Source organism: Camelus bactrianus, chromosome 36, assembly GCF_048773025.1.
Source record: "Camelus bactrianus isolate YW-2024 breed Bactrian camel chromosome 36, ASM4877302v1, whole genome shotgun sequence".
NCBI classification, from domain to species: Eukaryota; Metazoa; Chordata; class Mammalia; order Artiodactyla; family Camelidae; genus Camelus; species Camelus bactrianus.
In genome coordinates this window covers 12,805,848-12,873,780 of record NC_133574.1, presented here as the reverse complement: position 1 = coordinate 12,873,780, position 67,933 = coordinate 12,805,848, and the positions used below count along the sequence as shown (strand labels likewise).

The 67,933-nt window shown below is 53.0% G+C and overlaps 1 protein-coding gene and 5 long non-coding RNA genes across 6 annotated transcripts in view; all 6 read left to right on the top strand.

Moving 5' to 3' along the window:
• LOC141576179 (uncharacterized) overlaps positions 1–541 on the top strand; it is a 1,491-nt gene extending 950 nt beyond the window's left edge. The window contains exons 2-3 of the long non-coding RNA XR_012504432.1: positions 69–201; positions 464–541. This is a non-coding gene — a long non-coding RNA (uncharacterized LOC141576179). The remainder of the gene's footprint in view (positions 1–68; positions 202–463) is intronic.
• Positions 542–690: 149 nt separating this feature from the next.
• On the top strand, positions 691–4,299 carry LOC141576181 (uncharacterized). The gene is made up of 4 exons (XR_012504434.1): positions 691–814; positions 2,176–2,328; positions 3,269–3,327; positions 4,184–4,299. It is a non-coding gene; the product is annotated as an uncharacterized LOC141576181 (long non-coding RNA).
• A 3,987-nt stretch (positions 4,300–8,286) lies between these two features.
• LOC141576171 (uncharacterized) lies at positions 8,287–9,033 on the top strand. Its single transcript, XR_012504431.1, has 3 exons — positions 8,287–8,421; positions 8,683–8,756; positions 8,897–9,033. It is a non-coding gene; the product is annotated as an uncharacterized LOC141576171 (long non-coding RNA).
• A 3,984-nt stretch (positions 9,034–13,017) lies between these two features.
• On the top strand, positions 13,018–17,226 carry LOC141576165 (uncharacterized). Its single transcript, XR_012504388.1, has 6 exons — positions 13,018–13,144; positions 14,506–14,658; positions 15,599–15,657; positions 16,514–16,642; positions 16,905–16,978; positions 17,118–17,226. It is a non-coding gene; the product is annotated as an uncharacterized LOC141576165 (long non-coding RNA).
• Positions 17,227–18,620: 1,394 nt separating this feature from the next.
• Positions 18,621–21,330, top strand: LOC141576072 (uncharacterized). The gene is made up of 5 exons (XR_012504320.1): positions 18,621–18,767; positions 19,708–19,766; positions 20,618–20,750; positions 21,012–21,085; positions 21,226–21,330. It is a non-coding gene; the product is annotated as an uncharacterized LOC141576072 (long non-coding RNA).
• Positions 21,331–37,299: 15,969 nt separating this feature from the next.
• On the top strand, positions 37,300–63,912 carry LOC141576105 (uncharacterized). Its single transcript, XM_074358583.1, has 27 exons — positions 37,300–37,320; positions 37,453–37,526; positions 37,666–37,802; positions 39,161–39,313; positions 40,254–40,312; positions 41,165–41,297; positions 41,560–41,633; positions 41,774–41,919; positions 43,271–43,424; positions 44,366–44,424; positions 45,277–45,409; positions 45,672–45,744; positions 47,381–47,534; positions 48,476–48,534; positions 49,384–49,516; positions 49,779–49,852; positions 51,490–51,643; positions 52,585–52,643; positions 53,500–53,628; positions 53,883–53,966; positions 54,107–54,389; positions 55,605–55,758; positions 56,698–56,756; positions 57,611–57,742; positions 58,004–58,077; positions 59,716–62,188; positions 63,766–63,912. The coding sequence occupies exons 1-8, from the start codon at positions 37,300–37,302 to the stop codon at positions 41,852–41,854; spliced, it is 732 nt and encodes a 243-aa protein (XP_074214684.1). The 3' UTR covers positions 41,855–41,919; positions 43,271–43,424; positions 44,366–44,424; positions 45,277–45,409; positions 45,672–45,744; positions 47,381–47,534; positions 48,476–48,534; positions 49,384–49,516; positions 49,779–49,852; positions 51,490–51,643; positions 52,585–52,643; positions 53,500–53,628; positions 53,883–53,966; positions 54,107–54,389; positions 55,605–55,758; positions 56,698–56,756; positions 57,611–57,742; positions 58,004–58,077; positions 59,716–62,188; positions 63,766–63,912.
• The last annotated feature ends 4,021 nt before the right edge of the window (positions 63,913–67,933 follow it).

Genomic DNA, 67,933 nt, shown 5'->3' with positions numbered 1-67,933 from the left:
CCTGACTGACTTAGCGTATGCACATGATCTGAATCTCGGTTCCTGATTTATCTTTTTTGTGTTCCTAGGAAGGGGCGACTAAGCCCGAAATTACAAAACCAGATTCTGCTACTTGGACTGTACAATTGGCTCCGCAGGTCCTGACGGATCATAAAACACTGACCTTTGTTTGTGGAGCACACCGAGCTTATTATACACTGGGTATGTTAGTGAACGTGGCTGGCATTTCTTGTTCTCTGTGCCTAGAAACTAGTGTGCTCTGGGGGGAAGGGTATATGTAGCTCAGCAGTGGAGAGAATGCGGGCTTAGCATGCAGGAGTTCCTGGGGTCAGTATCCAGTTCCTCCAAGAAACGAGTATGATAGGGGGAAGGAAGGAAGGAAGGAAGGCACAAAGCTTTTGTTTCGCTTCAGAAGTGTCTTCGCAGCAAAGCCTAATCCTCCATCCTTTTCTTTGGTTTTTAGCCGACGCGGGACTTGGCGCGGCTCCAGAGTGGCCCGGCAGCACCCGCGCACCAGCGGCGGCCCCGGAGGCCCATGTAAGTGGGGTGGTCATTCTCTGTTGGACCTCGTCCTGGGAAAGGTGATCTTCCCGTTCTCACGGCAGACGTTCCTGGCCTCGTCTGCAGACTGTGTGTCCTGTGACGGGTCTGGCATGGCGTGTCGCTGCCTTTTTCAGACTCAAAACTCTTGCCCAGGAGCCAGTGGGCTGCTTCTCCCGGGAGCCCGTCGCCTTGGCTGGTGCCTGCAGGAGCCATGAGGGAGTGCTTAGGAGCCGGGGCCCGCAGACTTTGACTGTGGTTTTCTCGAAACAGCGTGAGTAGGGTGAGCCCTCGCTCCACACTGACTTCTCCTGGCTCGGCTGACTCCTTCCTGACCTCCTGCACCTGGGGTTGCTCCTGGGTCACTGAGACGGATTTCTGTGTCATCGTTCTTTTGACAGGTTTACCTGCTCAGGCCAGGTGATTCTCCTGTTTAGAATGTCCATTCAGATCCTGGTAACTGGAAAAGGGGCAAAGCCCTCCCTCCAGCTTTGTACGGTGTGCTTTGTGCAATTTTGAGTCTTCCTGGGTGTGGTAAACGTCACAGCCCGTCACTGTCTTTTCTCGGGAATTAAGTGTGTCTTGGCCGCTGCCTCCAGTTGTAGTCTGGGCAGAAAAGCCTGGCTCTCGGAGATGGTGCGTTTGTAGTAGGGAATAGAGGCTGGAAGGGAAAGAGCCCGCCGTGAAAATGCCTCCTTCTCTGCGGGGGAATTCCAATGCCCACCAGAGTGCGTACGTTGTGTTTGTCCCCCACTCTGCTCTGGGTCGGGCCTGCCCTGGAAGCTGTCAGAGCTGCTCGTCGGTCTCATGGCACACAGTGGGGTTTTGCGCACGAGCTTGTATAGTACCTTTGGTGTCAGGTGTGGGGTTGAGACTCCCCACGTCACACTCCCGTAGCACGCAGGTAGGGTGCGTTCCGTAGCGAACGTAAAATCCAGACGTCCCTGAGGATAGGGATGATTGTAGCGGAGCCTGAGTCCATTCTGAGGACAGCCTTGTCCCCTCAGGAGCCCTTGGCCAGCTCCGCCACAGGACACCGGGATGCCCAGCTCCCCAGGGCTCTTTGCGCACAGGGGCAGCCCCTGCGGTGCGGAGGAGGGCCCTTTGTGAGGAGGCTGCAGAGAGGGCCTGGCAGGGTCCTGCAGGCAGAGCCCTGCAGGCAGAGCGGTGACCCTGGTGCGGCTCTGCTTGCTCGTGTTGAGAATGAGCTCTTCACGTCCGTCCTGTCTACGTGTTCCTGGTCAGCGACGGGCAAGCTTGCGTGGAGCTGGGGTAGTTGGCTGGGAGGGCCGTCCCGCACAGAGCGGCTGGCTGTTGGGAAGGCGCTAGTTTGCCCGTGTGCTGGAATCTCTGTGTGCAGCCCCTAGGGCAAGAGGACCCTTGGCTTCCTCCAATTGGAGACAGCGGCGGCGGTGACGTGCGGCATAAGGGTCGTATCCCCGTATCCCCCTGTGCGGCCCAGGCTGCAGGCAGTCCCCAGAGGGCTGGGCGGAGCGTGTGGCACCGTGCTGCTCTCTGGGCACCCGGTGAAGGGTAGGGTGCCCGGTGCCGACGGCTGCTGCGTTGGGTTCCGTCTCTTGTCGTTGTTGGCGCTTATGTCTGTCATCCAACCCAGCCCTCCCTTCTGTCCTGCAGGTAACCCCGTGGCCCGGAGGGCCCCAAACTTTCCAAGGACCTGCCTGCGTGGCCTGACCCGGGTGTGGCCCTTCGTACCCCAGCTTGGCACCTGCACATGGTCTCCCTTGGTGCCCTGTGCAACCTCGCCCCCAACGCCAGCTGCTCCGCTCGGTAAGAGGAAAGCATAGTCCTCTGTTTCTTCCTGGAGTCACTGCAGAAGAAGGGCAGATCGCTCTCCGGGGCTTCCCCGTGCACGGGCGGCCGTTACTGGGCTAACGGCCGTGTCCCTCTGGTCCCTTAGCAGACGCACTTGATGGACCGCGTCTTCCCAGTCCTGCCCTGGGGAGGGAGGTGTCTGTTGTAGAGGGAAAGAGGGTCGTTTGACGGAGGGCAGATCTGTCGGTTCTGCACATGGGCCTTCAACATACACCACATTCCGGGCTCCCTGTAGGACAAGCCCGCCCCTGTCACTGTCTGCGGCGAGTGGAGCCCTGATATTCCACAGCCGATGATCGGTTATGGAAGAAAAACCCGAACCAGGGGCCTGTGGTCTCTTTAGTCTAAGGTCCTGAGACCTGTCTCCCACTCGGTCTGTTGTGAGACTTAGTGTGATACGGGGAAGAAGGCCTCAAAGATCTTTGCGCTTCAGCAAACTAACATGTTTTGTAAGGCAGTGAACAGTGAAAGAGTGTTTTGTATTTTATTTTATCTATGCCGAGAAGCTAGTTGACTCGGGGAAGGACATAGGTTAGTGGTAAATAGAATGCTTGCTTAGCATCCCGAATTCTGTGTGCTCATTCCCGGTACCTCCAATTAAAAACAGAAGAAAAGAAAAAACTAAAACAAGAGCAAACTTCAAATGTTAGAAATACATAGTGCGCAAACCCAAGTTCCATATCCATTCTTTTCAAGTGTTTTCCTCTTACTACCTGGTTTGAAATATATCCCAACCGTGACTTAAGCATTTTTTTCAGAAAATGCTCTAACTCTTTGAAAGTCTTTTCTGCCACTTTTGTTTTGACACATCCACGAACGGAGATAGACCCACATGGTGGTTTTTATATACATTCGTGAATATTCTCATTAACGTACCTTTAACTACATTTTACAGATGGTGTGTCAGTGCGCCACTTTACAGAAGAGAGAGGAAGAGAATCTTCCTGGGATGAGGTACAGTCTCTTGTTTTTAATGTCCTTGTGTGTCTATATAAGTACCAGGGGTTTCTGAGTCATAAACCGGGGGTTGGTGTGAGTGTGCATTTTCACGTTTGCATCTGCTGATGAGAATTTTTGACTTATGCTTTTAACTTACAGTTTAGGATGTGATTCTGTGCTTAATGCCGTAGGACTGGATAATGCACTTGTGTCCATTTTCCAGACTCACGTTGTGAAAATAGTGTCTGTGTGGGCATTCTTTTTTTCAGGGTCTTTCCCTTACAGTTTATTAGAGGATATTGAAAAGAAATTCATCCCTGCGAAAGTTACATGTATCTTGTGGTTGGTTCTTCTTTTTGCCGTCCTCACTTGAAATTAATTAAGTGATGTTTCATTTTCAAGGCAGCATGTTTTGTCTTCCCCTTCCACCGCCAGTAACAGTGTTCTAGTTTCCTTAATGCCTTACGCTGTTTCCCACCTGCTCCTTTTACTCAGGCTGCCCTTCCCCAAAGACCCTCCACATCCACCCTCTGTACTGGATCTCTCTTTTATGAAACAGTGCGGTCTTCCCAGCATTCCCTGAGCTATCCACGTGCAGCGGACTCTCTTGTCCTTTGTGGCGTTACTGTACCCGTTCACCTCAGTTGTAGAGCTGTTGAAACATTTCGGTGCTCATTTGTTTTCATGGATCCTGAGCCTCTGGCAGAACAGAGAGGAGAATCTGCCTTTTACTTGTACCGCCAGCTTCTCCCAGGATAGGGCTTATGTTCTGATAGCTTCTGTAAATAACACTGGTCTACCTGACTGACTCAGCGTATGCACATGATCTGAATCTCGGTTCCTGATTTATCTTTTTTGTGTTCCTTGGAAGGGGCGACTAAGCCCGAAATTACAAAACCGGAGTATGCTACTTGGACTGTAGAATTGGCTCCGCAGGAGCTGACGGATCATAAAACACTGACCTCTGTTGGTGGAGCACACAGAGCTTATTACATACTGGGTAAGTTAGTGAACGTGGCTGGCATTTCTTGTTCTCTGTGCCTAGAAACTAGTGTGCTCTGGGGGGAAGGGTATATGTAGCTCAGCAGTGGAGAGATTGCGGGCTTAGCATGCAGGATTTCCTGGGGTCAGTATCCAGTTCCTCCAAGAAATGAGTGTGATACGGGGAAGGAAGGAGGGAAGGAAGGCTCAAAGCTTTTGTTTCTCTTCAGAAGTGTCTACGCAGGAAAGCCTAATCCTCCATACTTTTCTGTGGTTTTTAGCCGACGCGGGACCTGGCACGGCTCCGGAGTGGCCCGGCAGCGCCCGCCCACCTGTGGCGGCCCCGGAGGCCCAGGTAAGTGGGGTGGTCATTCTCTGTTGGACCTCGTCCTGGGAAAGGTGATCTTCCCTTTCTCCCGGCAGCCGTTCCTGGCCTCGTCTGCAGACTGTGTGTCCTGTGACGGGTCTGGCATGGCGTGTCGCTGCCTTTTCAGACTCAAAACTCTTGCCCAGGAGCCAGTGGGCTGCTTCTCCCGGGAGCACTTCGCCTTGGCTGGTGCCTGCAGGAGCCATGAGGGAGTGCTTAGGAGCCGGGGTCCGCAGACTTTGACTGTGATTTTCTCGAAACAGCGTGAGTAGGGTGAGCCCTCGCTCCACACTGACTTCTCCTGGCTCGGCTGACTCCTTCCTGACCTCCTGCACCTGGGGTTGCTCCTGGGTCACTGAGACGGATTTCTGTGTCATCGTACTTTTGAATGGTTTCCCGGCTCATGCCAGGTGATTCTCCTTTTTAGAATGTCCATTCAGACCCTGTTAACTGGTAAAGGGGCAAAGCACTACCTCCAGCTTTGTACGGTGTGCTTTGTGCAATTTTGAGTCTTCCTGGGTGTGGTAAAAGTCACAGCCCGTCACTGTCTTTTCTCGGGAGTTAAGTGTGTCTTGGCCGCTGCCTCCAGTTGTAGTCTGGGCAGAAAAGCCTGGCTCTCGGAGATGGTGCGTTTGTAGTAGGGAATAGAGGCTGGAAGGGAAAGAGCCCGCCGTGAAAATGCCTCCTTCCCTGCGGGGGTATTCCCATGCGCACCAGAGTGCGTACGTTGTGATTTTCCCCCACCCTGCGCGGGGTAGGGCCTGCCCTGGAAGATGTCAGACCTGTTCGTCGGTCTCATGGCACACCGTGGGGTTTTGCGCACGAGCTGGTACAGTCCCTTTGGTGTCAGGTGTGGGGTTGAGACTCCACACGTCACTCTCCCGTAGCACGCAAGTAGGGTGCGTTCCGTAGCGAACGTAAATTCCAGACGTCCCTGAGAATAGGGATGATTGTAGCGGAGCCTGAGTCCCTTCTGAGGACAGCCTTGTCCCCTCAGGAGCCCTTGGCCAGCTCCGCCGCAGGACTCCGGGATGCCCAGCTCCCCAGGGCTCTTTGCGCCCAGGGGCAGCCAATGCGGGGCGGAAGAGGGCCCTTTGTGAGGAGGGGGCAGAGAGGGCCTGGCAGTGTCCTGCAGGCAGAGCCCTGCAGGCAGAGCGGTGACCCTGGTGCGGCTGTGCTTGCTCGTGTGGAGAATGAGCTCTTCACTTCCGTCCCGTCTCCGTGTTCCTGGTCCTCTCCGGGCAAGCTTGCGTTGAGCTGGTGAAGTTGGCGGGGAGTGCCGTCCTGCCCAGAGCGGCTGGCTGTTGGGAAGGCGCTAGTTTGCCCGTGTGCTGGAATCTCTGTGTGCAGCCTCTCGGGCAAGAGTACCCTTGGCTTACTCCACTTGGAGACAGCGGCGGCGGCGTCGTTCGGCGTCAGGGTCGTATCCCCGTGTCCCCCTGTGCGGCCCAGGCTGCAGGCAGGCCCCAGAGGGCTGGGCAGAGCGTGTGGTTCCGTGCTGCTCTCTGGGCACCCGGTGGAGGGGAGGGTGCCCGGTTCCGACGGCTGCATCGTTGGGTTTCGTCTCTTGTCGTTGTTGGCGCTTTTGTCTGTCATCCAACCCAACCCTCCCTTCTGTCCTGAAGGTCACCCCGTGGGCTGGAGTGCCCCAACATTTCCGAGGACCAGCTTGCGTGGCCTGCCCCGGGTTTGGACCTTCGTCGCCCAGCTTGGCACCTGCACCTCGTCCCCCTTGGTGCCCTGTGCAATCTCGACCCCAACGCCAGCTGCTCCGCTCGGTAATAGGAAAGCATAGTCCTCTGTTTCTTCCTGGATTCACTGCAGAAGAAGGGTAGGATGCTCTCCGGTGCTTCCCCGTGAACGGGCGGCCGTGACTGGGCTCACGGCCGTGTCCCTCTGGTCCCTTAGCAGACGCACTTGATGGACCGCGTCTTCCCCGTCCTGCCCTGGGGAGGGAGGTGTCTGTTGTACAGGGAAAGAGGGTCCTCTGACGGAGGGCAGACGTGTCGGTTCTGCACACGGGCCTTCAACAAACACCACGTTCCGGGCTCCCTGTAGGACAAGCCCGCCCCTGTCACTGTATGCAGATATTGGAGCCCTGAACTTCCACAGCCGATGATCGGTTATGGAAGAAACACCCGAACCCGGGGCCTGTGGTCTCTTCAGTCAAGGGTCCTGAGACCTGTCTCCCACTCGGTCTGATGTGAGACTTAATGTGATACGGGGAAGAAGGCCTCAAAAATCTTTGCGCTTCAGCAATCTAACATGTTTTGTAAGGCAGTGAACCGTGAAAAAGTGTTTTGTGTTTTATTTTATCTATGCCGAGAAGCTAGTTGACTCGGGGAAGGACATAGGTTAGTGGTAAATAGAATGCTTGCTTAGCATGCCGAATTCCGTGTGCTCATTCCCGGTACCTCCATTTAAAAACAGAAGAAAAGAAAAAACACAAACAAGAGCAAACTTCAAATGTTAGAAATACATAGTGCGCAAACCCAACTTTCATATCCATTCTTTTTACGTGTTTTCCTATTAATACTTGGTTTGAAATATATCCCAACCATGACTTAAGCATTTTTTTCTGAAAATTCTCTAACTCTTTGAAAGTCTTTTCTGCCACTTTTGTTTTGACACATCCACGAACGGAGATAGACGCACATGGTGGTTTTAATATACATTCGTGAATATTCTCATTAACGTACTTTTAAATACATTTTACAGATGGTGTGTCAGTGCGCCACTTAACAGAAGAGAAAGGAAGAGAATCTTCCTGTGATGAGGTACAGTCTCTTGTTTTTAATGTCCTTGTGTGTCTATATAAGTACCAGGGGATTCTGAGACATAAACCGGGGGTTGGTTTGAGTGTGCATTTTCACGTTTGCTTCTGCTGATGAGAAATTTTAACTTATGCTTTTAACTTAGAGTTTAGGATGTGATTCTGTGCTTAATGCCGTAGGACTGGATAATGCACTTGTGTTCATTTTCCAGACTCACGTTGTGAAACCAGTGTCTGTGTGAGCATTCTTTATTTCAGGGTCGTTCCCTTACAGTTTATTAGAGGATATTGAAAAGAAATTCATCCCTGGGAAAGTTAGGTGTATCTTGGGGTTGGTTTTTGTTTTAGCCGTCCTCACTTGAAATTAATTATGTGATGTTTCATTTTCAAGGCAGCATGATTTGTCTTCCCATTCCACCGCCAGTAACAATGGTCTAGTTTCCTTAATGCCTTACGCTGTTTCCCACCTGCTCCTTTTACTCAGGCTGCCCTTCCCCAAAGACCCTCCACATCCACCCTCTGCGCTAGATCTCCCTTTTATGAAACAGTGCGGTCTTCCCAGCATTCCCTGAGCTATCCACGTGCAGCGGACGCTCCTGTCCTTTGTGGCGTTACTTTAACCGTTCACCTCAGTTGAAGAGCTGTTGAAACATTTCTGTGCTGATTTGTTTTCATGGATCCTGTGCCTCTGGATGAACAGAGAAAGAATCTGCCTTTTATTTGTAATGCCAGCTTCTCCCAGGTTAGGGCTTATGTTCTGATAGCTTCGGTAAATAACTCTTGTCTACCTGACTGACTAAGCGTATGCACATGATCTGAATCTCGGTTCCTGATTTATCTTTTTTGTGTTCCTAGGAAGTGGCGACTAAGCCCGAAATTACAAAACCGGAGTATGCTACTTGGACTGTAGAATTGGCTCCGCAGGAGCTGACGGATCATAAAACACTGACCTCTGTTGGTGGAGCACACCGAGCTTATTTTACACTGTGTATGTTAGTGAACGTGGCTGGCATTTCTTGTTCTCTGTGCCTAGAAACTAGTGTGCTCTGGGGGGAAGGGTATATGTAGCTCAGCAGTGGAGAGAATGCGGGCTTAGCATGCAGGAGTTCCTGGGGTCAGTATCCAGTTCCTCCAAGAAACGAGTATGATACGGGAAAAGAAGGAAGAAGGAAGGCGCAAAGCTTTTGTTTCGCTTCAGAAGTGTCTTCGCAGCAAAGCCTAATCCTCCATCCTTTTCTTTGGTTTTTAGCCGACGCGGGACTTGGCGCGGCTCCAGAGTGGCCCGGCAGCACCCGCGCACCAGCGGCGGCCCCGGAGGCCCATGTAAGTGGGGTGGTCATTCTCTGTTGGACCTCGTCCTGGGAAATGTGATCTTCCCGTTCTCCCGGCAGCCGTTCCTGGCCTCGTCTGCAGACTTTGTGTCCTGTGACGGGTCTGGCATGGCGTGTCGCTGCCTTTTTCAGACTCAAAACTCTTGCCCAGGAGCCAGTGGGCTGCTTCTCCCGGGAGCCCGTCGCCTTGGCTGGTGCCTGCTGGAGCCATGAGGGAGTGCTTAGGAGCCGGGGCCCGCAGAGTTTGACTGTGCTTTTCTCGAAACAGCGTGAGTAGGGTGAGCCCTCGCTCCACACTGACTTCTCCTGGCTCGGCTGAATCCTTCCTGACCTCCTGCACCTGGGGTTGCTCCTGGGTCACTGAGACGGATTTCTGTGTCATCGTTCTTTTGACAGGTTTACCTGCTCAGGCCAGGTGATTCTCCTGTTTAGAATGTCCATTCAGATCCTGGTAACTGGAAAAGGGGCAAAGCCCTCCCTCCAGCTTTGTACGGTGTGCTTTGTGCAATTTTGAGTCTTCCTGGGTGTGGTAAACGTCACAGCCCGTCACTGTCTTTTCTCGGGAGTTAAGTGTGTCTTGGCCGCTGCCTCCAGTTGTAGTCTGGGCAGAAAAGCCTGGCTCTCGGAGATGGTGCGTTTGTAGTAGGGAATAGAGGCTGGAAGGGAAAGAGCCCGCCGTGAAAATGCCTCCTTCTCTGCGGGGGAATTCCAATGCCCACCAGAGTGCATACGTTGTGTTTGTCCCCCACTCTGCTCTGGGTCGGGCCTGCCCTGGAAGCTGTCAGAGCTGCTCGTCGGTCTCATGGCACACAGTGGGGTTTTGCGCACGAGCTTGTATAGTAGCTTTGGTGTCAGGTGTGGGGTTGAGACTCCCCACGTCACACTCCCGTAGCACGCAGGTAGGGTGCGTTCCGTAGCGAACGTAAAATCCAGACGTCCCTGAGGATAGGGATGATTGTAGCGGAGCCTGAGTCCATTCTGAGGACAGCCTTGTCCCCTCAGGAGCCCTTGGCCAGCTCCGCCACAGGACACCGGGATGCCCAGCTCCCCAGGGATCTTTGCGCACAGGGGCAGCCCCTGCGGTGCGGAGGAGGGCCCTTTGTGAGGAGGCTGCAGAGAGGGCCTGGCAGGGTCCTGCAGGCAGAGCCCTGCAGGCAGAGCGGTGACCCTGGTGCGGCTCTGCTTGCTCGTGTTGAGAATGAGCTCTTCACGTCCGTCCTGTCTACGTGTTCCTGGTCAGCGCCGGGCAAGCTTGCGTGGAGCTGGGGTAGTTGGCTGGGAGGGCCGTCCCGCCCAGAGCGGCTGGCTGTTGGGAAGGCGCTAGTTTGCCCGTGTGCTGGAATCTCTGTGTGCAGCCCCTAGGGCAAGAGGACCCTTGGCTTCCTCCAATTGGAGACAGCGGCGGCGGTGACGTGCGGCATAAGGGTCGTATCCCCGTATCCCCCTATGCGGCCCAGGCTGCAGGCAGTCCCCAGAGGGCTGGGCGGAGCGTGTGGCACCGTGCTGCTCTCTGGGCACCCGGTGAAGGGTAGGGTGCCCGGTGCCGACGGCTGCTGCGTTGGGTTCCGTCTCTTGTCGTTGTTGGCGCTTATGTCTGTCATCCAACCCAGCCCTCCCTTCTGTCCTGCAGGTAACCCCGTGGCCCGGAGGGCCCCAAACTTTCCAAGGACCTGCCTGCGTGGCCTGACCCGGGTGTGGCCCTTCGTACCCCAGCTTGGCACCTGCACATGGTCTCCCTTGGTGCCCTGTGCAACCTCGCCCCCAACGCCAGCTGCTCCGCTCGGTAAGAGGAAAGCATAGTCCTCTGTTTCTTCCTGGAGTCACTGCAGAAGAAGGGCAGATCGCTCTCCGGGGCTTCCCCGTGCACGGGCGGCCGTTACTGGGCTAACGGCCGTGTCCCTCTGGTCCCTTAGCAGACGCACTTGATGGACCGCGTCTTCCCCGTCCTGCCCTGGGGAGGGAGGTGTTTGTTGTAGAGGGAAAGAGGGTCATTTGACGGAGGGCAGATCTGTCGGTTCTGCACACGGGCCTTCAACATACACCACATTCCGGGCTCCCTGTAGGACAAGCCGGCCCCTGTCACAGTCTGCGGCGAGTGGAGCCCTGATATTCCACAGCCGATGATCGGTTATGGAAGAAAAACCCGAACCAGGGGCCTGTGGTCTCTTTAGTCTAAGGTCCTGAGACCTGTCTCCCACTCGGTCTAATGTGAGACTTAGTGTGTTACGGGGAAGAAGGCCTCAAAGATCTTTGCGCTTCAGCAAACTAACATGTTTTATAAGGCAGTTAACAGTGAAAGAGTGTTTTGTATTTTACTTTATCTATGCCGAGAAGCTAGTTGACTCGGGGAAGGACATAGGTTAGTGGTAAATAGAATGCTTGCTTAGCATCCCGAATTCTGTGTGCTCATTCCCGGTACCTCCAATTAAAAACAGAAGAAAAGAAAAAACTAAAACAAGAGCAAACGTCAAATGTTAGAAATACATAGTGCGCAAACCCAAGTTCCATATCCATTCTTTTTAAGTGTTTTCCTCTTACTACCTGGTTTGAAATATATCCCAACCGTGACTTAAGCATTTTTTTCAGAAAATGCTCTAACTCTTTGAAAGTCTTTTCTGCCACTTTTGTTTTGACACATCCACGAACGGAGATAGACGCACATGGTGGTTTTAATATACATTCGTGAATATTCTCATTAACGTACCTTTAACTACATTTTACAGATGGTGTGTCAGTGCGCCACTTTACAGAAGAGAGAGGAAGAGAATCTTCCTGGGATGAGGTACAGTCTCTTGTTTTTAATGTCCTTGTGTGTCTAAATAAGTACCAGGGGTTTCTGAGTCATAAACCGGGGGTTGGTGTGAGTGTGCATTTTCACGTTTGCATCTGCTGATGAGAATTTTTGACTTATGCTTTTAACTTACAGTTTAGGATGTGATTCTGTGCTTAATGCCGTAGGACTGGATAATGCACTTGTGTCCATTTTCCAGACTCACGTTGTGAAAATAGTGTCTGTGTGGGCATTCTTTTTTTCAGGGTCTTTCCCTTACAGTTTATTAGAGGATATTGAAAAGAAATTCATCCCTGCGAAAGTTACGTGTATCTTGTGGTTGGTTCTTCTTTTTGCCGTCCTCACTTGAAATTAATTAAGTGATGTTTCATTTTCAAGGCAGCATGTTTTGTCTTCCCCTTCCACCGCCAGTAACAGTGGTCTAGTTTCCTTAATGCCTTACGCTGTTTCCCACCTGCTCCTTTTACTCAGGCTGCCCTTCCCCAAAGACCCTCCACATCCACCCTCTGTACTGGATCTCTCTTTTATGAAACAGTGCGGTCTTCCCAGCATTCCCTGAGCTATCCACGTGCAGCGGACTCTCTTGTCCTTTGTGGCGTTACTGTACCCGTTCACCTCAGTTGTAGAGCTGTTGAAACATTTCGGTGCTCATTTGTTTTCATGGATCCTGAGCCTCTGGCAGAACAGAGAGGAGAATCTGCCTTTTACTTGTACCGCCAGCTTCTCCCAGGATAGGGCTTATGTTCTGATAGCTTCTGTAAATAACTCTTGTCTACCTGACTGACTCAGCGTATGCACATGATCTGAATCTCGGTTCCTGATTTATCTTTTTTGTGTTCCTTGGAAGGGGCGACTAAGCCCGAAATTACAAAACCGGAGTATGCTACTTGGACTGTAGAAATGGCTCCGCAGGAGCTGACGGATCATAAAACACTGACCTCTGTTGGTGGAGCACACAGAGCTTATTACACACTGGGTAAGTTAGTGAACGTGGCTGGCATTTCTTGTTCTCTGTGCCTAAAAACTAGTGTGCTCTGGGGGGAAGGGTATATGTAGCTCAGCAGTGGAGAGATTGCGGGCTTAGCATGCAGGATTTCCTGGGGTCAGTATCTAGTTCCTCCAAGAAATGAGTGTGATACGGGGAAGGAAGGAGGGAAGGAAGGCTCAAAGCTTTTGTTTCTCTTCAGAAGTGTCTACGCAGGAAAGCCTAATCCTCCATCCTTTTCTGTGGTTTTTAGCCGACGCGGGACCTGGCACGGCTCCGGAGTGGCCCGGCAGCGCCCGCGCACCAGCGGCGGCCCCGGAGGCCCAGGTAAGTGGGGTGGTCATTCTCTGTTGGACCTCGTCCTGGGAAAGGTGATCTTCCCTTTCTCCCGGCAGCCGTTCCTGGACTCGTCTGCAGACTTTGTGTCCTGTGACGGGTCTGGCATGGCGTGTCGCTGCCTTTTTCAGACTCAAAACTCTTGCCCAGGAGCCAGTGGGCTGCTTCTCCCGGGAGCCCGTCGCCTTGGCTGGTGCCTGCAGGAGCCATGAGGGAGTGTTTAGGAGCCGGGGCCCACAGACTTTGACTGTGGTTTTCTCGAAACAGCGTGAGTAGGGTGAGCCCTCGCTCCACACTGACTTCTCCTGGCTCGGCTGACTCCTTCCTGACCTCCTGCACCTGGGGTTGCTCCTGGGTCACTGAGACGGATTTCTGTGTCATCGTTCTTTTGACAGGTTTACCTGCTCAGGCCAGGTGATTCTCCTGTTTAGAATGTCCATTCAGATCCTGGTAACTGGAAAAGGGGCAAAGCCCTCCCTCCAGCTTTGTACGGTGTGCTTTGTGCAATTTTGAGTCTTCCTGGGTGTGGTAAACGTCACAGCCCGTCACTGTCTTTTCTCGGGAGTTAAGTGTGTCTTGGCCGCTGCCTCCAGTTGTAGTCTGGGCAGAAAAGCCTGGCTCTCGGAGATGGTGCGTTTGTAGTAGGGAATAGAGGCTGGAAGGGAAAGAGCCCGCCGTGAAAATGCCTCCTTCTCTGCGGGGGAATTCCAATGCCCACCAGAGTGCGTACGTTGTGTTTGTCCCCCACTCTGCTCTGGGTCGGGCCTGCCCTGGAAGCTGTCAGAGCTGCTCGTCGGTCTCATGGCACACAGTGGGGTTTTGCGCACGAGCTTGTATAGTACCTTTGGTGTCAGGTGTGGGGTTGAGACTCCCCACGTCACACTCCCGTAGCACGCAGGTAGGGTGCGTTCCGTAGCGAACGTAAAATCCAGACGTCCCTGAGGATAGGGATGATTGTAGCGGAGCCTGAGTCCATTCTGAGGACAGCCTTGTCCCCTCAGGAGCCCTTGGCCAGCTCCGCCACAGGACACCGGGATGCCCAGCTCCCCAGGGCTCTTTGCGCACAGGGGCAGCCCCTGCGGTGCGGAGGAGGGCCCTTTGTGAGGAGGCTGCAGAGAGGGCCTGGCAGGGTCCTGCAGGCAGAGCCCTGCAGGCAGAGCGGTGACCCTGGTGCGGCTCTGATTGCTCGTGTTGAGAATGAGCTCTTCACGTCCGTCCTGTCTACGTGTTCCTGGTCAGCGCCGGGCCAGCTTGCGTGGAGCTGGGGTAGTTGGCTGGGAGGGCCGTCCCGCCCAGAGCGGCTGGCTGTTGGGAAGGCGCTAGTTTGCCCGTGTGCTGGAATCTCTGTGTGCAGCCCCTAGGGCAAGAGGACCCTTGGCTTCCTCCAATTGGAGACAGCGGCGGCGGTGACGTGCGGCATAAGGGTCGTATCCCCGTATCCCCCTGTGCGGCCCAGGCTGCAGGCAGTCCCCAGAGGGCTGGGCGGAGCGTGTGGCACCGTGCTGCTCTCTGGGCACCCGGTGAAGGGTAGGGTGCCCGGTGCCGACGGCTGCTGCGTTGGGTTCCGTCTCTTGTCGTTGTTGGCGCTTATGTCTGTCATCCAACCCAGCCCTCCCTTCTGTCCTGCAGGTAACCCCGTGGCCCGGAGGGCCCCAAACTTTCCAAGGACCTGCCTGCGTGGCCTGACCCGGGTGTGGCCCTTCGTACCCCAGCTTGGCACCTGCACATGGTCTCCCTTGGTGCCCTGTGCAACCTCGCCCCCAACGCCAGCTGCTCCGCTCGGTAAGAGGAAAGCATAGTCCTCTGTTTCTTCCTGGAGTCACTGCAGAAGAAGGGCAGATCGCTCTCCGGGGCTTCCCCGTGCACGGGCGGCCGTTACTGGGCTAACGGCCGTGTCCCTCTGGTCCCTTAGCAGACGCACTTGATGGACCGCGTCTTCCCAGTCCTGCCCTGGGGAGGGAGGTGTCTGTTGTAGAGGGAAAGAGGGTCGTTTGACGGAGGGCAGATCTGTCGGTTCTGCACATGGGCCTTCAACATACACCACATTCCGGGCTCCCTGTAGGACAAGCCCGCCCCTGTCAGTGTCTGCGGCGAGTGGAGCCCTGATATTCCACAGCCGATGATCGGTTATGGAAGAAAAACCCGAACCAGGGGCCTGTGGTCTCTTTAGTCTAAGGTCCTGAGACCTGTCTCCCACTCGGTCTGTTGTGAGACTTAGTGTGATACGGGGAAGAAGGCCTCAAAGATCTTTGCGCTTCAGCAAACTAACATGTTTTGTAAGGCAGTGAACAGTGAAAGAGTGTTTTGTATTTTATTTTATCTATGCCGAGAAGCTAGTTGACTCGGGGAAGGACATAGGTTAGTGGTAAATAGAATGCTTGCTTAGCATCCCGAATTCTGTGTGCTCATTCCCGGTACCTCCAATTAAAAACAGAAGAAAAGAAAAAACTAAAACAAGAGCAAACTTCAAATGTTAGAAATACATAGTGCGCAAACCCAAGTTCCATATCCATTCTTTTCAAGTGTTTTCCTCTTACTACCTGGTTTGAAATATATCCCAACCGTGACTTAAGCATTTTTTTCAGAAAATGCTCTAACTCTTTGAAAGTCTTTTCTGCCACTTTTGTTTTGACACATCCACGAACGGAGATAGACCCACATGGTGGTTTTTATATACATTCGTGAATATTCTCATTAACGTACCTTTAACTACATTTTACAGATGGTGTGTCAGTGCGCCACTTTACAGAAGAGAGAGGAAGAGAATCTTCCTGGGATGAGGTACAGTCTCTTGTTTTTAATGTCCTTGTGTGTCTATATAAGTACCAGGGGTTTCTGAGTCATAAACCGGGGGTTGGTGTGAGTGTGCATTTTCACGTTTGCATCTGCTGATGAGAATTTTTGACTTATGCTTTTAACTTACAGTTTAGGATGTGATTCTGTGCTTAATGCCGTAGGACTGGATAATGCACTTGTGTCCATTTTCCAGACTCACGTTGTGAAAATAGTGTCTGTGTGGGCATTCTTTTTTTCAGGGTCTTTCCCTTACAGTTTATTAGAGGATATTGAAAAGAAATTCATCCCTGCGAAAGTTACATGTATCTTGTGGTTGGTTCTTCTTTTTGCCGTCCTCACTTGAAATTAATTAAGTGATGTTTCATTTTCAAGGCAGCATGTTTTGTCTTCCCCTTCCACCGCCAGTAACAGTGTTCTAGTTTCCTTAATGCCTTACGCTGTTTCCCACCTGCTCCTTTTACTCAGGCTGCCCTTCCCCAAAGACCCTCCACATCCACCCTCTGTACTGGATCTCTCTTTTATGAAACAGTGCGGTCTTCCCAGCATTCCCTGAGCTATCCACGTGCAGCGGACTCTCTTGTCCTTTGTGGCGTTACTGTACCCGTTCACCTCAGTTGTAGAGCTGTTGAAACATTTCGGTGCTCATTTGTTTTCATGGATCCTGAGCCTCTGGCAGAACAGAGAGGAGAATCTGCCTTTTACTTGTACCGCCAGCTTCTCCCAGGATAGGGCTTATGTTCTGATAGCTTCTGTAAATAACACTGGTCTACCTGACTGACTCAGCGTATGCACATGATCTGAATCTCGGTTCCTGATTTATCTTTTTTGTGTTCCTTGGAAGGGGCGACTAAGCCCGAAATTACAAAACCGGAGTATGCTACTTGGACTGTAGAATTGGCTCCGCAGGAGCTGACGGATCATAAAACACTGACCTCTGTTGGTGGAGCACACAGAGCTTATTACACACTGGGTAAGTTAGTGAACGTGGCTGGCATTTCTTGTTCTCTGTGCCTAGAAACTAGTGTGCTCTGGGGGGAAGGGTATATGTAGCTCAGCAGTGGAGAGATTGCGGGCTTAGCATGCAGGATTTCCTGGGGTCAGTATCCAGTTCCTCCAAGAAATGAGTGTGATACGGGGAAGGAAGGAGGGAAGGAAGGCTCAAAGCTTTTGTTTCTCTTCAGAAGTGTCTACGCAGGAAAGCCTAATCCTCCATACTTTTCTGTGGTTTTTAGCCGACGCGGGACCTGGCACGGCTCCGGAGTGGCCCGGCAGCGCCCGCCCACCTGTGGCGGCCCCGGAGGCCCAGGTAAGTGGGGTGGTCATTCTCTGTTGGACCTCGTCCTGGGAAAGGTGATCTTCCCTTTCTCCCGGCAGCCGTTCCTGGCCTCGTCTGCAGACTGTGTGTCCTGTGACGGGTCTGGCATGGCGTGTCGCTGCCTTTTCAGACTCAAAACTCTTGCCCAGGAGCCAGTGGGCTGCTTCTCCCGGGAGCACTTCGCCTTGGCTGGTGCCTGCAGGAGCCATGAGGGAGTGCTTAGGAGCCGGGGTCCGCAGACTTTGACTGTGATTTTCTCGAAACAGCGTGAGTAGGGTGAGCCCTCGCTCCACACTGACTTCTCCTGGCTCGGCTGACTCCTTCCTGACCTCCTGCACCTGGGGTTGCTCCTGGGTCACTGAGACGGATTTCTGTGTCATCGTACTTTTGAATGGTTTCCCGGCTCATGCCAGGTGATTCTCCTTTTTAGAATGTCCATTCAGACCCTGTTAACTGGTAAAGGGGCAAAGCACTACCTCCAGCTTTGTACGGTGTGCTTTGTGCAATTTTGAGTCTTCCTGGGTGTGGTAAAAGTCACAGCCCGTCACTGTCTTTTCTCGGGAGTTAAGTGTGTCTTGGCCGCTGCCTCCAGTTGTAGTCTGGGCAGAAAAGCCTGGCTCTCGGAGATGGTGCGTTTGTAGTAGGGAATAGAGGCTGGAAGGGAAAGAGCCCGCCGTGAAAATGCCTCCTTCCCTGCGGGGGTATTCCCATGCGCACCAGAGTGCGTACGTTGTGATTTTCCCCCACCCTGCGCGGGGTAGGGCCTGCCCTGGAAGATGTCAGACCTGTTCGTCGGTCTCATGGCACACCGTGGGGTTTTGCGCACGAGCTGGTACAGTCCCTTTGGTGTCAGGTGTGGGGTTGAGACTCCACACGTCACTCTCCCGTAGCACGCAAGTAGGGTGCGTTCCGTAGCGAACGTAAATTCCAGACGTCCCTGAGAATAGGGATGATTGTAGCGGAGCCTGAGTCCCTTCTGAGGACAGCCTTGTCCCCTCAGGAGCCCTTGGCCAGCTCCGCCGCAGGACTCCGGGATGCCCAGCTCCCCAGGGCTCTTTGCGCCCAGGGGCAGCCAATGCGGGGCGGAAGAGGGCCCTTTGTGAGGAGGGGGCAGAGAGGGCCTGGCAGTGTCCTGCAGGCAGAGCCCTGCAGGCAGAGCGGTGACCCTGGTGCGGCTGTGCTTGCTCGTGTGGAGAATGAGCTCTTCACTTCCGTCCCGTCTCCGTGTTCCTGGTCCTCTCCGGGCAAGCTTGCGTTGAGCTGGTGAAGTTGGCGGGGAGTGCCGTCCTGCCCAGAGCGGCTGGCTGTTAGGAAGGCGCTAGTTTGCCCGTGTGCTGGAATCTCTGTGTGCAGCCCCTAGGGCAAGAGGACCCTTGGCTTCCTCCAATTGGAGACAGCGGCGGCGGTGACGTGCGGCATAAGGGTCGTATCCCCGTGTCCCCCTGTGCGGCCCAGGCTGCAGGCAGGCCCCAGAGGGCTGGGCAGAGCGTGTGGTTCCGTGCTGCTCCCTGGGCACCCGGTGGAGGGGAGGGTGCCCGGTTCCGACGGCTGCATCGTTGGGTTTCGTCTCTTGTCGTTGTTGGCGCTTGTGTCTGTCATCCAACCCAAACCTCCCTTCTGTCCTGAAGGTCACCCCGTGGGCTGGAGTGCCCCAACATTTCCGAGGACCAGCTTGCGTGGCCTGCCCCGGGTTCGGCCTTCGTCGCCCAGCTTGGCACCTGCACCTGGTCCCCCTTGGTGCCCTGTGCAATCTCGACCCCAACGCCAGCTGCTCCGCTCGGTAAGAGGAAAGCATAGTCCTCTGTTTCTTCCTGGATTCACTGCAGAAGAAGGGCAGGATGCTCTCCGGGGCTTCCCCGTGAACGGGCGGCCGTGACTGTGCTCACGGCCGTGTCCCTCTGGTCCCTTAGCAGACGCACTTGATGGACCGCGTCTTCCCCGTCCTGCCCTGGGGAGGGAGGTGTCTGTTGTACAGGGAAAGAGGGTCCTCTGACGGAGGGCAGGCGTGTCGGTTCTGCACACGGGCCTTCAACAAACACCACGTTCCGGGCTCCCTGTAGGACAAGCCCGCCCCTGTCACTGTATGCAGATATTGGAGCCCTGAACTTCCACAGCCGATGATCGGTTATGGAAGAAACACCCGAACCCGGGGCCTGTGGTCTCTTCAGTCAAGGGACCTGAGACCTGTCTCCCACTCGGTCTGATGTGAGACTTAATGTGATACGGGGAAGAAGGCCTCAAAAATCTTTGCGCTTCAGCAATCTAACATGTTTTGTAAGGCAGTGAACCGTGAAAAAGTGTTTTGTGTTTTATTTTATCTATGCCGAGAAGCTAGTTGACTCGGGGAAGGACATAGGTTAGTGGTAAATAGAATGCTTGCTTAGCATGCCGAATTCCGTGTGCTCATTCCCGGTACCTCCATTTAAAAACAGAAGAAAAGGAAAAACACAAACAAGAGCAAACTTCAAATGTTAGAAATACATAGTGCGCAAACCCAACTTTCATATCCATTCTTTTTACGTGTTTTCCTATTAATAGTTGGTTTGAAATATATCCCAACCATGACTTAAGCATTTTTTTCTGAAAATTCTCTAACTCTTTGAAAGTCTTTTCTGCCACTTTTGTTTTGACACATCCACGAACGTAGATAGACGCACAAGGTGGTTTTAATATACATTCGTGAATATTCTCATTAACGTACCTGTAACTACATTTTACAGATTGTGTGTCTGTGCGCCACTTAACAGAAGAGAGAGGAAGAGAATCTTCCTGTGATGAGGTACAGTCTCTTGATTTTAATGTCCTTGTGTGTCTATATAAGTACCAGGGGATTCTGAGACATAAACCGGGGGTTGGTTTGAGTGTGCATTTTCACGTTTGCTTCTGCTGATGAGAAATTTTGACTTATGCTTTTAACTTAGAGTTTAGGATGTGATTCTGTGCTTAATGCCGTAGGACTGGATAATGCACTTGTGTTCATTTTCCAGACTCACGTTGTGAAACCAGTGTCTGTGTGAGCATTCTTTATTTCAGGGTCGTTCCCTTACAGTTTATTACAGGATATTGAAAAGAAATTCATCCCTGGGAAAGTTAGGTGTATCTTGGGGTTGGTTTTTGTTTTAGCCGTCCTCACTTGAAATTAATTATGTGATGTTTCATTTTCAAGGCAGCATGATTTGTCTTCCCCTTCCACCGCCAGTAACAGTGGTCTAGTTTCCTTAATGCCTTACGCTGTTTCCCACCTGCTCCTTTTACTCAGGCTGCCCTTCCCCCAAGCCCCTCCACATCCCCCCTCTGCGCTAGATCTCTCTTTTATGAAACAGTGCGGTCTTCCCAGCATTCCCTGAGCTATCCACGTGCAGCGGACGCTCCTGTCTTTTGTGGCGTTACTTTACCCGTTCACCTCACTTGTAGAGCTGTTGAAACATTTCTGTGCTGATTTGTTTTCATAGATCCTGTGCCTCTGGATGAACAGAGAAAGAATCGGCCTTTTATTTGTAATGCCAGCTTCTCCCAGGATAGGGCTTATGTTCTGATAGCTTCGGTAAATAACTCTTGTCTACCTGACTGACTAAGCGTATGCACATGATCTGAATCTCGGTTCCTGATTTATCTTTTTTGTGTTCCTAGGAAGTGGCGACTAAGCCCGAAATTACAAAACCGGAGTATGCTACTTGGACTGTAGAATTGGCTCCGCAGGAGCTGACGGATCATAAAACACTGACCTCTGTTGGTGGAGCACACCGAGCTTATTTTACACTGGGTATGTTAGTGAACGTGGCTGGCATTTCTTGTTCTCTGTGCCTAGAAACTAGTGTGCTCTGGGGGGAAGGGTATATGTAGCTCAGCAGTGGAGAGAATGCGGGCTTAGCATGCAGGAGTTCCTGGGGTCAGTATCCAGTTCCTCCAAGAAACGAGTATGATACGGGAAAGGAAGGAAGAAGGAAGGCGCAAAGCTTTTGTATCGCTTCAGAAGTGTCTTCGCAGCAAAGCCTAATCCTCCATCCTTTTCTTTGGTTTTTAGCCGACGCGGGACTTGGCGCGGCTCCAGAGTGGCCCGGCAGCACCCGCGCACCAGCGGCGGCCCCGGAGGCCCATGTAAGTGGGGTGGTCATTCTCTGTTGGACCTCGTCCTGGGAAAGGTGATCTTCCCGTTCTCCCGGCAGCCGTTCCTGGCCTCGTCTGCAGACTTTGTGTCCTGTGAAGGGTCTAGCATGGCGTGTCGCTGCCTTTTTCAGACTCAAAACTCTTGCCCAGGAGCCAGTGGGCTGCTTCTCCCGGGAGCCCGTCGCCTTGGCTGGTGCCTGCAGGAGCCATGAGGGTGTGTTTAGGAGCCGGGGCCCGCAGAGTTTGACTGTGCTTTTCTCGAAACAGCGTGAGTAGGGTGAGCCCTCGCTCCACACTGACTTCTCCTGGCTCGGCTGACTCCTTCCTGACCTCCTGCACCTGGGGTTGCTCCTGGGTCACTGAGACGGATTTCTGTGTCATCGTTCTTTTGACAGGTTTACCTGCTCAGGCCAGGTGATTCTCCTGTTTAGAATGTCCATTCAGATCCTGGTAACTGGAAAAGGGGCAAAGCCCTCCCTCCAGCTTTGTACGGTGTGCTTTGTGCAATTTTGAGTCTTCCTGGGTGTGGTAAACGTCACAGCCCGTCACTGTCTTTTCTCGGGAGTTAAGTGTGTCTTGGCCGCTGCCTCCAGTTGTAGTCTGGGCAGAAAAGCCTGGCTCTCGGAGATGGTGCGTTTGTAGTAGGGAATAGAGGCTGGAAGGGAAAGAGCCCGCCGTGAAAATGCCTCCTTCTCTGCGGGGGAATTCCAATGCCCACCAGAGTGCGTACGTTGTGTTTGTCCCCCACTCTGCTCTGGGTCGGGCCTGCCCTGGAAGCTGTCAGAGCTGCTCGTCGGTCTCATGGCACACAGTGGGGTTTTGCGCACGAGCTTGTATAGTACCTTTGGTGTCAGGTGTGGGGTTGAGACTCCCCACGTCACACTCCCGTAGCACGCAGGTAGGGTGCGTTCCGTAGCGAACGTAAAATCCAGACGTCCCTGAGGATAGGGATGATTGTAGCGGAGCCTGAGTCCATTCTGAGGACAGCCTTGTCCCCTCAGGAGCCCTTGGCCAGCTCCGCCACAGGACACCGGGATGCCCAGCTCCCCAGGGCTCTTTGCGCACAGGGGCAGCCCCTGCGGTGCGGAGGAGGGCCCTTTGTGAGGAGGCTGCAGAGAGGGCCTGGCAGGGTCCTGCAGGCAGAGCCCTGCAGGCAGAGCGGTGACCCTGGTGCGGCTCTGCTTGCTCGTGTTGAGAATGAGCTCTTCACTTCCGTCCTGTCTACGTGTTCCTGGTCAGCGCCGGGCCAGCTTGCGTGGAGCTGGGGTAGTTGGCTGGGAGGGCCGTCCCGCCCAGAGCGGCTGGCTGTTGGGAAGGCGCTAGTTTGCCCGTGTGCTGGAATCTCTGTGTGCAGCCCCTAGGGCAAGAGGACCCTTGGCTTCCTCCAATTGGAGACAGCGGCGGCGGTGACGTGCGGCATAAGGGTCGTATCCCCATATCCCCCTGTGCGGCCCAGGCTGCAGGCAGTCCCCAGAGGGCTGGGCGGAGCGTGTGGCACCGTGCTGCTCTCTGGGCACCCGGTGAAGGGTAGGGTGCCCGGTGCCGACGGCTGCTGCGTTGGGTTCCGTCTCTTGTCGTTGTTGGCGCTTATGTCTGTCATCCAACCCAGCCCTCCCTTCTGTCCTGCAGGTAACCCCGTGGCCCGGAGGGCCCCAAACTTTCCAAGGACCTGCCTGCGTGGCCTGACCCGGGTGTGGCCCTTCGTACCCCAGCTTGGCACCTGCACATGGTCTCCCTTGGTGCCCTGTGCAACCTCGCCCCCAACGCCAGCTGCTCCGCTCGGTAAGAGGAAAGCATAGTCCTCTGTTTCTTCCTGGAGTCACTGCAGAAGAAGGGCAGATCGCTCTCCGGGGCTTCCCCGTGCACGGGCGGCCGTTACTGGGCTAACGGCCGTGTCCCTCTGGTCCCTTAGCAGACGCACTTGATGGACCGCGTCTTCCCCGTCCTGCCCTGGGGAGGGAGGTGTCTGTTGTAGAGGGAAAGAGGGTCATTTGACGGAGGGCAGATCTGTCGGTTCTGCACACGGGCCTTCAACATACACCACATTCCGGGCTCCCTGTAGGACAAGCCCGCCCCTGTCACTGTCTGCGGCGAGTGGAGCCCTGATATTCCACAGCCGATGATCGGTTATGGAAGAAAAACCCGAACCAGGGGCCTGTGGTCTCTTTAGTCTAAGGTCCTGAGACCTGTCTCCCACTCGGTCTGTTGTGAGACTTAGTGTGATACGGGGAAGAAGGCCTCAAAGATCTTTGCGCTTCAGCAAACTAACATGTTTTGTAAGGCAGTGAACAGTGAAAGAGTGTTTTGTATTTTATTTTATCTATGCCGAGAAGCTAGTTGACTCGGGGAAGGACATAGGTTAGTGGTAAATAGAATGCTTGCTTAGCATCCCGAATTCTGTGTGCTCATTCCCGGTACCTCCAATTAAAAACAGAAGAAAAGAAAAAACTAAAACAAGAGCAAACTTCAAATGTTAGAAATACATAGTGCGCAAACCCAAGTTCCATATCCATTCTTTTCAAGTGTTTTCCTCTTACTACCTGGTTTGAAATATATCCCAACCGTGACTTAAGCATTTTTTTCAGAAAATGCTCTAACTCTTTGAAAGTCTTTTCTGCCACTTTTGTTTTGACACATCCACGAACGGAGATAGACGCACATGGTGGTTTTAATATACATTCGTGAATATTCTCATTAACGTACCTTTAACTACATTTTACAGATGGTGTGTCAGTGCGCCACTTTACAGAAGAGAGAGGAAGAGAATCTTCCTGGGATGAGGTACAGTCTCTTGTTTTTAATGTCCTTGTGTGTCTATATAAGTACCAGGGGTTTCTGAGTCATAAACCGGGGGTTGGTGTGAGTGTGCATTTTCACGTTTGCATCTGCTGATGAGAATTTTTGACTTATGCTTTTAACTTACAGTTTAGGATGTGATTCTGTGCTTAATGCCGTAGGACTGGATAATGCACTTGTGTCCATTTTCCAGACTCACGTTGTGAAAATAGTGTCTGTGTGGGCATTCTTTTTTTCAGGGTCTTTCCCTTACAGTTTATTAGAGGATATTGAAAAGAAATTCATCCCTGCGAAAGTTACGTGTATCTTGTGGTTGGTTCTTCTTTTTGCCGTCCTCACTTGAAATTAATTAAGTGATGTTTCATTTTCAAGGCAGCATGTTTTGTCTTCCCCTTCCACCGCCAGTAACAGTGGTCTAGTTTCCTTAATGCCTTACGCTGTTTCCCACCTGCTCCTTTTACTCAGGCTGCCCTTCCCCAAAGACCCTCCACATCCACCCTCTGTACTGGATCTCTCTTTTATGAAACAGTGCGGTCTTCCCAGCATTCCCTGAGCTATCCACGTGCAGCGGACTCTCTTGTCCTTTGTGGCGTTACTGTACCCGTTCACCTCAGTTGTAGAGCTGTTGAAACATTTCGGTGCTCATTTGTTTTCATGGATCCTGAGCCTCTGGCAGAACAGAGAGGAGAATCTGCCTTTTACTTGTACCGCCAGCTTCTCCCAGGATAGGGCTTATGTTCTGATAGCTTCTGTAAATAACTCTTGTCTACCTGACTGACTCAGCGTATGCACATGATCTGAATCTCGGTTCCTGATTTATCTTTTTTGTGTTCCTTGGAAGGGGCGACTAAGCCCGAAATTACAAAACCGGAGTATGCTACTTGGACTGTAGAAATGGCTCCGCAGGAGCTGACGGATCATAAAACACTGACCTCTGTTGGTGGAGCACACAGAGCTTATTACACACTGGGTAAGTTAGTGAACGTGGCTGGCATTTCTTGTTCTCTGTGCCTAGAAACTAGTGTGCTCTGGGGGGAAGGGTATATGTAGCTCAGCAGTGGAGAGATTGCGGGCTTAGCATGCAGGATTTCCTGGGGTCAGTATCCAGTTCCTCCAAGAAATGAGTGTGATACGGGGAAGGAAGGAGGGAAGGAAGGCTCAAAGCTTTTGTTTCTCTTCAGAAGTGTCTACGCAGGAAAGCCTAATCCTCCATCCTTTTCTGTGGTTTTTAGCCGACGCGGGACCTGGCACGGCTCCGGAGTGGCCCGGCAGCGCCCGCGCACCAGCGGCGGCCCCGGAGGCCCAGGTAAGTGGGGTGGTCATTCTCTGTTGGACCTCGTCCTGGGAAAGGTGATCTTCCCTTTCTCCCGGCAGCCGTTCCTGGACTCGTCTGCAGACTTTGTGTCCTGTGACGGGTCTGGCATGGCGTGTCGCTGCCTTTTTCAGACTCAAAACTCTTGCCCAGGAGCCAGTGGGCTGCTTCTCCCGGGAGCCCGTCGCCTTGGCTGGTGCCTGCAGGAGCCATGAGGGAGTGTTTAGGAGCCGGGGCCCACAGACTTTGACTGTGGTTTTCTCGAAACAGCGTGAGTAGGGTGAGCCCTCGCTCCACACTGACTTCTCCTGGCTCGGCTGACTCCTTCCTGACCTCCTGCACCTGGGGTTGCTCCTGGGTCACTGAGACGGATTTCTGTGTCATCGTTCTTTTGACAGGTTTACCTGCTCAGGCCAGGTGATTCTCCTGTTTAGAATGTCCATTCAGATCCTGGTAACTGGAAAAGGGGCAAAGCCCTCCCTCCAGCTTTGTACGGTGTGCTTTGTGCAATTTTGAGTCTTCCTGGGTGTGGTAAACGTCACAGCCCGTCACTGTCTTTTCTCGGGAGTTAAGTGTGTCTTGGCCGCTGCCTCCAGTTGTAGTCTGGGCAGAAAAGCCTGGCTCTCGGAGATGGTGCGTTTGTAGTAGGGAATAGAGGCTGGAAGGGAAAGAGCCCGCCGTGAAAATGCCTCCTTCTCTGCGGGGGAATTCCAATGCCCACCAGAGTGCGTACGTTGTGTTTGTCCCCCACTCTGCTCTGGGTCGGGCCTGCCCTGGAAGCTGTCAGAGCTGCTCGTCGGTCTCATGGCACACAGTGGGGTTTTGCGCACGAGCTTGTATAGTACCTTTGGTGTCAGGTGTGGGGTTGAGACTCCCCACGTCACACTCCCGTAGCACGCAGGTAGGGTGCGTTCCGTAGCGAACGTAAAATCCAGACGTCCCTGAGGATAGGGATGATTGTAGCGGAGCCTGAGTCCATTCTGAGGACAGCCTTGTCCCCTCAGGAGCCCTTGGCCAGCTCCGCCACAGGACACCGGGATGCCCAGCTCCCCAGGGCTCTTTGCGCACAGGGGCAGCCCCTGCGGTGCGGAGGAGGGCCCTTTGTGAGGAGGCTGCAGAGAGGGCCTGGCAGGGTCCTGCAGGCAGAGCCCTGCAGGCAGAGCGGTGACCCTGGTGCGGCTCTGATTGCTCGTGTTGAGAATGAGCTCTTCACGTCCGTCCTGTCTACGTGTTCCTGGTCAGCGCCGGGCCAGCTTGCGTGGAGCTGGGGTAGTTGGCTGGGAGGGCCGTCCCGCCCAGAGCGGCTGGCTGTTGGGAAGGCGCTAGTTTGCCCGTGTGCTGGAATCTCTGTGTGCAGCCCCTAGGGCAAGAGGACCCTTGGCTTCCTCCAATTGGAGACAGCGGCGGCGGTGACGTGCGGCATAAGGGTCGTATCCCCGTATCCCCCTGTGCGGCCCAGGCTGCAGGCAGTCCCCAGAGGGCTGGGCGGAGCGTGTGGCACCGTGCTGCTCTCTGGGCACCCGGTGAAGGGTAGGGTGCCCGGTGCCGACGGCTGCTGCGTTGGGTTCCGTCTCTTGTCGTTGTTGGCGCTTATGTCTGTCATCCAACCCAGCCCTCCCTTCTGTCCTGCAGGTAACCCCGTGGCCCGGAGGGCCCCAAACTTTCCAAGGACCTGCCTGCGTGGCCTGACCCGGGTGTGGCCCTTCGTACCCCAGCTTGGCACCTGCACATGGTCTCCCTTGGTGCCCTGTGCAACCTCGCCCCCAACGCCAGCTGCTCCGCTCGGTAAGAGGAAAGCATAGTCCTCTGTTTCTTCCTGGAGTCACTGCAGAAGAAGGGCAGATCGCTCTCCGGGGCTTCCCCGTGCACGGGCGGCCGTTACTGGGCTAACGGCCGTGTCCCTCTGGTCCCTTAGCAGACGCACTTGATGGACCGCGTCTTCCCAGTCCTGCCCTGGGGAGGGAGGTGTCTGTTGTAGAGGGAAAGAGGGTCGTTTGACGGAGGGCAGATCTGTCGGTTCTGCACATGGGCCTTCAACATACACCACATTCCGGGCTCCCTGTAGGACAAGCCCGCCCCTGTCACTGTCTGCGGCGAGTGGAGCCCTGATATTCCACAGCCGATGATCGGTTATGGAAGAAAAACCCGAACCAGGGGCCTGTGGTCTCTTTAGTCTAAGGTCCTGAGACCTGTCTCCCACTCGGTCTGTTGTGAGACTTAGTGTGATACGGGGAAGAAGGCCTCAAAGATCTTTGCGCTTCAGCAAACTAACATGTTTTGTAAGGCAGTGAACAGTGAAAGAGTGTTTTGTATTTTATTTTATCTATGCCGAGAAGCTAGTTGACTCGGGGAAGGACATAGGTTAGTGGTAAATAGAATGCTTGCTTAGCATCCCGAATTCTGTGTGCTCATTCCCGGTACCTCCAATTAAAAACAGAAGAAAAGAAAAAACTAAAACAAGAGCAAACTTCAAATGTTAGAAATACATAGTGCGCAAACCCAAGTTCCATATCCATTCTTTTCAAGTGTTTTCCTCTTACTACCTGGTTTGAAATATATCCCAACCGTGACTTAAGCATTTTTTTCAGAAAATGCTCTAACTCTTTGAAAGTCTTTTCTGCCACTTTTGTTTTGACACATCCACGAACGGAGATAGACCCACATGGTGGTTTTTATATACATTCGTGAATATTCTCATTAACGTACCTTTAACTACATTTTACAGATGGTGTGTCAGTGCGCCACTTTACAGAAGAGAGAGGAAGAGAATCTTCCTGGGATGAGGTACAGTCTCTTGTTTTTAATGTCCTTGTGTGTCTATATAAGTACCAGGGGTTTCTGAGTCATAAACCGGGGGTTGGTGTGAGTGTGCATTTTCACGTTTGCATCTGCTGATGAGAATTTTTGACTTATGCTTTTAACTTACAGTTTAGGATGTGATTCTGTGCTTAATGCCGTAGGACTGGATAATGCACTTGTGTCCATTTTCCAGACTCACGTTGTGAAAATAGTGTCTGTGTGGGCATTCTTTTTTTCAGGGTCTTTCCCTTACAGTTTATTAGAGGATATTGAAAAGAAATTCATCCCTGCGAAAGTTACATGTATCTTGTGGTTGGTTCTTCTTTTTGCCGTCCTCACTTGAAATTAATTAAGTGATGTTTCATTTTCAAGGCAGCATGTTTTGTCTTCCCCTTCCACCGCCAGTAACAGTGTTCTAGTTTCCTTAATGCCTTACGCTGTTTCCCACCTGCTCCTTTTACTCAGGCTGCCCTTCCCCAAAGACCCTCCACATCCACCCTCTGTACTGGATCTCTCTTTTATGAAACAGTGCGGTCTTCCCAGCATTCCCTGAGCTATCCACGTGCAGCGGACTCTCTTGTCCTTTGTGGCGTTACTGTACCCGTTCACCTCAGTTGTAGAGCTGTTGAAACATTTCGGTGCTCATTTGTTTTCATGGATCCTGAGCCTCTGGCAGAACAGAGAGGAGAATCTGCCTTTTACTTGTACCGCCAGCTTCTCCCAGGATAGGGCTTATGTTCTGATAGCTTCTGTAAATAACACTGGTCTACCTGACTGACTCAGCGTATGCACATGATCTGAATCTCGGTTCCTGATTTATCTTTTTTGTGTTCCTTGGAAGGGGCGACTAAGCCCGAAATTACAAAACCGGAGTATGCTACTTGGACTGTAGAATTGGCTCCGCAGGAGCTGACGGATCATAAAACACTGACCTCTGTTGGTGGAGCACACAGAGCTTATTACACACTGGGTAAGTTAGTGAACGTGGCTGGCATTTCTTGTTCTCTGTGCCTAGAAACTAGTGTGCTCTGGGGGGAAGGGTATATGTAGCTCAGCAGTGGAGAGATTGCGGGCTTAGCATGCAGGATTTCCTGGGGTCAGTATCCAGTTCCTCCAAGAAATGAGTGTGATACGGGGAAGGAAGGAGGGAAGGAAGGCTCAAAGCTTTTGTTTCTCTTCAGAAGTGTCTACGCAGGAAAGCCTAATCCTCCATACTTTTCTGTGGTTTTTAGCCGACGCGGGACCTGGCACGGCTCCGGAGTGGCCCGGCAGCGCCCGCCCACCTGTGGCGGCCCCGGAGGCCCAGGTAAGTGGGGTGGTCATTCTCTGTTGGACCTCGTCCTGGGAAAGGTGATCTTCCCTTTCTCCCGGCAGCCGTTCCTGGCCTCGTCTGCAGACTGTGTGTCCTGTGACGGGTCTGGCATGGCGTGTCGCTGCCTTTTCAGACTCAAAACTCTTGCCCAGGAGCCAGTGGGCTGCTTCTCCCGGGAGCACTTCGCCTTGGCTGGTGCCTGCAGGAGCCATGAGGGAGTGCTTAGGAGCCGGGGTCCGCAGACTTTGACTGTGATTTTCTCGAAACAGCGTGAGTAGGGTGAGCCCTCGCTCCACACTGACTTCTCCTGGCTCGGCTGACTCCTTCCTGACCTCCTGCACCTGGGGTTGCTCCTGGGTCACTGAGACGGATTTCTGTGTCATCGTACTTTTGAATGGTTTCCCGGCTCATGCCAGGTGATTCTCCTTTTTAGAATGTCCATTCAGACCCTGTTAACTGGTAAAGGGGCAAAGCACTACCTCCAGCTTTGTACGGTGTGCTTTGTGCAATTTTGAGTCTTCCTGGGTGTGGTAAAAGTCACAGCCCGTCACTGTCTTTTCTCGGGAGTTAAGTGTGTCTTGGCCGCTGCCTCCAGTTGTAGTCTGGGCAGAAAAGCCTGGCTCTCGGAGATGGTGCGTTTGTAGTAGGGAATAGAGGCTGGAAGGGAAAGAGCCCGCCGTGAAAATGCCTCCTTCCCTGCGGGGGTATTCCCATGCGCACCAGAGTGCGTACGTTGTGATTTTCCCCCACCCTGCGCGGGGTAGGGCCTGCCCTGGAAGATGTCAGACCTGTTCGTCGGTCTCATGGCACACCGTGGGGTTTTGCGCACGAGCTGGTACAGTCCCTTTGGTGTCAGGTGTGGGGTTGAGACTCCACACGTCACTCTCCCGTAGCACGCAAGTTGGGTGCGTTCCGTAGCGAACGTAAATTCCAGACGTCCCTGAGAATAGGGATGATTGTAGCGGAGCCTGAGTCCCTTCTGAGGACAGCCTTGTCCCCTCAGGAGCCCTTGGCCAGCTCCGCCGCAGGACTCCGGGATGCCCAGCTCCCCAGGGCTCTTTGCGCCCAGGGGCAGCCAATGCGGGGCGGAAGAGGGCCCTTTGTGAGGAGGGGGCAGAGAGGGCCTGGCAGTGTCCTGCAGGCAGAGCCCTGCAGGCAGAGCGGTGACCCTGGTGCGGCTGTGCTTGCTCGTGTGGAGAATGAGCTCTTCACTTCCGTCCCGTCTCCGTGTTCCTGGTCCTCTCCGGGCAAGCTTGCGTTGAGCTGGTGAAGTTGGCGGGGAGTGCCGTCCTGCCCAGAGCGGCTGGCTGTTAGGAAGGCGCTAGTTTGCCCGTGTGCTGGAATCTCTGTGTGCAGCCTCTCGGGCAAGAGTACCCTTGGCTTACTCCACTTGGAGACAGCGGCGGCGGCGTCGTTCGGCGTCAGGGTCGTATCCCCGTGTCCCCCTGTGCGGCCCAGGCTGCAGGCAGGCCCCAGAGGGCTGGGCAGAGCGTGTGGTTCCGTGCTGCTCTCTGGGCACCCGGTGGAGGGGAGGGTGCCCGGTTCCGACGGCTGCATCGTTGGGTTTCGTCTCTTGTCGTTGTTGGCGCTTTTGTCTGTCATCCAACCCAACCCTCCCTTCTGTCCTGAAGGTCACCCCGTGGGCTGGAGTGCCCCAACATTTCCGAGGACCAGCTTGCGTGGCCTGCCCCGGGTTTGGACCTTCGTCGCCCAGCTTGGCACCTGCACCTGGTCCCCCTTGGTGCCCTGTGCAATCTCGACCCCAACGCCAGCTGCTCCGCTCGGTAATAGGAAAGCATAGTCCTCTGTTTCTTCCTGGATTCACTGCAGAAGAAGGGTAGGATGCTCTCCGGTGCTTCCCCGTGAACGGGCGGCCGTGACTGGGCTCACGGCCGTGTCCCTCTGGTCCCTTAGCAGACGCACTTGATGGACCGCGTCTTCCCCGTCCTGCCCTGGGGAGGGAGGTGTCTGTTGTACAGGGAAAGAGGGTCCTCTGACGGAGGGCAGACGTGTCGGTTCTGCACACGGGCCTTCAACAAACACCACGTTCCGGGCTCCCTGTAGGACAAGCCCGCCCCTGTCACTGTATGCAGATATTGGAGCCCTGAACTTCCACAGCCGATGATCGGTTATGGAAGAAACACCCGAACCCGGGGCCTGTGGTCTCTTCAGTCAAGGGTCCTGAGACCTGTCTCCCACTCGGTCTGATGTGAGACTTAATGTGATACGGGGAAGAAGGCCTCAAAAATCTTTGCGCTTCAGCAATCTAACATGTTTTGTAAGGCAGTGAACCGTGAAAAAGTGTTTTGTGTTTTATTTTATCTATGCCGAGAAGCTAGTTGACTCGGGGAAGGACATAGGTTAGTGGTAAATAGAATGCTTGCTTAGCATGCCGAATTCCGTGTGCTCATTCCCGGTACCTCCATTTAAAAACAGAAGAAAAGAAAAAACACAAACAAGAGCAAACTTCAAATGTTAGAAATACATAGTGCGCAAACCCAACTTTCATATCCATTCTTTTTACGTGTTTTCCTATTAATACTTGGTTTGAAATATATCCCAACCATGACTTAAGCATTTTTTTCTGAAAATTCTCTAACTCTTTGAAAGTCTTTTCTGCCACTTTTGTTTTGACACATCCACGAACGGAGATAGACGCACATGGTGGTTTTAATATACATTCGTGAATATTCTCATTAACGTACTTTTAAATACATTTTACAGATGGTGTGTCAGTGCGCCACTTAACAGAAGAGAAAGGAAGAGAATCTTCCTGTGATGAGGTACAGTCTCTTGTTTTTAATGTCCTTGTGTGTCTATATAAGTACCAGGGGATTCTGAGACATAAACCGGGGGTTGGTTTGAGTGTGCATTTTCACGTTTGCTTCTGCTGATGAGAAATTTTAACTTATGCTTTTAACTTAGAGTTTAGGATGTGATTCTGTGCTTAATGCCGTAGGACTGGATAATGCACTTGTGTTCATTTTCCAGACTCACGTTGTGAAACCAGTGTCTGTGTGAGCATTCTTTATTTCAGGGTCGTTCCCTTACAGTTTATTACAGGATATTGAAAAGAAATTCATCCCTGGGAAAGTTAGGTGTATCTTGGGGTTGGTTTTTGTTTTAGCCGTCCTCACTTGAAATTAATTATGTGATGTTTCATTTTCAAGGCAGCATGATTTGTCTTCCCATTCCACCGCCAGTAACAATGGTCTAGTTTCCTTAATGCCTTACGCTGTTTCCCACCTGCTCCTTTTACTCAGGCTGCCCTTCCCCAAAGACCCTCCACATCCACCCTCTGCGCTAGATCTCCCTTTTATGAAACAGTGCGGTCTTCCCAGCATTCCCTGAGCTATCCACGTGCAGCGGACGCTCCTGTCCTTTGTGGCGTTACTTTAACCGTTCACCTCAGTTGAAGAGCTGTTGAAACATTTCTGTGCTGATTTGTTTTCATGGATCCTGTGCCTCTGGATGAACAGAGAAAGAATCTGCCTTTTATTTGTAATGCCAGCTTCTCCCAGGTTAGGGCTTATGTTCTGATAGCTTCGGTAAATAACACTGGTCTACCTGACTGACTCAGCGTATGCACATGATCTGAATCTCGGTTCCTGATTTATCTTTTTTGTGTTCCTAGGAAGTGGCGACTAAGCCCGAAATTACAAAACCGGAGTATGCTACTTGGACTGTAGAATTGGCTCCGCAGGAGCTGACGGATCATAAAACACTGACCTCTGTTGGTGGAGCACACCGAGCTTATTTTACACTGTGTATGTTAGTGAACGTGGCTGGCATTTCTTGTTCTCTGTGCCTAGAAACTAGTGTGCTCTGGGGGGAAGGGTATATGTAGCTCAGCAGTGGAGAGAATGCGGGCTTAGCATGCAGGAGTTCCTGGGGTCAGTATCCAGTTCCTCCAAGAAACGAGTATGATACGGGAAAAGAAGGAAGAAGGAAGGCGCAAAGCTTTTGTTTCGCTTCAGAAGTGTCTTCGCAGCAAAGCCTAATCCTCCATCCTTTTCTTTGGTTTTTAGCCGACGCGGGACTTGGCGCGGCTCCAGAGTGGCCCGGCAGCACCCGCGCACCAGCGGCGGCCCCGGAGGCCCATGTAAGTGGGGTGGTCATTCTCTGTTGGACCTCGTCCTGGGAAATGTGATCTTCCCGTTCTCCCGGCAGCCGTTCCTGGCCTCGTCTGCAGACTTTGTGTCCTGTGACGGGTCTGGCATGGCGTGTCGCTGCCTTTTTCAGACTCAAAACTCTTGCCCAGGAGCCAGTGGGCTGCTTCTCCCGGGAGCCCGTCGCCTTGGCTGGTGCCTGCTGGAGCCATGAGGGAGTGCTTAGGAGCCGGGGCCCGCAGAGTTTGACTGTGCTTTTCTCGAAACAGCGTGAGTAGGGTGAGCCCTCGCTCCACACTGACTTCTCCTGGCTCGGCTGAATCCTTCCTGACCTCCTGCACCTGGGGTTGCTCCTGGGTCACTGAGACGGATTTCTGTGTCATCGTTCTTTTGACAGGTTTACCTGCTCAGGCCAGGTGATTCTCCTGTTTAGAATGTCCATTCAGATCCTGGTAACTGGAAAAGGGGCAAAGCCCTCCCTCCAGCTTTGTACGGTGTGCTTTGTGCAATTTTGAGTCTTCCTGGGTGTGGTAAACGTCACAGCCCGTCACTGTCTTTTCTCGGGAGTTAAGTGTGTCTTGGCCGCTGCCTCCAGTTGTAGTCTGGGCAGAAAAGCCTGGCTCTCGGAGATGGTGCGTTTGTAGTAGGGAATAGAGGCTGGAAGGGAAAGAGCCCGCCGTGAAAATGCCTCCTTCTCTGCGGGGGAATTCCAATGCCCACCAGAGTGCATACGTTGTGTTTGTCCCCCACTCTGCTCTGGGTCGGGCCTGCCCTGGAAGCTGTCAGAGCTGCTCGTCGGTCTCATGGCACACAGTGGGGTTTTGCGCACGAGCTTGTATAGTAGCTTTGGTGTCAGGTGTGGGGTTGAGACTCCCCACGTCACACTCCCGTAGCACGCAGGTAGGGTGCGTTCCGTAGCGAACGTAAAATCCAGACGTCCCTGAGGATAGGGATGATTGTAGCGGAGCCTGAGTCCATTCTGAGGACAGCCTTGTCCCCTCAGGAGCCCTTGGCCAGCTCCGCCACAGGACACCGGGATGCCCAGCTCCCCAGGGATCTTTGCGCACAGGGGCAGCCCCTGCGGTGCGGAGGAGGGCCCTTTGTGAGGAGGCTGCAGAGAGGGCCTGGCAGGGTCCTGCAGGCAGAGCCCTGCAGGCAGAGCGGTGACCCTGGTGCGGCTCTGCTTGCTCGTGTTGAGAATGAGCTCTTCACGTCCGTCCTGTCTACGTGTTCCTGGTCAGCGCCGGGCAAGCTTGCGTGGAGCTGGGGTAGTTGGCTGGGAGGGCCGTCCCGCCCAGAGCGGCTGGCTGTTGGGAAGGCGCTAGTTTGCCCGTGTGCTGGAATCTCTGTGTGCAGCCCCTAGGGCAAGAGGACCCTTGGCTTCCTCCAATTGGAGACAGCGGCGGCGGTGACGTGCGGCATAAGGGTCGTATCCCCGTATCCCCCTATGCGGCCCAGGCTGCAGGCAGTCCCCAGAGGGCTGGGCGGAGCGTGTGGCACCGTGCTGCTCTCTGGGCACCCGGTGAAGGGTAGGGTGCCCGGTGCCGACGGCTGCTGCGTTGGGTTCCGTCTCTTGTCGTTGTTGGCGCTTATGTCTGTCATCCAACCCAGCCCTCCCTTCTGTCCTGCAGGTAACCCCGTGGCCCGGAGGGCCCCAAACTTTCCAAGGACCTGCCTGCGTGGCCTGACCCGGGTGTGGCCCTTCGTACCCCAGCTTGGCACCTGCACATGGTCTCCCTTGGTGCCCTGTGCAACCTCGCCCCCAACGCCAGCTGCTCCGCTCGGTAAGAGGAAAGCATAGTCCTCTGTTTCTTCCTGGAGTCACTGCAGAAGAAGGGCAGATCGCTCTCCGGGGCTTCCCCGTGCACGGGCGGCCGTTACTGGGCTAACGGCCGTGTCCCTCTGGTCCCTTAGCAGACGCACTTGATGGACCGCGTCTTCCCCGTCCTGCCCTGGGGAGGGAGGTGTTTGTTGTAGAGGGAAAGAGGGTCATTTGACGGAGGGCAGATCTGTCGGTTCTGCACACGGGCCTTCAACATACACCACATTCCGGGCTCCCTGTAGGACAAGCCGGCCCCTGTCACAGTCTGCGGCGAGTGGAGCCCTGATATTCCACAGCCGATGATCGGTTATGGAAGAAAAACCCGAACCAGGGGCCTGTGGTCTCTTTAGTCTAAGGTCCTGAGACCTGTCTCCCACTCGGTCTAATGTGAGACTTAGTGTGTTACGGGGAAGAAGGCCTCAAAGATCTTTGCGCTTCAGCAAACTAACATGTTTTATAAGGCAGTTAACAGTGAAAGAGTGTTTTGTATTTTACTTTATCTATGCCGAGAAGCTAGTTGACTCGGGGAAGGACATAGGTTAGTGGTAAATAGAATGCTTGCTTAGCATCCCGAATTCTGTGTGCTCATTCCCGGTACCTCCAATTAAAAACAGAAGAAAAGAAAAAACTAAAACAAGAGCAAACGTCAAATGTTAGAAATACATAGTGCGCAAACCCAAGTTCCATATCCATTCTTTTTAAGTGTTTTCCTCTTACTACCTGGTTTGAAATATATCCCAACCGTGACTTAAGCATTTTTTTCAGAAAATGCTCTAACTCTTTGAAAGTCTTTTCTGCCACTTTTGTTTTGACACATCCACGAACGGAGATAGACGCACATGGTGGTTTTAATATACATTCGTGAATATTCTCATTAACGTACCTTTAACTACATTTTACAGATGGTGTGTCAGTGCGCCACTTTACAGAAGAGAGAGGAAGAGAATCTTCCTGGGATGAGGTACAGTCTCTTGTTTTTAATGTCCTTGTGTGTCTAAATAAGTACCAGGGGTTTCTGAGTCATAAACCGGGGGTTGGTGTGAGTGTGCATTTTCACGTTTGCATCTGCTGATGAGAATTTTTGACTTATGCTTTTAACTTACAGTTTAGGATGTGATTCTGTGCTTAATGCCGTAGGACTGGATAATGCACTTGTGTCCATTTTCCAGACTCACGTTGTGAAAATAGTGTCTGTGTGGGCATTCTTTTTTTCAGGGTCTTTCCCTTACAGTTTATTAGAGGATATTGAAAAGAAATTCATCCCTGCGAAAGTTACGTGTATCTTGTGGTTGGTTCTTCTTTTTGCCGTCCTCACTTGAAATTAATTAAGTGATGTTTCATTTTCAAGGCAGCATGTTTTGTCTTCCCCTTCCACCGCCAGTAACAGTGGTCTAGTTTCCTTAATGCCTTACGCTGTTTCCCACCTGCTCCTTTTACTCAGGCTGCCCTTCCCCAAATACACTCCACATCCACCCTCTGTACTGGATCTCTCTTTTATGAAACAGTGCGGTCTTCCCAGCATTCCCTGAGCTATCCACGTGCAGCGGACTCTCTTTTCCTTTGTGGCGTTACTGTACCCGTTCACCTCAGTTGTAGAGCTGTTGAAACATTTCGGTGCTCATTTGTTTTCATGGATCCTGAGCCTCTGGCAGAACAGAGAGGAGAATCTGCCTTTTACTTGTACCGCCAGCTTCTCCCAGGATAGGGCTTATGTTCTGATAGCTTCTGTAAATAACTCTGGTCTACCTGACTGACTAAGCGTATGCACATGATCTGAATCTCGGTTCCTGATTTATCTTTTTTGTGTTCCTTGCAAGGGGCGACTAAGCCCGAAATTACAAAACCGGAGTATGCTACTTGGACTGTAGAATTGGCTCCGCAGGAGCTGACGGATCATAAAACACTGACCTCTGTTGGTGGAGCACACAGAGCTTATTATACACTGGGTAAATTAGTGAACGTGGCTGGCATTTCTTGTTCTCTGTGCCTAGAAACTAGTGTGCTCTGGGGGGAAGGGTATATGTAGCTCAGCAGTGGAGAGATTGCGGGCTAAGCATGCAGGATTTCCTGGGGTCAGTATCCAGTTCCTCCAAGAAATGTGTGTGATACGGGGAAGGAAGGAGGGAAGGAAGGCTCAAAGCTTTTGTTTCTCTTCAGAAGTGTCTACGCAGGAAAGCCTAATCCTCCATACTTTTCTGTGGTTTTTAGCCGACGCGGGACCTGGCACGGCTCCGGAGTGGCCCGGCAGCGCCCGCCCACCTGTGGCGGCCCCGGAGGCCCAGGTAAGTGGGGTGGTCATTCTCTGTTGGACCTCGTCCTGGGAAAGGTGATCTTCCCTTTCTCCCGGCAGCCGTTCCTGGCCTCGTCTGCAGACTGTGTGTCCTGTGACGGGTCTGGCATGGCGTGTCGCTGCCTTTTCAGACTCAAAACTCTTGCCCAGGAGCCAGTGGGCTGCTTCTCCCGGGAGCCCTTCGCCTTGGCTGGTGCCTGCAGGAGCCATGAGGGAGTGCTTAGGAGCCGGGGCCCGCAGACTTTGACTGTGATTTTCTCGAAACAGCGTGAGTAGGGTGAGCCCTCGCTCCACACTGACTTCTGGCTCGGCTGACTCCTTCCTGACCTCCTGCACCTGGGGTTGCTCCTGGGTCACTGAGACGGATTTCTGTGTCATCGTACTTTTGAATGGTTTCCCGGCTCATGCCAGGTGATTCTCCTGTTTAGAATGTCCATTCAGACCCTGTTAACTGGTAAAGGGGCAAAGCACTACCTCCAGATTTGTACGGTGTGCTTTGTGCAACTTTGAGTCTTCCTGTGTGTGGTAAACGTCATAGCCCGTCACTGTCTTTTCTCGGGAGTTAAGTGTGTCTTGGCCGCTGCCTCCAGTTGTAGTCTGGGCAGAAAAGCCTGGCTCTCGGAGATGGTGCGTTTGTAGTAGGGAATAGAGGCTGGAAGGGAAAGAGCCCGCTGTGAAAATGCCTCCTTCCCTGCGGGGGTATTCCCATGCGCACCAGAGTGCGTACGTTGTGATTTTCCCCCACGCTGCGCGGGGTTGGGCCTGCCCTGGAAGATGTCAGACCTGTTCGTCGGTCTCATGGCACACCGTGGGGTTTTGCGCACGAGCTGGTACAGTCCCTTTGGTGTCAGGTGTGGGGTTGAGACTCCACACGTCACTCTCCCGTAGCATGCAAGTAGGGTGCGTTCCGTAGCGAACGTAAATTCCAGACGTCCCTGAGAATAGGGATGATTGTAGCGGAGCCTGAGTCCCTTCTGAGGACAGCCTTGTCCCCTCAGGAGCCCTTGGCCAGCTCCGCCGCAGGACTCCGGGATGCCCAGCTCCCCAGGGCTCTTTGCGCCCAGGGGCAGCCAATGCGGGGCGGAAGAGGGCCCTTTGTGAGGAGGGGGCAGAGAGGGCCTGGCAGTGTCCTGCAGGCAGAGCCCTGCAGGCAGAGCGGTGACCCTGGTGCGGCTGTGCTTGCTCGTGTGGAGAATGAGCTCTTCACTTCCGTCCCGTCTCCGTGTTCCTGGTCCTCTCCGGGCAAGCTTGCGTTGAGCTGGTGAAGTTGGCGGGGAGGGCCGTCCTGCCCAGAGCGGCTGGCTGTTAGGAAGGCGCTAGTTTGCCCGTGTGCTGGAATCTCTGTGTGCAGCCTCTCGGGCAAGAGTACCCTTGGCTTACTCCACTTGGTGACAGCGGCGGCGGCGTCGTTCGGCGTCAGGGTCGTATCCCCGTGTCCCCCTGTGCGGCCCAGGCTGCAGGCAGGCCCCAGAGGCCTGGGCGGAGCGTGTGGTTCCGTGCTGCTCTCTGGGCACCCGGTGGAGGGGAGGGTGCCCGGTTCCGACGGCTGCATCGTTGGGTTTCGTCTCTTGTCGTTGTTGGCGCTTTTGTCTGTCATCCAACCCAACCCTCCCTTCTGTCCTGAAGGTCACCCCGTGGGCTGGATTGCCCCAACATTTCCGAGGACCAGCTTGCGTGGCCTGCCCCGGGTTTGGCCCTTCGTCGCCCAGCTTGGCACCTGCACCTGGTCCCCCTTGGTGCCCTGTGCAATCTCGACCCCAACGCCAGCTGCTCCGCTCGGTAAGAGGAAAGCATAGTCCTCTGTTTCTTCCTGGATTCACTGCAGAAGAAGGGCAGGATGCTCTCCGGGGCTTCCTCGTGAACGGGCGGCCGTGACTGGGCTCACGGCCGTGTCCCTCTGGTCCCTTAGCAGACGCACTTGATGGACCGCGTCTTCCCCGTCCTGCCCTGGGGAGGGAGGTGTCTGTTGTACAGGGAAAGAGGGTCCTCTGACGGAGGGCAGACGTGTCGGTTCTGCACAAGGGCCTTCAACAAACACCACGTTCCGGGCTCCCTGGAGGACAAGCCCGCCCCTGTCACTGTATGCAGATATTGGAGCCCTGAACTTCCACAGCCGATGATCGGTTATGGAAGAAACACCCGAACCCGGGGCCTGTGGTCTCTTCAGTCAAGGGAACTGAGACCTGTCTCCCACTCGGTCTGATGTGAGACTTAATGTGATACGGGGAAGAAGGCCTCAAAAATCTTTTCGCTTCAGCAATCTAACATGTTTTGTAAGGCAGTGAACCGTGAAAAAGTGTTTTGTGTTTTATTTTATCTATGCCGAGAATCTAGTTGACTCGGGGAATGACATAGGTTAGTGGTAAATAGAATGCTTGCTTAGCATGCCGAATTCCGTGTGCTCATTCCCGGTACCTCCATTTAAAAACAGAAGAAAAGAAAAAACACAAACAAGAGCAAACTTCAAATGTTAGAAATACATAGTGCGCAAACCCAACTTTCATATCCATTCTTTTTACGTGTTTTCCTATTAATACTTGGTTTGAAATATATCCCAACCGTGACTTAAGCATTTTTTTCTGAAAATTCTCTAACTCTTTGAAAGTCTTTTCTGCCACTTTTGTTTTGACACATCCACGAACGGAGATAGACGCACATGGTGGTTTTAATATACATTCGTGAATATTCTCATTAACGTACCTTTAACTACATTTTACAGATGGTGTGTCAGTGCGCCACTTTACAGAAGAGAGAGGAAGAGAATCTTCCTGGGATGAGGTACAGTCTCTTGTTTTTAATGTCCTTGTGTGTCTATATAAGTACCAGGGGATTCTGAGACATAAACCGGGGGTTGGTGTGAGTGTGCATTTTCAAGTTTGCATCTGCTGATGAGAATTTTTGACTTATGCTTTTAACTTACAGTTTAGGATGTGATTCTGTGCTTAATGCCGTAGGACTTGATAATGCACTTGTGTCCATTTTCCAGACTCACGTTGTGAAATTAGTGTCTGTGTGGGCATTCTTTTTTTCAGGGTCTTTCCCTTACAGTTTATTAGAGGATATTGAAAAGAAATTCATCCCTGCGAAAGTTAGGTGTATCTTGGGGTTGGTTCTTGTTTTTGCCGTCCTCACTTGAAATTAATTAAATGATGTTTCATTTTCAAGGCAGCATGTTTTGTCTTCCCCTTCCACCGCCAGTAACAGTGGTCTAGTTTCCTTAATGCCTTACGCTGTTTCTCACCTGCTCCTTTTACTCAGGCTGCCCTTCCCCAAAGCCCCTCCACATCCCCACTCAGCACTGGATCTCTCTTTTTTGAAACAGTGCGGTCTTCCCAGCATTCCCTGAGCTATCCACGTGCAGCGGACTCTCCTGTCCTTTGTGGTTTTACTGTACCCGTTCACCTCACTTGTAGAGCTGTTGAAACATTTCGGTGCTCATTTGTTTTCATGGATCCTGAGCCTCTGGCAGAACAGAGAGGAGAATCTGCCTTTTACTTGTACCGCCAACTTCTCCCAGGATAGGGCTTATGTTCTGATAGCTTCGGTAAATAACTGTTGACTACCTGACTGACTAAGCGTATGCACATGATCTGAATCTCGGTTCCTGATTTATCTTTTTTGTGTTCCTAGGAAGGGGCGACTAAGCCCGAAATTACAAAACCGGAGTATGCTACTTGGACTGTAGAATTGGCTCCGCAGGAGCTGACGGATCATAAAACACTGACCTCTGTTGGTGGAGCACACGGAGCTTATTATACACTGGGTACGTTAGTGAACGTGGCTGGCATTTCTTGTTCTCTGTGCCTAGAAACTAGTGTGCTCTGGGGGGAAGGGTATTTGTAGCTCAGCAGTAGAGAGATTGCGGGCTTAGCATGCAGGATTTCCTGTTGTCAGTATCCAGTTCCTCCAAGAAACAAGTGTGATATGGGGAAGGAAGGAGGGAAGGAAGGCGCATAGCTTTTGTTTCTCTTCAGAAGTGTCTACGCAGGAAAGCCTAATCCTCCATTCTTTTCTGTGGTTTTTAGCCGACGCGGGACCTGGCACGTCTCCGGAGTGGCCCGGCAGCGCCCGCCCACCTGTGGCAGCCCCGGAGGCCCAGGTAAGTGGGGTGGTCATTCTCTGTTGGACCTCGTCCTGGGATAGGTGATCTTCCCTTTCTCCCGGCAGCCGTTACTGGCCTCGTCTGCAGACTGTGTGTCCTGTGACGGGTCTGGCATGGCGTGTCGCTGCCTTTTTCAGACTCAAAACTCTTGCCCAGGAGCCAGTGGGCTGCTTCTCCCGGGAGCCCTTCGCCTTGGCTGGTGCCTGCAGGAGCCATGAGGGAGTGCTTAGGAGCCGGGGTCCGCAGACTTTTACTGTGATTTTCTCGAAACAGCGTGAGTAGGGTGAGCCCTCGCTCCACACTGATTTCTCCTGGCTCAGCTGACTCCTTCTTGACCTCCTGCACCTGGGGTTGCTCCTGGGTCACTGAGACGGATTTCTGTGTCATCGTACTTTTGAATGGTTTCCCGGCTCATGCCAGGTGATTCTCCTGTTTAGAATGTCCATTCAGACCCTGTTAACTGGTAAAGGGGCAAAGCACTACCTCCAGATTTGTACGGTGTGCTTTGTGCAACTTTGAGTCTTACTGGGTGTGGTAAACGTCACAGCCCGTCACTGTCTTTTCTCGGGAGTTAATTGTGTCTTGGCCGCTGCCTCCAGTTTTAGTCTGGGCAGAAAAGCCTGGCTCTCGGAGATGGTGCGTTTGTAGTAGGGAATAGAGGCTGGAAGGGAAAGAGCCCGCCGTGAAAATGCCTCCTTCCCTGCGGGGGAATTCCGATGGGCACCAGATTGCGTACGTTGTGATTTTCCCCCACCCTGCGCCGGGTTGGGCCTGCCCTGGAAGCTGTCAGACCTGTTCGTCAGTCTCATGGCACACCGTGGGGTTTTGCGCACGAGCTGGTACAGTCCCTTTGGTGTCAGGTGTGGGGTTGAGACTCCACACGTCACTCTCCCGTAGCACGCATGTAGGGTGCGTTCCGTAGCGAACGTAAATTCCAGACGTCCCTGAGAATAGGGATGAATGTAGCGGAGCCTGAGTCCCTTCTGAGGACAGCCTTGTCCCCTCAGGAGCCCTTGGCCAGCTCCGCCGCAGGACTCCGGGAAGCCCAGCACCCCAGTGCTCTTTGCGCCCAGGGGCAGGCAATGCGGGGCGGAATAGTGCCCTTTGTGAGGAGGGGGCATAGAAGGCCTGGCAGTGTCCTGCAGGCAGAGCCCTGCAGGCAGAGCGGTGACCCTGGTGCGGCTCTGCTTGCTCGTGTGGAGAATGAGCTCTTCACTTCCGTCCCGTCTCCGTGTTCCTGGTCCGCTCCGGGCAAGCTTGCTTGGAGCTGGGTAAGTTGGCGGGGAGGGCCGTCCCGCCAAGAGCGGCTGGCTGTTGGGAAGGCGCTAGTTTGCCCGTGCACTGAAAGCTCTTTGTGAAGCCTCTCGGGCAAGAGGACCCTTGGCTTCATCCACTTAGAGACAGCGGCGGCGTCGACGTGCGGCTTCAGGGTCGTATCCCCATGACCCCAGTGCGGCCCAGGTTTCAGGCAGGCCCCAGATTGCTGGGTGGAACGTGTGGCACCGTGCTGCTCTCTGGGCACCCGTTGGAGGGGAGGGTGCCCTGTGCCGAATGCTGCTGCGTTGGGTTTCGTCTGTTGTCCGTGTTGCTACTTTAATCCGTCATCCAACCCAGCACTCCCTTCTGTCCTGCAGGTCACCCCGTGGGCCAGAGGGCCCCAACCTTTCCGAGGACCAGCCTGCGTGGCCTGACCCGGGTGCGGCACATCGTCGCCCAGCTGGGCACCTGCACTTGATCCACCTCGGTGCACTTTACAACTTCGCCCCCCACCACCAGCTTCTCCACTCGGTAAGAGGAAAGCATAGTCCTCTGTTTCTTCCTGGACTCACTTCAGAAAAAGTGCACATCGCTCTCCGGGGCTTCCCCGTGCACGGGCGGCAGTGACTGGGCTCACGGCCGTGTCTCTCTGGTCCCTTAGCAGACGCACTTGATGGACCGCGTCTTCCCATTCCTGCCCTGGGGAGGGAGGTGTCTGTTGTAGAGGGAAAGAGGGTCCTCTGACGGAGGGCAGACGTGTCGGTTCTGCACACGGTCCTTCAACAGACACCATGTTCCGGGCTCCCTGGAGGACAAGCCCGCCCCTGTCACGGTCTGCAGCGTGTGGAGCCCTGAACTTCCACAGACGATGATCAGTTATGGAAGAAACACCCGAACCCGGGGCCTGTGTTCTCTTCAGTCAAGGGTCCTGAGACCTGTCTCCCACTCGGTCTGATGTGAGACTTAGTGTGATACGGGGAGGAAGGCCGCAAAGATCTTTTGCGATTCAGCAAACTAACATGTTTTGTAAGGCAGTGAACCGTGAAAGAGTGTTTTGTAATTTATTTTATCTATGCCGAGAAGAGAGTTGACTCGGGGAAGGACATAGGTTAGTGGTAAATAGAATGCTTGCTTAGCATGCCGAATTCCGTGTGCTCATTTCCGGTACCTCCATTTAAAAACAGAAGAAAAGATAAAACAAAAACAAGAGCAAACTTCAAATGTTAGAAATACAGAGTGCGCAAACCCAACTTCCATATCCATACTTTTTACGAGTTTTCCTATTAATACTTGGTTTGAAATATATCCCAACCATGACTTAAGCATTTTTTTCAGAAAATGCTCTAACTGTTTGAAAGTTTTTTCTGCCACTTTTGTTTTGACTCATCCACGAACGGAGATAGACGCACATGGTGGTTTTAATATACATTCGTGAATATTCTCATTAACGTAACTGTAACTACATTTTACAGATGGTGTGTCAGTGCGCCACTTTACAGAAGAGAGAGGAAGAGAATCTTCCTGGGATGAGGTACAGTCTCTTGTTTTTAATGTCCTTGTGTGTCTATATAAGTACCAGGTGATTCTGAGACATAAACAAGGGGTTGGTGTGAGTGTGCATTTTCACGTTTGCAACTGCTGATGAGAAATTTTGACTTATGTTTTTAACTTACAGTTTAGGATGTGATTTTGTGCTTAATGCCGTAGGACTGGATAATGCACTTGTGTCCATTTTCCAGACTCACGTTGTGAAAATAGTGTCTGTGTGTTCATTCTATTTTCAGGGTCTTTCCCTTACAGTTTATTAGAGGATATTGAAAAGAAATTCATCCCTGGGAAACTTAGGTGTATCTTGGGGTTGGTTCTTGTTTTAGCCGTCCTCACTTGAAATTAATTAAGTGATGTTTCATTTTCAAGGCAGCATGTTTTGTCTTCCCATTCCACCGCCAGTAACAGTGTTCTAGTTTCCTTAATGCCTTACGCTGTTTCCCACCTGCTCCTTTTACTCAGGCTGCCCTTCCCCAAAGACCCTCCACATCCACCCTCTGCTCTAGATCTCTCTTTTATGAAACAGTGCGGTCTTCCCAGCATTCCCTGAGCTATCCACGTGCAGCGGACACTCCTGTCTTTTGTGGCGTTACTTTACCCGTTCACCTCAGTTGTAGAGCTGTTGAAAATTTCCTTTGCTCATTTGTTTTCATGGATCCTGTGCCTCTGGCAGAACAGAGAGGAGAATCTGCCTTTTACTTGTACCGCCAGCTTCTCCCAGGATAGGGCTTATGTTCTGATAGCTTCGGTAAATAACTCTTGTCTACCTGACTGACTAAGCGTATGCACATGATCTGAATCTCGGTTCCTGATTTATCTTGTTTTGTGTTCCTAGGAAGGGACGACTAAGCCCGAAATTACAAAACTGGAGTATGCTACTGGGACTGTAGAAGTGGCTCCGCAGGAGCTGACGGATCATAAAACACTGACCTCTGTTGGTGGAGCACACAGAACATATTATACACTGGGTAAGTTAGTGAACGTGGCTGGCATTTCTTGTTCTCTGTGTCTAGAAACAAGTGTGCTCTGGGGGGAAGGGTATATGTAGCTCAGCAGTGGAGAGAATGCGGGCTTAGCATGCAGGAGTTCCTGGGGTCAGTATCCAGTTCCTCCAAGAAACGAGTGTGATACGGGGAAGGAAGGAGGGTAAGGAAGGCGCAAAGATTTGTTTCACTTCAGAAGTGTCTTCGCAGGAAAGCTTAATCCTCCATCCTTTTCTGTGGTTTTTAGCCGACGCGGGACGTGGCGCGGCTCCGGAGTGGCCCGGCAGCGCCCGCACAGCTGCGGCGGCCCGGAGGCCCAGGTAATTGTGGTGGTCATTCTCTGTTTGACCACGTCCTGGGAAAGGTGATCTTCCCGTTCTCCCGGCAGCCGTTCCTGGACTCGCCTGCAGACTCTGTGTCCTGTGACTGGTCTGGCATTGCATGTCCCTGCCTTTTTCAGACTCAAAACTCTTGCCCAGGAGCCAGAGGGCTGCTTCTCCCGGGAGCCCGTCGCCTTGGCTGGTGCCTGCAGGAGCCATGAGGGAGTGCTTAGGAGTCGGGGCCCGCAGACTTTCACTGTGGTTTTCTAGAAACAGCATGAGTAGTGTGAGCCCTCGCTCCACACTGACTTCTCCTGGCTCGGCTGACTCCTTCCTGACCTCCTGCACCTGGGGTTGCTCCTGGGTCACTGAGACGGATTTCTGTGTCGTTGTTCTTTTGACTGGTTTCCCGGCTCATGCCAGGTGATTCTCCTGTTTAGAATGTCCATTCAGACCCTGGTAACTGGAAAAGGGGCAAAGCCCTCCCTCCAGCTTTGTACGGTGTGCTTTGTGCAACTTTGAGTCTTACTGGGTGTGGTAAACGTCACAGACCGTCACTGTCTTTTCTCGGGAGGTAAGTGAGTCTTGGCCGCTGCCTCCAGTTGTAGTCTGGGCAGAAAAGCCTGGCCCTCAGAGATGGTGCGTTTGTAGTAGGGAATAGAGGCTGGAAGGGAAAGAGCCCGCCGTGAAAATGCCTCCTTCCCTGTGGGGGAATTCCGATGCGCACCAGAGTGCGTACGTTGTGTTTGTCCCCCACCCTGCGCCGGGTCGGGCCTGCCCTGGAAGCTTTCAGAGCTGCTCGTCGGTCTCATGGCACACCGTGGGGTTTTGCGCACGAGCTGGTACAGTCCCTTTGGTGTCAGGTGTGGGGTTGAGACTCCACACGTTACTCTCCCGTAGCACGCAGTTAGGGTGCGTTCCATAGCGAACGTAAAATCCAGACGTCCCTGAGGATAGGGATGATTGTAGCGGAGCCTGAGTCCCTTCTGAGGACAGCCTTGTCCCCTCAGGATCCCTTGGCCAGCTCCGCCACAGGACTCCGGGATGCCCAGGTCCCCATGGCTCTTTGCGCCCAGGGGCAGACCCTGCGGGGCGGAGGAGGGCCCTTTGTGAGGAGGGGGTAGAGAGTGCCTGGCAGGGTCCTGCAGGCAGAGCCCTGCAGTCAGAGTGGTGACCCTGGTTCGGCTCTGCTTGCTCGTGTGGAGAATGAGCTCTTCACGTACGTCCCGTCTCCGTGTTCCTGGTCCGAGCCGGGCAAGCTTGCGTGGAGCTGGGGTAGTTGGCGGGGAGGGCCGTCCCGCCCAAAGCGGCTGGCTGTTGGGAAGGCGCTAGTTTGCCCGTGCGCTGAAGCTCTGTGTGAAGCCTCTCGTGCAAGGGGACCCTTGGCTTCCTCCACTTGGATAAAGCTGCGGCGGCGACGTGCGGCTTCAGGGTCGTATCCCCGTGACCCCTGTGCGGCCCAGGCTGCAGGCAGGCCCAAGAGTGCTGGGTGGAACGTGTGGCACCGTGCTGCTCTCTGGGCACCCGGTGGAGGGGATTGTGCCCGGTGCCACCGTCTGCTGCGTTGGGTTTCGGCTCTTGTCGGTGTTGGCGCTTTTGTCTGTCATCCAACCCAGCCCACCATTCTGTCCTGCAGGTCACCCCATGGGCCGGAGGGCCCCAAACTTTCCGAGGACCAGCCTGCGATGCCTGCCCCGGGTGCGGCCCATCGTCGCCCAGCTTGGCACCTGCACCTGGTCCCCCTTGTTTCCCTGTGCAACCTCGCCCCCCACCGCCAGCTCTTCTGCTCGGTATGAGGAAAGCATAGTCCTCTGTTTCTTCCTGGAGTCACTGCAGAAGAAGGGCAGATCGCTCTCCGGGGTTACCCCGTGCACGGGCGGCCGTGACAGGGCTCACGGCCGTGACCCTCTTGTTCCTTATCAGAAGCACTTGATGGACCTCGTATTCCCCGTCCTGCCCTGGGGAGGGAGGTTTCTGTTGTAGAGGGAAAGATGGTCCTCTGACGGAGGGCAGACCTATCGGTTCTGCACACGGGCCTTCAACAGACACCACGTTCCGGGCTCCCTGGAGGACAAGCCCGCACCTGTCACTGTATGCAGCGAGTGGAGCCCTGACTTTCCACAGACGATGAACGGTTATGGAAGAAACACCTGAACCCGTGGCCTGTGGTCTCTTCAGTCAAGTTTTCTGAGACCTGTGTCCCACTCGGTCTAATGTGAGACTTAGTGTGATACGGGGAAGAAGGCCTCAAAGATCTTTTGCGCTTCAGTAAACTAACATATTTTGTAAGGCAGTGAACTTTGAAAGAGTGTTTTGTATTTTATTTTATCTATGCCGAGAAGCTAGTTTACTCGGGGAAGGACATAGTTTAGTGGTAAATAGAATGCTTGCTTAGCATCCCGAATTCAGTGTGCTCATTCCCAGTACATCCATTTAAAAACAGAAGAAAAGAAAAAACAAAAACAAGAGCAAACTTCAAATGTTAGAAATCCATAGTGCGCAAACCCAAATTCCATATCCATTCTTTTTACGTGTTTTCCTCTTACTACTTGGATTGAAATATATCCCAACCGTGACTTAAGCATTATTTTCAGAAAATGCTCTAACTCTTTTAAAGTCTTTTCTGCCACTTTTGTTTTGACACATCCACGAACGGAGATAGACTCACATGGTGGATTTAATATACATTCGTGAATATTCTCATTAATGTACCTGTAAATACATTTTACAGATGGTGTGTCAGTGCGCCACTTTACAGAAGAGAGAGGAAGAGAAACTTCCTGGGATGAGGTACAGTCTATTGTTGTTAATGTCCTTGTGTGACTATATAAGTACCAGGGGATTCTGAGACATATCACGGGGGTTGGTGTGAGTGTGCATTTTCACGTTTGCATCTACTGATGAGAATTTTTGACTTATGCTTTTAACTTACAGTTTAGGATGTGATTCTGTGCTTAATGCCATAGGACTGGATAATGCACTTGTGTTCATTTCCCAGACTCACCTAGTGAAACCAGTGTCTGTGTGTTAATTCTTTTTCAGGGTCTTTCCCTTACAGTTTATTAGAGGATATTGAAAAGAAATTCATCCCTGGGAAAGTTAGGTGTATCTAGGGGTTGGTTCTTGTTTTAGCCGTCCTCACTTGAAATTAATTAAGTGATGTTTCATTTTCAAGGCAGCATGGTTTGTCTTCCCATTCCACCGCCAGTAACAGAGGTCTAGTTTCCTTAATGCCTTACGCTGTTTCCCACCTGCTCCTTTTTCTCAGGCTGCCCTTCCCCAAAGCCTCTCCACATCCCCCCTCTGCGCTGGATCTCTCTTTTACGAAACAGTGCGGTCTTCCCAGCATTCCCTGAGCTATCCACGTTCAGTGGACTCTCCTGTCCTTTGTGGCATTACTGTACCCGTTCACCTCAGATGTAGAGCTGTTGAAACGTTTCTGTGCTGATTTGTTTTCATGGATCCTGTGCCTCTGGCAGAACAGAGAGGAGAATCTACTTTTACTTGTACCGCCAGCTTCTCCCAGGATAGGGCTTATGTTCTGATAGCTTCGGTAAATAACTGTTGTCTACCTGAATTACTAAGCGTATGCACATTTTCTAAAGCTCTGTTTTGAATTATCTTGCATTTTGTTCCAAGAAAGGGGCGACTAACCCTGAAATTACAAAACCGGAGTATGCTACTGGGACTGTAGAAGTGGCTCCGCAGGAGCTGATGGATCATAAAACACTGACCTCTGTTGGTGGAGCACACGGAGCTTATTATACACTGGGTACGTTAGTGAACGTGGCTGGCATTTCTTGTTCTCTGTGCCTAGAAACTAGTGTGCTCTGGGGGGAAGGGTATTTGTAGCTCAGCAGTAGAGAGAATTCGGGCTTAGCATGCTGGAGTTCCTTGGGTCAATATCCAGTTCCTCCAAGAAACAAGTGTGATACGGGGAAAGAAGTAAGGAAGGAAGGCGCAAAGCTTTTTGTTCGCTTCAGCAGTGTCTTCGCAGGAAAGCCTAATCCTCCATCCTTTTCTGTGGTTTTTAGCCGACGCGGGACCTGGCACGGCTCCGGTGTGGCCCGGCAGCGCCCGCCCACTGGCGGCGGCCCCGAAGGCCCAGGTAAGTGGGGTGGTCATGCTCTGTTGGACCTCGTCCTGGGAAAGGTGATCTTCCCGTTCTCCCGGCAGCCGATCCTGGCCTCGTCTGCAGACTGTGTGTCCTGTGACGGGTCTGGCGTTGCATGTTGCTGCCTTTTTCAGACTCAAAACTCTTACCCAGTAGACAGTTGGCTGCTACTCCCGGGAGCCCGTCGCATTTGCTGGTGCCTGCAGGAGCCATGAGGGAGTGCTTAGGAGCCGGGGCCCGCAGACTTTGACTGTGGGTTTCTCGAAACAGCGTGAGTAGGGTGAGCCCTCGCTCCACACTGACTTCTCCTGGCTCGGCTGACTCCTTCCTGACCTCCTGCACCTGGGGTTGTTCCTGGGTCACTAAGACGGATTTCTGTGTCGTCGTTCTTTTGACTGGTTTCCCGGCTCAGGCCAGGTTATTCTCCTGTTTGGAATGTCCATTCAGATCCTGGTAACTGGAAAAGGAGCAAAGCACTCCCTCCAGCTTTGTATGGTGTGCTTTGTGCAACTTTGAGTCTTCCTGGGTGTGGTAAACGTCACAGCCCGTCACTGTATTTTCTCGGGAGTTAAGTGTGTCTTGGCCGCTGCCTCCAGTTGTACTCTGGGCAGAAAAGCCTGGCTCTCGGAGATGGTGCATTTGTAGTAGGGAATAGAGGCTGGAAGGGAAAGAGCCCGCTGTGAAAATGCCTCCTTCCCTGCGGGGGAATTCCGATGCGCACCAAAGTGCGTACGTTGTGTTTGTCCCCCACCCTGCGCCGGGTCGGGCCTGCCCTTGAAGCTGTCAGAGCTGCTCGTCGGTCTCATGGCACACCGTGGGGTTTTGCGCACGAGCTGGTACAGTCCCTTTGGTGTCAGGTGTGGGGTTGAGACTCCCCACGTCACTCTCCCGTAGCACGCAGGTTGGGTGCGTTCCGTAGCGAACGTAAAATCCAGACGTCCCTGAGGATAGGGATGATTGTAGCGGAGCTTGAGTCCCTTCTGAGGACAGCCTTGTCCCCTCAGGGGCCCTTGGCCAGCTCCACCGCTGGACTCCGTGATGCCCAACTCCTCAAGGCTCTTTGTGCCCAGGGGCAGCCCCTGTGGGGCGGAAGATGTCCCTTGGTGTGGAGGGGGCTGAGAGGGCCTGTCAGTGTCCTGCTTGCAGAACCCTGCAGGCAGAGCGGTGACCCTGTTTCGGCTCTGATTCCTCGTGTGGAGAATGAGCTCTTCACTTCCGTCCCATCTCCGTGTTCCTGGTCCACCCCGAGCAAGCTTGCATGGAGCTGGGGAAGTTGGCAGGGAGAGCCGTCCCGCCCAGAGCGGCTGGCTGTTGGGAAGGCGCTAGTTTGCCCGTGCGCTGAAATCTCTTGGTGAAGCCTCTCGGGCAAGAGGACCCTTGGCTTCCTCCACTTGTAGACAGCGGCGGCGGCGACTTGCGGCTTCAGGGTCGTATCCCCGTGACCTCTGTGCGGCCCAGGTTTCAGGCAGGCCCAAGGTTGCTGGGTGGAACTTGTGGCACCGTGCTGCTCTCTGGGCACCCGGTGGAGTGGAGGGTGCCCGGTGCCGACGGCTGCTGCATTGGGTTTCGTCTGTTGACGGTGTTGGTGCTTTTATCCGTCATCCAACCCAGCCCTCCCTTCTGTCCTGCAGGTCACCCCGTGGGCCGGAGGGCCCCAACCTTTCCGAGGACCAGCCTGCGTGGCCTGACCCGGGAGCGGCCCATCGTCGCCCAGCTGGGAACCTGCACTTGGTCCACCTCGGTGCACTTTGCAACCTCGCACCCCACCGCCAGCTTCTCCACTCGGTAAGAGGAAAGCATAGTTCTCTGTTTCTTCCTGGACTCACTGCAGAAAAAGTGCACATCGCTCTCCGGGGCTTCCCCGTGCACGGGCGGCAGTGACTGTGCTCACGGCCGTGTCTCTCTGGTCCCTTAGCAGACGCACTTGATGGACCGCTTCTTCCCATTCCTGCCCTGGGGAGGGAGGTGTCTGTTGTAGAGGGAAAGTGGGTCCTCTGACGGAAGGCAGACGTGTAAGTTCTGCAGACGGTCCTTCAACAGACACCACGTTCCGGGCTCCCTGGAGGACAAGCCCGCCCCTGTCACTGTCTGCAGCGAGTGGAGCCCTGAACTTCCACAGCCGATGATCGGTTATGGAAGAAACACCCGAACCCGGGGCCTGTGTTCTCTTCAGTCAAGGGTCCTGAGACCTGTCTCCCACTCGGTCTGTTGTGAGACTTAGTGTGATACGGGGAGGAAGGACTCAAAGATCTTTTGCGCTTCAGCAAACTAACATGTTTTGTAAGGCAGTGAACCATGGAAGAGTGTTTTGTATTTTATTTTATCTATGCCGAGGAGCTAGTTGACTCGGGGAAGGACATATGTTAGTGGTAAATATAATACTTGATTAGCATGCCGAATTCAGTGTGCTCATTCCCGGTACCTCCATTTAAAAACAGAAGAAAAGAAAAAACAAAAACAAGATCAAATTTCAAATATTAGAAGTACATAGTGCAAAAACCCAAATTCCATATCCATTCTTTTTACGTGTTTTCCTCTTACTATTTGGTTTGAAATATTTCCCAACCGTGACTTAAGCATTTTTTTCAGAAAATGCTCTAACTCTTTGAAAGTCTTTTCTGCCACTTTTGTTTTGACACATCCACGAACGGAGATAGACGCACATGGTTTTTTGAATATACATTCGTGAATATTCTCATTAATGAACCTGTAACAACATTTTACAGATGGTGTGTCAGTGCGCCACTTTACAGAAGAGAGAGGAAGGGAATCTTCCTGGGATGAGGTACAGTCTCTTGTTGTTAATGTCCTTGTGTGACTATATAAGTACCACGGGATTCTAGACATAAACCGGGGGTTGGTGTGAGTGTGCATTTTCACGTTTGCATCTGCTGATGAGAATTTTTGACTTATGCTTTTAACTTACAGTTTAGGATGTGATTCTGTGCTTAATGCCGTAGGACTGGATAATGCACTTGTGTTCATTTCCCAGACTCACCTAATGAAACCAGTGTCTGTGTGGGCATTCTTTTTTTCAGGGTCTTTCCCTTACAGTTTATTAGAGGATATTGAAAAGAAATTCATCCCTGGGAAAGTTAGGTGTATCTTGGAGTTGGTTCTTGTTTTAGCCGTCCTCACTTGAAATTAATTAAGGGATATTTCATTTTCAAGGCAGCATGTTTTGTCTTCCCATTCCACCGCCTGTAACAGTGGTCTAGTTTCCTTAATGCCTTACGCTGTTTCCCACCTGCTCCTTTTACTCAGGCTGCCCTTCCCCAAAGCCCCTCCACATCAACCCTCTGCACTGGATCTCTCTTTTACGAAACAGTGCGACCTTGCCAGCAATCCCTGAGCTATCCAGGTGCAGCGGACTCTCCTGTCCTTTGTGGTTTTACTGTACCCGTTCACCTCAGTTGTAGAGCTGTTGAAACATTTCTGTGCTGATTTGTTTTCATGGATCCTGTGCCTCTGGCAGAACAGAGAGGAGAATCTGCCTTTTACTTGTACCGCCAGCTTCTCCCAGGATAGGACTTATGTTCTGATCGCTTCAGTAAATAACTAATGTCTACCTGACTGACTAAGCGTATGCAAATTATATGAAGCTCGGTTCCTGAATTATCTTGCTTTGTGTTCCTATTAAGGTGCGACTAATCCCGAAATTTCAAAACCTGAGTATGCTACTGGGACTGTAGAAGTGGCTCCGCAGGAGCTGATGGATCATAAACCACTGACCTCTGTTGGTGGAGCACACGGAGCTTATTATACACTGGGTAAGTTAGTGAACGTGGCTGGAATTTCTTGTTTTCTGTGCCTAGAAACTCGTGTGTTCTGGGGGAAGGGTATATGTAGCTCAGCAGTAGAGAGAATGCGGGCTTAGCATGCAGGAGTTCCCGGGTCAGTATTCAGTTCCTCCAAGAAACGAGTGTGATACGTGGAAGGAAGGAAGGAAGGAAGGAAGGCGCAAAAGTTTTGTTTCACTTCAGAAGTGTCTTCGCAGGAAAGCCTAATCCTCCATCCTTTTCAGTGGGTTTTAGCCGACGCTGGACCTGGCGCGGCTCCGGTGTGGTCCGTAAGCGCCCGCCCACCTGTGGCGGCCCCGGAGGCCCAGGTAAGTGGGGTGGTCTTGCTATGTAGGTCCTCGTCCTGGGAAAGGTGATCATCCCGTTCTCCCGGCAGCCGTTCCTGGCCTCGTCTGCAGACTGTGTGTCCTGTGACGGGTCTGGCGTTGCGTGTCACTGCCTTTTTCAGACTCAAAACTCTTGCCCAGGAGCCAGTGGGCTGCTTCTCCCGGGAGACCGACGCCTTGGCTTGTGCCTGCAGGAGCCATGAGGGAGTGCTTAGGAGCTGGGGCCCGCAGACATTGACTGTGGGTTTCTCGAAACACCGTGAGGAGGATGAGCCCTGGCTCCACATTGACTTCTCCTGGCTCGGCTGACTCCTTCCTGACATCCTGCACCTGGGGTTGCTCCTGGGTCACTGAGACGGATTTCTGTGTCGTCGTTCTTTTGACTGGTTTCCCGGCTCAGGCCAGGTGATTCTCCTGTTTAGAATGTGCATTCAGATCCTGGTAACTGGAAAAGGAGCAAAGCCCTCCCTCCAGCTTTGTACGGTGTGCTTTGTGCAACTTTGAGTCTTCCTGGGTGTGGTAAACGTCACAGCCCGTCACTGTCTTTTCTCGGGAGGAAAGTGTGTCTTGGCCGCTGCCTCCAGTTGTTGTCTGGGCAGAAAAGCCTGGCTCTCGGAGATGGTGCGTTTGTAGTAGGGAATAGAGGCTGGAAGGGAAAGAGCCCGCCGTGAAAATGCCTCCTTCCCTGTGGGGGAATTCCGATGCGCACCAGAGTGCGTACGTTGTGTTTGTCCCCCACCCTTCGCCGGGTCGTGCCTGCCCTGGAAGCTTTCAAAGCTTCTCCTCGGTCTCATGGCACACCGTGGGGTTTTGCGCAAGAGCTGTTACAGACCCTTTGGTGTCAGGTGTGGGGTTGAGACTCCCCACGTCACTCTCCCGTAGCATGCATGTAGGGTGGGTTCCGTAGCGAACGTAAAATCCAGACGTCCCTGAGGATAGGGATGATTGTAGCGGAGCCTGAGTCCATTCTGAGGACAGCCTTGTCCCCTCAGGAGCCCTTGGCAGGATCCGCCGCAGGACTCCGGGATGCCCAGGTCCCCAGGGCTCTTTGCGCCCAGGGGCAGCCCCTGCGGGGCGGAGGAGGGCCCTTTGTGAGGAGGGGTCAGAGAGGGCCTGGCAGTGTCCTGCAGGCAGAGCCCTGCCGGCAGAGCGGTGACCCTGGTTCGGCTCTGCTTGCTCGTGTGGAGAATGAGCTCTTCACTTCCGTCCAATTTCCGTGTTCCTGGTCCACTCCGGGCAAGCTTGCGTGGAGCTGGGGAAAGTGGCAGGGAGAGCCGTCCCGCCCATAGCGGCTGGCTGTTGGGAAGGCGCTAGTTTGCCCGTGTGCTGGAATCTCTGTGTGCAGCCTCTCGTGCAGGAGGACCTTTGGCTTCCTCCACTTGGATACAGCGGCGGCAGCGACGTGCGGCGTCAGGGTCGTATCCCCGCTTCCCACTGTGCGGCCCAGGCTGCAGGCAGGCCCAAGAGTGCTGGGTGGAACTTGTGGCAAAGTGCTGCTCTCTGGGGACCCGGTGGAGGGGAGGGTGCCCGGTGCCGACGGCTGCTGCGTTGGGTTTCGGCTCTTGTCGGTTTTGGCGCTTTTGTCTGTCATCCAACCCAGCCCTCCCTTCTGTCCTGCAGGTCAACCCGTGGGCCGGAGGGCCCCAACCTTTCTGAGGACCAGCCTGCGTGGCCTGACCCGGGTGCGGCCCATCGTCGCCCAGCTGGGCACCTGCACCTGGTCCCCCTTTGTGCACTGTGCAAACTCGCACCCCACCGCCAGCTGCTCCGCTCGGTAAGAGGAAAGCATAGTCCTCTGTTTCTTCCTGGAGTCACTGCAGAAGAAGGGCAGATCGTTCTCCGGGGCTTCCTCGGGCACGGGCTGCCGAGACTGGGCTCACGGCCTTGTCTCTCTGGTCCCTTAGCAGACGCAATTGATGGACCGCGTCTTCCCCGTCCTGCCCTGGGGAGGGAGGTGTCTGTTGTAGAGGGAAAGAGGGTCCTCTGACGGAGGGCAGACGTGTCGGTTCTGCACACGGTCCTTCAACAGACACCACGTTCCGGACTCCCTGGAGGACAAGCCCGCCACTGACACTGTCTGCAGCGAGTGGAGCCCTGAACTTCCACAGCCGATGATCGGTTATGGAAGGAACACCCGAACAAGGGGCCTGTGGTCTCTTCAGTCAAGGGTCCTGAGACCTGTCTCCCACTCTTTCTGATGTGAGACTTAGTGTGATACGGGGAGGAAGGCCTCAAAGATCTTTTGCGCTTCAGCAAACTAACATGTTTTGTAAGGCTGTGAACCGTGAAAGAGTGTTTTGTATTTTATTTTATCTATGCCGAGAAGCTTGTTGACTCGGGGAAGGACATAGGTTAGTGGTAAATACAATGCTTGCTTAGCATGCCGAATTCCGTGTGCTCATTCCCGGTACCTCCATTTAAAAACAGAAGAAAAGAAAAAACAAAAACAAGAGCAAACTTCAAATGCTAGAAATACATAGTGCGCAAACCCAACTTCCATATCCATTCTTTTTAAGTGTTTTCTTCTTACTACTTATTTTGAAATATATCCCAACAATGACTTAAGCATTTTTTTCAGAAAATGCTTTAACTTTTGAAAGTCTTTTCTGCCACTTTTGCTTTGACACATCCACGAACGGAGATAGACGCACATATTTGTTTAATAAACAATCGTGAATATTCTCATTAATGTACCTGTAACTACATTTTACAGATGGTGTGCCAGTGCGCCACTTTACAAGAGAGAGAGGAAGAGAATCTTCCTTGGATGAGGTACAGTCTCTTGTTGTTAATGTCCTTGTGTGACTATATATGTACCAGGGGATTCTGAGAAATTAACCGGGGGTTGGGGTCAGTGTGCATTTTCACGTTTGCATCTGCTGATGATATTTATTGAATTATGCTTTTAACTTACAGTTTAGGATGTGATTCTGTGTTTAATGCCGTAGGACTGGATAATGCACTTGTGTTCATTTTCCAGACTCACCTATTGAAACCAGTGTCTGTGTGGGCATTCTTTTTTTCAGGGTCTTTACCTTACAGTATATTAGAGGATATTGAAAAGAAATTCATCCCTGGGAAAGTTAGGTGTATCTTGGAGTTGGTTCTTGTTTTAGCCGTCCTCACTTGAAATTAATTAAGTGATGTTTCATTTTCAATGCAGCATGTTTTGTCTTCCACTTCCACCGCCAGTAACAGTGGTCTAGTTTCCTTAATGCCTCACGCTGTTTCCCACCTGCTCCTTTTACTCATGCTGCCCTTCCCCAAAGCCCCTCCACATCCCCCCTCTGCGGTGGATCTCTCTTTTATGAAACAGTGCGATCTTCCCAGCATTCCCTGAGCTATCCACGTGCAGCGGACTCTCCTGTCCTTTGTGGCGTTACTGTACCAGTTCACCGCAGTGGTAGGGCTGTTGAAACTTTTCTGTGCTGATATGTTTTCATGGATCCTGTGCCTCTGGCAGAACAGAGAGGAGAATCTGCCTTTTACTTGTACCTCCAGCTTCTCCCAGGATAGGGCTTATGTTCTGATAGCTTCGGTAAATAACTGTTGTCTACCTGACTGTCTAAGCGTATGCTCATGATATGAAACTCGGTTCCTGATTTATCTTGCTTTATGTTCCTAAGAAGTGGCGACTAAGCCCGAAATTACAAAACCGGTGTATGCTACTGGGACTGTAGAAGTGGCTCCGCAGGAGCTGACGGATCATAAAACACTTACCTCTGTTGGTGGAGCACACGGAGCTTATTATACACTGGGTAAGTTAGTGAACGTGGCTGGCATTTCTTGTTCTCTGTGCCTACAAACTAGTGTGCTCTGGGGGGAAGGGTATATGTAGCTCAGCAGTAGAGATAATGCGGGCTTAGCATGCAGGAGTTCTTGGGGTCAGTATCCAGTTCCTCCAAGAAACGAGTGTGATACGTGGAAGGAAGAATGAAGGAAGGCTCAAAGGTTCTGTATCTCTTCAGAAGTGTCTTCACTGGAAAGCCAAATCCTCCAATCTTTTCTGTGGTTTTTAGCCGACGCGGGACCTGTCGCTGCTCCGGTGTGGCCCGGCAGTTCCCTCCCACCTGCGGCGGCCCCGGAAGCCCAAGTAAGTGGGGTGGTCATGCTCTGTTGGACCTCGTCCTGGGAAAGGTGATCTTCCCGTTCTCCCGGCAGCCGTTCCTGGCCTCGTCTGCAGAATATGTGTCCTGTGACGGGTCTGGCGTGGCGTGTCGCTGCCTTTTTCAGACTCAAAACTCTTGCCCAGGAGCCAGTGGGCTGCTTCTCCCGGGAGCCCGTCGCCTTGGCTGGTGCCTGCAGGAGCCATGAGGGAGTGCTTAGGAGCCGGGGCCTGCAGAATTTGACTGTGGGTTTCTCGAAACAGCGTGAGGAGTGTGAGCCCTCGCTCCACACTGACTTCTCCTGGCTCGGCTGACTCCTTCCTGACCTCCTGCACCTGGGGTTGCTCCTGGGTCACTGAGACGGATTTCTGTGTCGTCGTTCTTTTGACTGGTTTCCCGGCTCAGGCCAGGTGATTCTCCTGTTTAGAATGTCCATTCAGATCCTGGTAACTGGAAAAGCTGCAAAGCCCTCCCTCCAGCTTTGTACGGTGTGCTTTGTGCAACTTTGAGTCTTCCTGGGTGTGGTAAAAGTCACAGCCCGTCACTGTCTTTTCTCGGGAGGTAAGTGTGTCTTGGCCGCTGCCTCCAGTTGTAGTCTGGGCAGAAAAGCCTGGCTCTCGGAGATGGTGCGTTTGTAGTAGGGAATAGAGGCTGGAAGGGAAAGAGCCCGCCGTGAAAATGCCTCCTTCACTGTGGGGGAATTCCGATGCGCACCAGAGTGCGTACGTTGTGTTTGTCCCCCACCCTTCGCCGGGTCGTGCCTGCCCTGGAAGCTGTCAGAGCTGCTCGTCAGTCTCATGGCACACCGTGGGGTTTTGCGCACGAGCTGGTACAGTCCCTTTGGTGTCAGGTGTGGGGTTGAGACTCCCCACTTCACTCTTCCGTAGCACGCAGTTAGGGTGCATTCCGTAGCGAAAGTAAAATCCAGACGTCCCTGAGGATAGGGATGATTGTAGCGGATCCTGAGTCCCTTCTGAGGACAGCCTTGTCCCCTCAGGAGCCCTTGGCCACCTCCGCCGCAGGACTCCGTGATGCCCAGCTCCCCAGGGCTCTTTGTGCCCAGGGGCCGCCCCTGCGGGGCGGAATTGTGCCCTTTGTGAGGAGGGGTCATAGAAGGCCTGGCAGGGTCCTGCAGGCAGAGCCCTGCAGGCAGAGCGGTGACCCTGGTGCGGCTCTGCTTGCTCGTGTGGAGAATGAGCTCTTAACTTCCGTCCCGTCTCCGTGTTCCTTGTCCGCGCCGGGCAAGCTTGCGTGGAGCTGTGGAAGGTGGCGGGGAGGGCCGTCCCGCCCAGAGCAGCTGGCTGTTGGGAAGGCGCTAGTTTGCCCGTGTGCTGGAAGCTCTGTGTGCAGCCTCTTGGGCAGGAGGACCCTTGGCTTCCTCCACTTGGAGACAGCGGCGGCGGCGACGTGCAGCGTCAGGGTCTTATCCCCATTTCCTCCTGTGCGGCCCAGGCTGCAGGCAGGCCCCAGAGTGCTGGGCGGAACGTGTGACAACGTGCTGCTCTCTGGGGACCCGGTGGAGAGGAGGGTGCCCGGTGCCGACGGCTGCTGCGTTGGTTTTCGACTCTTGTCGGTGATGGCGCTTTTGTCTGTCATCCAACCCAGCCCTCCCTTCTGTCCTGCAGGTCAACCCGTGGGCCGGAGGGCCCCAACCTTTCTGAGGACCAGCCTGCGTGGCCTGACCCGGGTTCGGCCCATCGTCGCCCAGCTGGGCACCTGCACCTGGTCCCCCTTGGTGCCCTGTGCAACCTCGCCCCCCACCGCCAGCTGCTCCGCTCGTTAAGAGGAAAGCATAGTCCTCTGTTTCTTCCTGGAATCACTGCAGAAGAAGGGCAGATCGCTCTCTGGGGCTTCCCCGTGCACGGGCGGCCGTGAGTGGGCTCACGGCCGTGTCCCTCTGGTCCCTTAGCAGACGCACTTGATGGACCGCGTCTTCCCCTTCCTGCCCTGGGGAGGGAGTTGTCTGTTGTAGAGGGAAAGAGGGTCCTCTGATGGAGGGCAGACGTGTCGGTTCTGCACACGGGCCTTCAACAGACACCACGTTCCGGGCTCCCTGGAAGTCAAGCCCGCCCCTGTCACTGTCTACAGCGAGTGGAGCCCTGACCTTCCACAGCCGATGATCGGTTATGGAAGAAACACCCGAACCCTGGGCCTGTGGTCTCTTCAGTCAAGGGTCCTGAGTCCTGTCTCCACTCGGTGTGATATGAGAGTGATTGTCATATGGGAAAGAAGGCTCAAATTTTTTTTTCCTTGAATATAGTCTGCTCTGATTATCCTAATCCTCCATCCTTTCTGTGTTTTTTTCCGATTCAGTTCCTCGTGTGTCTCCTGTGTTCCCCGGTATCTCCCACCCTCCTGAGGTGACCACGGAGGCCTAGATAAATTGGGAGGTCTTTTTCGGTGGATGTGTTTCTGGGATATTTATTCTTTTTGTTTTTTCAGCAGCCTCTTGTGGCCTCGTCTGTAGACTGTGTGTTCTGTTATGAGTCTGTCATGTCTTTTTGTTTTCAAATTCAAACTCTTGCTCAGTTTCCATTGGCTTTTCCTCTCCCCCTGTCACCTTGAGTGTTACTTGCAGAAGCCATCAGCGAGGGAGTGCATGAGGGCTGATGACCTCAAGTTTTGACTGTGTTTTTCTTAAAATAGCATAAGAATGGTGAGCCCTTGCTCCATACTGAATTCTCCTGGCTCGGCTAACTCCTTTTTTCCTCCTTCTCTTGGGATTGCTCCTGTTTCACTGAGACCGGTTCCTGTTGTCATTCTTTGAATGGTTTCCAGGCTCAAACTGTGGGATTCTCCTTTGTATAATGCCCATTCAATTCCTTGTAACTGAAAACTGATCTAAGCCACCCCTCCAGCCTTACACCGTGGTGTTTGTGCAACTTTGAGTCTTCCTGGGTGTGGTAATATCACAGGCCATCACTGTCTCTTCTGGGGAGGTAAAGGTGCCTTCCCCGCTGCCTCCAGTTGTACTCTTGGGCAGAAAAGCCTGACTCTCAGAGATGGTGCATTTGTAGTAGGGAATTGAGGCTAGAAGGGCAAGTGCCCGCCATGAAAATTCCTACTTCCCTGCAGGACCAATTTGCACCAGAGTCCTGGCATCATGTTCTCCATCCCGCGGTGGGTCGGTTCTGCCCTGGAAGCTGTCAGAGCTTCTTCTCTGTCTCATCACACACCGTGGGATTTTCCACATGTGCTAAAATCCCGTTGGTGTTATTTGCAGGATTGAGACTTCCCCCTTCCCTTTCCCATATGACAAACGTATTGTGCTTTTCCTAGCGAACTTAAAATCCAGACATCCCTGTGAATAAGGATGATTGTAGCGGAGACTGACTCCCTTCTGAGAACATCCTTGTCCCCTCAGAATCACTTTGCCAGCTCCCCCACAGGACTGCGGGATGCCCAGCTCCTCAGAGCTCATTGCACCCAGGGGAAGCTCCTGCTGGCGGAGGAGGGCCCTTTGTGATCAGGGAGTAGAGAGGGTCTGGCAGGTTCCTGCAGATAGAGCAAGTACCCAAGTGCGGCTCTGATTCTATGTGGAAAACCAGGCCTTCACTTCCTTTCTTTCTCTGTGTTTCTGGTTCATGCAGACCATGCTTCTGTGGAGCTGGGGAAGGTGTCAGGGTGGGTTGTCCTGCACAGAGAGGCTTCCTGTTTGGGAGGTCCTACTTTATCAATTTGCTGGAACCTCTGTACATCATCTCAGGCAGGACTCTCGCCTTCCTCCACTTACAGACACCGGCGGTGTCATGTGGCAACAGTGTTTTATCCCCAAGGTCGAGTGTGTGGCCCTGTGCTGCTGTCTGTGCACCTGGTGGAGGGGAGGGTGCCCGGTGCTGACAGCTGCTGCATTGGGTTTCAAGTTCTGTAGGTGTTGTTCCTTTTGTCTGTCATCCAACACAGCTCTCTCTTCTGTTCTGCAGGTCACTGTGGATTCCCGATGTCCCGGTACTTCTGCAGGACCACTTGGTGTGCCTCACCCGATGGGACACCCAGCGTCACTTCTCAGAGGCTATTCATCACCACCACCCCCACCTCTGTTGTGGCCTATGCGGTCTCACCCACCACCACCCCCACCACCACCAGTTACAGCACTCGGTAAGATGAGAGCATGTGCTTCTGCTCCCTTGTCGAGTCTTTGCAGAAGGGGAGATGGCACTCCAGGGCCTTGCGATGCCTGAGGAAATCTGACTTGGGACATTGTGACGTCTGTCTAGCTTCCCAGCACACACATCTGATGGACTGTGTCATTTCCCCATCCTGACCTGGGAAGCAGATGTCTCTTGTATAGAACAGAATAGACTTTTGACAGAATATCAAATGAATTTGAAGTCCCAGTTTGGCAGATGTGCCTCTTGCATGGACCATGTGATGTGCTCTGTGAGGGGTGAAGCACACCTCTAACTTCAGGGGCTCATGGGGTTGCCTCGAGGGGTAAGGGAGCGAGTGAGGGAGAGAGACATTCACAGCAGACAGCTTGTCACCATAGCAGATGTGCCCATGCAGGGCCTCAGAGTGCAGAAGAGGGACACGTGAGCCACACAGGAGTGAATAAGAGGCTGTGGAGGGGAAGAAAGAAATTGAAGGGCTGCCCAGTGGGCGTTTGTTGGGTTCATTCAGATGGAGCTGGAAGGTCACTCCTGGCAGGGCGTGCAGCTCAGGCGGGCCATGTGAATGCGGCATGAGGTCCACTCAGAGCCACGTGTGTGTGCAGGGGACTCAGTGCAGCCATGCACGTATCCCCTTCAGAACCCAGTGCCTTCAGAAAGCCCTCAGTTCACAACCTCATATAAAGATGATTGTTCTCTTGGGTTTCTGAAAGTTCTGGGTCTGGATGAAATCTCTGGATATCAGAGAAACTGAAATTTAGCTTGTTTTTTTCAGGGTAATTTGTGTGGCTGAAGTTTTCTTTTGCCCCAGTGATTTGAAAAGTGCAGGCAGGATTTAGATCAGCTGAGCAGGTGCCTTGCCCTTCAGCATGAGGCTGGTTCTTTGGGGGAAGTCAGGGGTGATCAGGAGACACCCTGTAGGACCCCTGTCCCTACACCCCTGCTCCCTCCTGTCACCATGCCCACTGTCAGCTTGGCATCTCCACATTTATGTCACAAGATCCAATTTCTGATTCTTTGAGTTCTTGCAGTTCATCCCCTAACACCAAGACTCAGTGGGGCCCCCACAGGGTCTCAGTGTTGTTCTCTGTGAGCTGGGGGGTAACGCTGGTCCCTGACGTCATTGTGAGGAGGGTTGGGTCAAGCACACACATTGTTTTGCAAAATGACTGGGACATATTTCTCACTCAGCATTCTCATAGTTTAAAAGAAAGTGTCTGCACACAGAATTATCAAAAGAGACCTTAGGAAGTACATTAAATTAAACTGAAGATATAAGAGCTCAGGCCCAGAGCTTAACATTCTCTGCTTTAAACATAAGGCAAAAGGTCCCTTTCTTCTATTAAATATTAGGTCTTACTAGTTAAAGAAGGAAATATAATAATGAGAATGTGCACACTTTGAGATCTGTGTCTGAGATGTGAAAATAATTATTTTCATTCTGTATAGACACGGAGATGCACACACAGACTACAGTGTCTGTCAGAGGCCATACATACATTAGAGAAGACAAAATCAGGAAAAAATAAGATCCTATTAAAATAAATAACTCTTTTTGCCTTACAGCACAGTCCATTTGCCAACTGAAGGGGCCCCTCAGCTGTGGCTATTATGTGTTTAGAGAAGATATCAGAGGTGCATTACGGCCCGAATGTTTCCCTGCTCCAACCTGCCCCCTCTGCTGTTCTCTCCTATTGTCACCCCTAATGAAATTGTCACAGTTCTCTCTGTGTCAGTGTCTGCTTCCTGGAGGACTAGTGGTTACACCCTCTTGAGGGCACGCAGTGATTCACGGGCACACAACTCACAAACCAGCAGGAACTAAGATGACAGGGCAGATGCAATGTTAACCCTTCAGGGCAGCAGTGACCACAGGGGCCCCGGGGCTCCTCCTGGGTGGTGGGTACAGCCTGTGTCTAGATCTAGTGATGGCTGTGCTGCTTCAGTCCGTAAACACTCACTGGGCATGTGGGGCCTGTCAGTCACAGGGGTGTCCGGTCATGAGCTAGATGACCAGAATGAAGTGGCCGTGTCTCATGGTGAGGAACGGATGAGGTGCAGGGAGGCCATGGGCGTCCAGCGAGAGGCCCTGCACTGACCAGGCCCATGCCCCCGCCCCATGTCAGCTGCCCAGCAGCCCCGGCTCCAGGCAGACCCTGAGGGGGGCTGAGGGCGGTAGTGCTCTCAGTGGGCCACATGAGAGCCCTTCGTCCTCCCACAGCCTCCTGACTCTGAGGTGGGCGGGGCAGTGTCAGTGGTTGGGGTGCCACCACTGCCAGGGGTGCCACTCTTTTATGTTGGGCATAAAAAGAGTCCACTCCACTCTGCACCAGCTGTCCCTGGAGCCCACGGGGCCCTCCCTCCTTCCAGGTGGGGGAGGCAGCCAGCCCTGCAGCAGCTCTGATGTCCAGGCTGGGCCACAAACAGGTCAAGGTGAGACTGCTGCGCTGCCCGGGAAGTGGGGGGGATCAGCGATGCAGCAGCAAATGCCAGCAGGAGCAGCTCTGTAACCGGGCTCCTCCACTGTGAGCAGAGCTGGGGCTGGAACATCGCTGTGAGGGTGGGAGTGCTGGGAGAGATGTGGCCCTGTGGCTCTGTGGCCCTGGACAGGGCTAGACCTGAGCTCAGTGCCTGAGGGCCTGGGGGAGAGGCAGAGAAAGACACACGCAGGGAGAGACAGTGTGTGAGTGAGAGAGAGAAAGGTGGGGGTCAAGTCCTAGAGAGGGACAGGAGGTGACAGGAGAGGGACACCAGGTGGGGGGAAGCAGAGACAAGAGGAGGCAGGAAGGAAAGAGGGAGCCAGCCCAGGGTGCATGGTGGGGGATGATGGGCCAGGGTGCCTGGGAAGGGGAGTTGGCCCATCCTTCACTAAGCCATGTAGCTGCCACTGTCAGGGCCGCAGGGACCAGCAGCCCGCCCAGCTAGACAGGCACCATCGGCACTCAGGAAGGGCCCTCCGGGCACTTCCAAGGTAAGGAGGACCAGGAGGGCTCTCCCCAGCACCACAGCAGCACCATCTCTAGCTTCACAGAGACCCTGTGAGCAGGCGCCGTCCCATCCCCTGTTCCACAGAGGGGAAACTGAGGCTCGGCCAGCCAGCCAACTTGGCCCTGTCTGCAGGGTTATTCACTTACCTGATGCTTCTTTCCCAGGCAGGCCTGTGCCCCTTTCCTAAGAAGGGGGCCTGTGACAAGCCCGAAGTCCTGGGTCCCACCCGACTGCCCTCCTGTGCTGGGTGACCTGGGCGGGACTCTTACCCTCCTTGGGCCTCGACTGTATGACCAGCGGCCCTTCTCCCCATCTTCCTGGGTAGTGGGACCCCAGCAGGGCCATCACTCCAGGCCTCCCAGGCCCCTGGGTGGGTGTGGGGTGAGCTCTGGCTCTCGGGGGAATTCCTTTCTGGGCGAGGCGATGGCTCACTTGCGCTCACCACTTTTTACGGGGTCACATCCTGCTATTTCCGTCTGGAATGGGACTTATCTACCATGGAGCCTGAAACTTGGTTTTCCACATTTTTCTAAATTGGCCCTTGTGCAGAAGAGTGGCTCCCTTGGCCGGGGTGACAAACTCAGTCCTGGTGAGGAGGCCCTTCTTACTCCCCTCACCTCACTGCTGATGGTCACCCACAAACTCCAGAGCCATGCTCACCCCCTTGGATTCCCTGCTCCCCCCTCCCCATGCCAAGCCCAGCCACCTCCTCCTGCCCCAGAGACCCCTCCTCCTGAGGGAAGTTGTGGGGCCCTTAGGGTCAGGACTCCAAGCCCTGTGTCACAGCAGGGGACACCCCAGCTGATTGGTGACAGGCCTGGAAGCAAGGGTGGGGCCCTGGGCCCCAAGATGGGCTGTGTGGCCTTGGTCAGGTCACAGCCTCTCAGCCCAGCATCACAGCCTCGCACATCCCTCCAGGCCCACGTGCCTGAGATGTCAGTCACACACACAGGCTCCAGCCCCACTCCCCACCCCCATGCAGGCACATGGAGGGCACACATGTACACACAGGGACATGTGCACACATACAGGAACATACACACATGCACAGGGACACACACACAGGCTCATCCCCCAGCCACCAGGATGCCACTTTTTCATTCTTACATGTTGCTGCTGCAATAAAATAATTAAAGCATGAATATTCAAATGGTAAATGCTAGAGAGGGTGTGGAAAACAGTGAACCCTTGTACACTGTCGGTGGGAATGTAGTTTGGTACAGCAGTTATGGAAAATGGTATGGAGAGTCCTAAAAAACTAAAAATACACTTACTATATGATACAATAATCCCACTCCTGGGCATATATCCAAAGGAAGCATTAATACAGAAAGATACCAGCACCCTAATTTTCATAGCACTATTTACAATAGCCAAGACATGGAGACAGCTTAAATGTCCAGCAACAGATGACTGGATACAGAAGCCGTGTCATGTATACAATGGAATACTACTCAGCAATAAAAAATAATATCATGCCATTTGGAGCAACATGGATGGCCCTGGAAAACATCATTCTAAGTGAAATAAGCCAGAAAGAAAGAAAAACACCATATGACAACACTCATGTGGAATCTAAAATTAAACAGGCTTAGAAAACAAACTCATGGTTATCAGAGGGGAACAGGGTGGGAAAGGAAAGACTGGGAGTTCAAGATTTGCAGACAGTGAGTGGTAAATATAAAATAAAGCAACAAGTTTATACCACACAGCACAGGGAACCATAGTAAAAATCTTGTAGTAGCTCATGGTGAGGAAGGACATGAAAATGAATATACGAATATTATTGTATGACTGAAGCATTGAGCTGTACACCAGAAATTGACACAAAATTGTAAGCTGACTATAATTCAATAAAATAAAAATTTAAAAATCTGAATATTTAAAACGAACCTTGAGAGAAATGGCCCCATCTCACCAAAGGCAGGAAAACGCTGAGACACTATGGGGAGGAGGAAGGGAGATGGCGCTGAGAGGCAGAGAGAGCGGGAGGGCAGATATAGAGGGGCACCAGGCAGGGGGCAAACACGGAGAAGAGTGGATAGATGCTCTACCCCAAGGAACGCTTGCCAGCCAGATGTATGACAGAGCCATGTGGCATTTGGACAGGCCAGGGTGGAGCTGGGCTGAAAATGGGCCACGGGCTGACCTGGGCATCTTTCAGGCTTCCAGCTGAGCTGGGAATGGAGGGAAAAGTGTGACCCAGCCTCCCCTAGCCTCAAAGCAGGAGTCTTCGGACAAAACCTCGGACCATGGCTGTATAGAAAACGGAGCTAAAGAAACATCCAATTTCTGTGAATTATATGTGGAAAGTGTTGATTTATCGATGCCCAGTAGGCAGAGAACCAGTGCAAACTGCTCTCACTCGCTCCCATACACACAGCATTGTAAACATCCAATCACCCAGCCCTTGACAGAGGACACTTGACGAAGAGTGGTCTGTTATTCCAAAGAAAGGATGAGGCCTCAGAAAACCTGGGAGAAGGAGAAGGCAAAGTAGAGAATGGAAACCAGTGCAGGATCTGACCTCTGGTAATGGAGCATCAAAGGTGAAACACTGTATATCTTGGAAGCAAACTCTCAAGAAGGCAGCAAGCATGGGAATGAAGGTGATGTGCTGAGGGTTAGAAGAGCGCACCGCAGATGCTTGGCTGACAGAACTCAAAAAATTAGCACAAAATATCCCCACAATTGAATCTGAGACCAAGATCAGAGCTGCCAAATCTGAGCTAGCAGAGGCAGTGGA

Bases quoted from the DNA above. Each gene is read 5' to 3' on its own strand.
- LOC141576105 (XM_074358583.1), top strand. From the start codon at position 37,300: ATGCAGGATTTCCTGGGGTCA. The intron at 37,527-37,665 runs GTAAGTGGGGTG...CTGCCTTTTCAG, and splicing joins TGGCGGCCCCGGAGGCCCAG to ACTCAAAACTCTTGCCCAGG. The intron at 41,298-41,559 runs GTACGTTAGTGA...TGTGGTTTTTAG, and splicing joins CGGAGCTTATTATACACTGG to CCGACGCGGGACCTGGCACG.